This window comes from Quercus lobata, chromosome 3, assembly GCF_001633185.2.
Source record: "Quercus lobata isolate SW786 chromosome 3, ValleyOak3.0 Primary Assembly, whole genome shotgun sequence".
NCBI lineage: Eukaryota > Viridiplantae > Streptophyta > Magnoliopsida > Fagales > Fagaceae > Quercus > Quercus lobata.
The window spans coordinates 55,097,624-55,169,712 of NC_044906.1; the positions used below are offsets into that span (position 1 = coordinate 55,097,624).

The 72,089-nt window shown below is 35.3% G+C and overlaps 2 protein-coding genes and 3 long non-coding RNA genes across 10 annotated transcripts in view; 1 reads left to right on the top strand and 4 right to left on the bottom strand.

The window, feature by feature from the left end:
• The window catches only part of LOC115981089 (ABC transporter C family member 3-like), an 8,089-nt gene extending 6,142 nt beyond the window's left edge, over window positions 1–1,947 (bottom strand). Inside the window, exons 1-2 of the mRNA XM_031103276.1 lie at window positions 1,870–1,947; window positions 1,212–1,416 (exon numbers count right to left, since the gene is read on the bottom strand). Of these exons, the coding sequence (XP_030959136.1) occupies window positions 1,212–1,416; window positions 1,870–1,947 (283 nt within the window). The remainder of the gene's footprint in view (window positions 1–1,211; window positions 1,417–1,869) is intronic.
• Window positions 1,948–14,122: 12,175 nt separating this feature from the next.
• On the bottom strand, window positions 14,123–19,098 carry LOC115982312. 4 transcript variants are annotated; one of them, XR_004089591.1, is made up of 6 exons: window positions 18,878–19,098; window positions 18,656–18,779; window positions 18,444–18,552; window positions 18,122–18,236; window positions 16,478–16,536; window positions 14,123–14,477 (listed from the first exon to the last, which is right to left on the bottom strand). It is a non-coding gene; the product is annotated as an uncharacterized LOC115982312 (long non-coding RNA). The 4 variants fall into 4 exon arrangements; XR_004089590.1 differs by lacking the exon at window positions 16,478–16,536 and having other exon boundaries at window positions 18,444–18,572; window positions 18,878–19,097; XR_004089589.1 differs by lacking the exon at window positions 16,478–16,536 and having other exon boundaries at window positions 18,656–18,797; window positions 18,878–19,096.
• Window positions 19,099–20,049: 951 nt separating this feature from the next.
• Window positions 20,050–23,989, bottom strand: LOC115982311. 3 transcript variants are annotated; one of them, XR_004089586.1, is made up of 4 exons: window positions 23,800–23,989; window positions 23,415–23,701; window positions 23,093–23,207; window positions 20,050–20,419 (listed from the first exon to the last, which is right to left on the bottom strand). It is a non-coding gene; the product is annotated as an uncharacterized LOC115982311 (long non-coding RNA). The 3 variants fall into 3 exon arrangements; XR_004089587.1 differs by having other exon boundaries at window positions 23,415–23,719; XR_004089585.1 differs by lacking the exon at window positions 23,800–23,989 and having other exon boundaries at window positions 23,415–23,771.
• Window positions 23,990–31,302: 7,313 nt separating this feature from the next.
• Window positions 31,303–31,715, top strand: LOC115982313. Its single transcript, XR_004089592.1, has 3 exons — window positions 31,303–31,313; window positions 31,411–31,492; window positions 31,593–31,715. It is a non-coding gene; the product is annotated as an uncharacterized LOC115982313 (long non-coding RNA).
• A 1,999-nt stretch (window positions 31,716–33,714) lies between these two features.
• LOC115982314 (putative ABC transporter C family member 15) lies at window positions 33,715–40,150 on the bottom strand. Its single transcript, XM_031104873.1, has 11 exons — window positions 40,042–40,150; window positions 38,997–39,901; window positions 37,481–38,910; window positions 37,300–37,386; window positions 36,600–37,202; window positions 36,334–36,498; window positions 35,778–36,072; window positions 34,940–35,460; window positions 34,780–34,843; window positions 34,418–34,657; window positions 33,715–34,110 (listed from the first exon to the last, which is right to left on the bottom strand). The coding sequence occupies exons 2-11, from the start codon at window positions 39,835–39,837 to the stop codon at window positions 33,986–33,988; spliced, it is 4,371 nt and encodes a 1,456-aa protein (XP_030960733.1). The 5' UTR covers window positions 39,838–39,901; window positions 40,042–40,150; the 3' UTR covers window positions 33,715–33,985.
• Window positions 40,151–72,089: the final 31,939 nt, after the last annotated feature.

The following is a 72,089-nucleotide window of genomic DNA, read 5'->3' on the forward strand; positions in this document are numbered from 1 at the left end:
CTAAGCCCCTGACTTAATCTCAGCCAACACAAGGAATACTCGGAACAGAATTATCAAGTGAATTCACACACACACACACACACAGCATACACAGTATTTACAGGGCACAAACCCCAACCTTTATTACTCAATATCAAGTACAAAGGAAGCCTAAAGAATACACACGAAATTCTCTAAGCAAAATTACACACTCTGCCGTTAACAGCCCCAGCAGCCTAGGATAAATATATAGAATTAATTGTCATAGCAGTTACTGCCAAGTAACTGCCCCTTGTCCAGGACTTGCTGCCACATGTTGTCTGACTTAGGACACCTTCAACTGATGCTGTCTTGGCCTGCTTTCCATGTTTCCAGCCCCTACACAACAGGTTTGAACATCTACAAAGCCAAGAACTGCTTGTTAACTGCCGATAGCTGCTGCTGCACACTCTGCACATGCCAGCCCATTACTCAGCGCATCATCATGGGGCTTCTACCCATGCTCCAGCAGCCCACACACAAAGTTCCATAACGTTTTAGAAGGCTTGGCCCCTTGCCCAAGCCCTTCTCATTAGCATCACAACCCACATAATATGCCCATATGCAGCACATCAAGTAACTGCCATCAACCCACTCATACAAGTCCATATATTCTGCTAGCACCAATCAGCCCAATGCCTTGCACAACATACATCATCACAGTAGCCCAGCACTGCCTTGCATCCAAGCCACGAAGCCCACAAACAAAGTAACCATCAGCCAAGCCACCACTGCCATGCACCATCCCATAGGGTCAGCACCACCAGCTGCTGCCCAACATCAAAATTCGTCTCTGCCCACCATGGCCCTCCTCTGCCATGGCCTTGGGGCATCATGTGGAGCAAGGTGCCTCCACATGCTGCCCCTCATCATGCTCATTAATTTGAATCCAGCAAGGAGAATGGGCTTGTCCCCCTCAAAGAGCAATTAGGAGCTTCACTAGATAAGCATGAGGAGCCATTGGTGTCTTGAGAAAACATTGAGCCATGTGAGGCCTATTGTTGTCCAAGCACTCCAATTCCTCATGCCATCATCAGCAACTTGTAAAGCTCCTAACAGTGTGTCATCTACTTGTATGCTTGCTATCAATAAAGTGAAAAACTAAATATTATGTCTTTAGAGACCAGAAATTGAGTTCTATCAATTTTTAAGATGGAATGAACTTTAAAGTTTACTGGATTTCCTAGATTTACCTTCATCAAGAACCAGAACCAATTCATTGTCAATAACAGTGGGTATACGATGAGCTACAGCAATGACCGTGCATCCCTTTGTCTCTTCTCTTATTGTTTCTTGAATTAAATTACCTGTTGCAGTTTCTATAGAAGCAGTAGCCTCATCCAACACTAAAATTCTTCTCTTCTTGAGGAGAACCTTGTCCAGGCAAACAAGCTGCCTCTGTCCAACACTCCAATTTTCCTTGTTTTGAAACTATGTAGCATCTCTTAGACGATAACTTGATTTTCTACTATCCATCTATCCGGTATAAAAGTTCACTGGCGGGGGATATGGGCTTGTGGAGGAGGGGTCTCAGCCTTGTCACCAATATTTTAGATATGATCTTATATATCATATTGCATATTTAGCAACGTTACTGACTCACTAGACAACATACATATGTATCCAATGTGCACAATCAGTCAGGCTTTGAAAGCAATATGCTATAGTCTTGGGGATATATACTGTGTTTGAAACAAATTCCTAGCTTCCTAGGACCTAGTCCTAGGTTTCAGTTCGAGGAGTATAAATCTTATAGTAAGATAGCTAGGCCGATTAAACTTCTTATGCTATAAGATTGCCCATTGACCAATGTGCTAAGTTTTTTCACTACTAGTCAAGACCGGGTTTTACAGTATAAGCTTCTCTCAAATTTTTTCCCATTTTATAGCTATACCCAACTTTCGCAGCAGTTGGTGTAGCTGTTGGCATTTGTGGCATGCAGCTTGTAAGGAACATCTGCACCAACCCTGAAGTGAGGTAATCTATTTTATGCTACCTTGATTCCAAGTCTATTATGATTTTTTCTGCTACTTAAGCTTAAAGTGAACTGCCAATCTGAGTATGTGAGACGTGTGAATTTTGGTAATTGATTGGAAAGCCTCACTCCAGCATCTTATAGTGTTATAGTTATTCAAGTCTTCTGTTTCTGTCCATGCGAATCAATCATGTTATAAGATCTTTGCTAATATTTAAACCAAAAACAAGCTTCTGTCTTAATACTCAAGTCTGTAAGGTTGAATTTATTCAACCATCTAATTGGCTTTATTCCATGCCAAATTTGCTTGTAATTCAGCATTTAATAACCCTGTATTTAGGTGGGTTTGATGTAAGGGTAGTGAGTGAGAGAGAGTGAAGATTGCTCAAGAGTGTGCAAGAAAACAGAGACTCGCGGTTGGGACTCGCGGGTGACTTGCGGCTGCAAGCCGCCAGAAGCAGCACACGTGCCAAGCATGCTGGAAGGTGAACAGTCATGCAAGTTGGAGCACTACAGGACAAAACAGGACAACTGGCCATACGGTTATCTCACAACTGGATCTCGCGACTTAGTCAAGCCGCGAGGTCAAGCCGCGAGCCACCTCTGTTTTGTAAAACCTGACGTTTCACATTCCTCTTCCACTCCAGTATAAATACCCCTTTTACCCACAATTGTGAGAGAGCTTCCAGAGAGAATTTTGAGAGAGAAACCCTAAAGAAAAACCAGATTGATACACCCACAATCTATACATTAGAGTCTCTTCAAATTCCTCAACTCTCTTCCTCTCCATTGTCAAATCCTTGAGAGGCATTATACCAAACCTGGTTCTCACCATCATCATCACTGTGAGAAAGCTGTTTGGATTTCTGGAAAGCAGTTAGGAAGGAACCAATCTTCATTGGTTGATGCTACGGTCTAGTAGCGGAATCCGGAAAGTTAGAAAAGAAAAAGGTTCGGCGCAACCTCGTTGGAGCAAGAAGCTTCGAGGGCTTAGGTGCACTGGGTAGATTAGGCTTGGAGGGTCTATTGCTGTCCATGTATCCCAACTGTATTTTCTAGTGGATTGTTTACCGCTTGGAGGGCGGCAGAGAGGTTTTACGCCAAGGGCTTCGGTTTCCTCTTCGATAACACATCGCGTGTTGTCTTTGTGTTTGCATCTTCCTTCCTCTCTATCTTTGCCTTTTATTATCTGCTGTGGATTATATTTTGTTTTGGCTTAGATAGTTTTTACCAATTCCATATTTTAGCATATGTTAAGTTTCCGCACACTAGTTGTTTGACATATTGCTTGAATTGGTTAAGTTGTATTTTGGGGGTCTAAACGTTCAAAGATGTTTATACACGTTTTTGAACTTTCAATTGGTATCTGAGCGGGTACACTGCTAGTGGTTTCATTACCATTGTGTGATCCTTGACTCCCTTTTGAGATGGATAGGTCTCAATCCCTAAATGCACCTCCATATTTTGATGGTAGTAATTATACTTTTTGGAAGGTTCGCATGAGAGCTTTTTTGTGTTCTATTGATGAATCTGTTTGGGATGCTGTTGAGATTGGTTGGACCAGACCTGAGGCAGCCAAATCCACTTGGGATAAGGCAGCACTTGCTGCATCTAATGCTAACAGTAAAGCACTCAATGCTATTTTCTGTGGTGTGTCTCCAGATGAATTTCACAGGATTTCTCATATTACCGTTGCCAAAGAAGCATGGGAGATTTTGGAAACCACCTATGAAGGCACGAAGAAAGTGAAAGACACCAAGTTACAAATGCTGACCACTCGGTTTGAGGAGCTCAAAATGAGTGAGGATGAGTCTTTTGACTCTTTCTATGGGAAGCTAAATGAGGTGGTTGTCAGTAAGTTCAACTTGGGGGAGAAAACGGAGGATTCAAAGATTGTAAGGAAGATCCTTCGATCATTGCCGGAAAGTTTTCGTGCTAAAGTGACAGCAATTGAAGAGAGCAAGGACCTTGATGACATCAAAGTACAGGAGCTGGTTGGTTCTCTGCAGACTTATGAGATGTCGCTGCCCAATCAACGGAAGAGTAAATCTCTTGCTCTAAAGACCATTAATGAGAAGGTGGAAGATCAAGACTCATCGGGAGAAGATGTGGTTGACAAAGATGTTGCATACCTTGTCAAAAATTTCAGAAAGTTCTTGAAATTCAAAAATAATGGCAAATTTGATGATAAAAGAAAATTCCAAAGTTCTGGAAGGGAGAAAAGGGAATTCAAAAAGAAAGATGGAAAAGAATCCCAACCCACACAAGGTGTCACTTGTTTCGAATGTAACGGGCATGGACACTTTAAGAAGGAATGTCCGAATTATTTGAAATCGAAAGGTAAAGTGTATGCCACGACTTTGAGTGACTCGGATTCGTCTGACTCAGAATCTGAAGAGAGCTGTGATGGAGAGGGGAACTATTCGGCTTTTATGACTATTGCTCATGTTGAGTCTTCAGATGAGTTGAATCTGCTTGTACGAGACCTTGGAGAACATAGTGATGATGAATCACTAGGAATTGTTGAAGAATCAGATGCTGAAGAAGATGAAAGCACAGCAAATCTTCAAGAGAATTATAACTCACTCTTGGAGAAGTCGGGTGAGTACACAAGGGTGGCCAAGGCTGCTGTGAGAAAAATGAAGAAGGCTGAGGAGGACTACAAAAGTCTCCTAATCCGATATAGGGAGGCCAAATGTGAGATAGAAACACTGAATGGTGAGTTGTCCGAAACTTACACAAAAGTGAGATTTCTTGAGAATGAGGTTGTGCAAGCAAATGCTAAAATAGAGAGGGTCACCACCAAGAAGCTAGATGATGTTATCTCATCTCAAAAGAGCTTTTCAGACAAATCCGGATTGGGATATACCGGAGGAAGTAGTTCATCTGGAAATGTCACTAAAGAAGTGAAGTTTGTAAAGGCCAAAGATCCAGTTATAGCTGACCTTACTGGTGAGAAGCTCGAGGTGGAGGAGAAGAAGAATGTGGTGAACCAACGGATGCTGAATCCCCGTAATCAATCTGTGGGCAGGTCTGAATCTCGTGCCAAGTCACGCCCACGACCACAAAGAGGTCCTAGAGCAACTTATGTGTGTCATTATTGCGGACTTCAAGGGCATACTCGACCAAATTGCCAAAAGCTGAGAGCAAAGAATAGTGCAACTCCTCAAAGGTCAGGAGGACCTAGAAATGATAGAAGAATTTGGGCAGGTGATCAATCTAGAGATCAGAATGGTGATCCCGGAATGATGAACGTGATGAAGATGATTGGTGCATTCACCAACTGCTTGGAAAGCTTCTCACGAAGGTTTGAAAGCCCTAACTCCCGTACCCAATCCTATAAGGAAATCACCCCAAACGCAAGTGACGTGTGGGTGAAAAAGGGTACTCATGCATAAGCATTACAACATGTCCATGCATTAATACTTCCTATGCTTTGTGACAATGTTTGCTTGTTTTACTTGCTGTTTTTTTGCTGTCGGTTGTTTGCTTGTCTACTTGTGCATATTTTTAATTTTGTTTTAAACAATCTTTGTGCTTTTTGTGTCAAAAATCCAAAAATCACATAAAAAATTAGAAAATCAAAAAGCTTAATTAACTTTGTTGAGTTTTTTGTCTCAAAACTTGTTTTGCCTTGTACCTTTGTGCTAATGGCTTTGTGCATTTTCGAGCATTGCTTGTTTCTTTGCACTCATATCTCTGTGGGAGAAATCTTGAAATCTTTGTGATTGTTGTAAATAGATCTTCAAACTTGTCATGAATGATTAGTGAATGGTTTTGTTGATCTTGAGACATGCATAGACTTGTGTCTATATATCTTCCCACTCTTTATTTTTGTTTTGCTAAAAAGAGCTCACCAAATGTAAATCTCCAAATGAAAAGAGATATTGAGCTGCAAAAGCTTGTCGCACATTCTAGTATTTGACTAGGAAAAAGGGTAAGCGACCTTATATTAAAGTGAATGTTTATTCAAAAAGCTAAAGGCTTGTTCATTAAAGTGAAATATCAAATATCACTCTCACAATGAGAGGTGATTGACTCAAAAGATCAAAAAGATCAAATGTTATGATTGAAAGTGGAGTCAAATGTAAAGCTCCAAATTAATGTTATCAAGTTTTGTAGGAGGTCATATATACATATTTCTATAATTGAGATGGGTCACATGATCTAGTGCTAATTGTGTATGTCTTGGTTGAATTGATCATTGAAACTTCACATTAGACTAAAGTCTATCTCATTGTTGATATCCACACACAACACACAAATTTATGTTCAATAAATGCCATATTCATTTGTGTGATTGTACTTGATGAAATGTGTTTTCACATGCTCAATCTTTGTTAAATCAAGCACAAAAAGATTTTTGAGTGTTTTAGATGTTTTTGGAAAGTATTTTGTTTGAAAAATCTGAAAATTTCAAAAATCTAGTTTTGCCTTGTTTTGGCGGCTCAGTCGCGGGTATGTCAAGTCGCGTGCCTCAATCGCGTCTTCGCGGGTCATTTTTGGCGACTTGTTCGCGAGTGGAAGGTCCAGTCGCGTAGTTTACTCAGAGATTTTCACAGCTCAGCTCGCGACTCACTTGCGGGTAGACCTTCCAGTCGCGAAAAACACTTAGAAGAATTTTTCAAATTTTTGTCTTTGAGTGTCTTGGCGGCTTGAACTGGCGACTGTGTGGCGACTTAATCAAGTCGCGAAAAACACGTGTTTGGTTGAAATAGGAGCAGTTTTTAAACTTTTTCAGTTTTCCCTCGAACATTTGTGACTGTTCATCTTCTCTCTAAACTATCTCCCTCCCTCCCAAACACTCCGTGCTCCCATCTCCAATCTCCATTGTTGCATATTTTCTGCTCAAATTCTTCAAGTCTCAGGTATGGGTTTTCAGTTTTGAACTCATTTCTACTTGATTTTGTGTTTTTCCCTTTGATTTTCGCATCTGTTTATATTTTAGAGATGGGTTTGTGTTTCGGATATTGCTCTTTGTTCACACTTAGCCTGCGGATACTATTGCTAGAAATTGATTTGGTCTTAGTTGTTTCCTTTTTGCTCTTCATCTTGTGCTGTACTAAGTGTTTCTTTTAATTATTTGAACCTGAGCTGTTGAGATGTTTCAAATTGTTCTGTTTGAGGTTGTGAGTTTTACTGTGCTGAATGTGCATGCTCTATTGTGTAAATCCATTGGGTGCATCTGTTAGTTTCACAATGCTGTTTATGAGCCATATCATTTTCCATTATTTGTCTCATTGTCATATATCTGCCTTTAGGATAGTTTCTATATCTGATGTTTTTAATATGTGTTTCCTATCTTAGGCTTGTTTATCCATGTGATTGATCTAAGTAGCTTATGTTTAAATGTTCAAAGTTCATTTGTATGGATGAAATCTTTTTGTTAACTACATGGTACTGACTAGTTCTGCACATATATTGTTCTATGCTGTTATGGCCTCTTCTGATTGTTCACAGATGGCTCCCTCACCTCCGAAGAAGAAAACTCCTGCAAAGAAGGCTGACAAAAGATTGAAAATGGATTCTAAACTGTTTAGGTCAGTTCATCACTTTGAGAGATACAAGGATAACTTCTTGAAAGCAGGAATTATTCAAGAAAGATTTGTAGATTTGGAGGACTTAAGACAAACCTTTATCCCCAACTGTTTTGAAGGAAGAGGATGGGAAAAGCTTCTGAGTGATTTCCCTGTAGTGTGTGAACCCCTGATTAGGGAATTTTACTCAAATGCTGTGATAAAGGAGAATGAGTTAAGTTGCTAGGTTAGAGGTAAAGAATTCATTTTGGATGCACATGTCATAGATGATGTACTAGGGTTTGAAGGATTAGAAGATGAGGAATTTATCAATTACAAGGATAGGAGTGTTTCTATTGAAACAGTTCAACAAAGGATAGGTGGGCAGAGGGAAGGGAAATGTTTGAATACCACTGCCTTTCCAGTGGACATGAGGTGTCTAACAATAATCATGATATTTAACCTCTATCCCATAAAGAAGTTGACTACAATCAACTGTGTTAGAGCAATTTTTCTGATGGATCTCAAAGAAAAGAATTTCATTGACATAAGTTCCCACATATATGATACCATTGTGGATGAGACAAGAACAACCTCTGGGCCAAAATTGATCTTTCCCAGTTTGCTAATGAGGATTTTTAGAAGGAAGGGTGTTCCAATCCCTTAAGACATCAGTCCCATGTCCACACCTTCTACAATTAACAAGCTTACCTGCAAAAGGATAAGTGTTAGGCTTCCAGGAGAAGAAGATGAAGGTGATGAAGGAGAGGGTGTCCCAATGGAGACTGAAGCAGAGGCAGCAGGGCATGCATCAACCTCAACACCCAAGAGGAGTGGCAAAAGACCTAGAGCATCAACTTCTTCAGATACACCTCCAGATGCTTTCCAAATCATTCTGGAACGACTTGATGGGATCAGAGAAGTCCAGACTGAGCACTCTGAGAGGATGAGAGCCATGCAGGACCAGATTGATGTTTTGTCTGCAAAACTTGACAGCTTCACTACTCAGCCTGAACAGTGACCCTTTGGCCATTCCTGTCAAAAAGGGGGAGATGTTTCTTTCTGTTGATAATGACATTGATGATTGAGAAGCAGAAAAGCAGCTCTTAAGGGGGAGTAATGTGTTGAGGGGGAGTTGTCAAATTCAGAGACTTTGTTTATATATGTTTATGTTTTGGGTACTTTTAGTGTTTTTATGAGTTTGATACACTGTGTTTTTGGTGTATAGTTGTTTCTAACTCTTAACTTATACTCTTGGTTTAAACTTTAATATATTTTGATGATGCTATTCAGGATGTTTTGTGCTTTGTACCCATGTGCTTTTGTAAGCTTTTAAGGTTAATGTTTTATGCATACTTTGTAGGCTTTATGGTTTGTACCTTGCTTATTGCAGCCTTTATGCTATGTTGAAATCAGTACTTTAATCTAAATGTCCTGCATTTTGGTTTATGTACTGTCACTCTTGTGCCCTTGTAGGATTGTTCCTAGATGCATATACCTTGTGTACTATGCATTGGTTGAGTGTTGAACATACAAGTGTCCTGCCTTGTACTTGTTAACTTGTATGTCCTTGTGTTCATTCCAAGTGTGAATGAGCACTGTGATCACTACTTTGTGGTGTTCACTTGGTTGATCAAGCCATGGTTTGTTTCTTAACTCCATCTTTGCTTGATCACATATTGCCTGTTTCATATGCATTTTATAGTTTTCTGCTTACAATGATCATGGTGTATTGTTGTGTTTCAGGAGTATTATGTTCATATGATTCAAGTGCTTCACAGCTTATAGAGTTAGGTGTGAGTGAGTTTTGTTCAACTGTTCCCAACTCACATGTTAAGTCTAGAGTCTGTTTTAGGGTTTTGTCACGGAATAGCCAAAGGGGGAGATTGTAAGGTTGAATTTATTCAACCATCTAATTGGCTTTATTCCGTGCCAAATTTGCTTGTAATTCAGCATTTAGTAACCCTATATTTAGGTGGGTCTGATGTAAGGGTAGTGAGTGAGAGAGAGTGAAGATTGCTCAAGAGTGTGCAAGAAAATAGAGACTCGCGGCTGGGACTCCCGGGTGACTCGCGGCTGCAAGCCGCCAGAAGCAGCACACGTGCCAAGCATGCTGGAAGGTGAACAGTCATGCAAGCTGGAGCACTATAGGACAAAACAGGACAACTTGCCATACGGTTATCTCGCGACTGGATCTCGCGACTTAGTCAAGCCGCGAGGTCAAGCCGCGAGCCACCCCTGTTTTGTAAAACCTGACGTTTCACATTCCTCTTCCACTCCAGTATAAATACCCCTTTTACCCACGATTGTGAGAGAGCTTCCAGAGAGAATTTTGAGAGAGAAACCCTAAAGAAAAACCAGATTGATTCACCCACAATCTATACATTAAAGTTTCTTCAAATTCCTCAACTCTCTTCCTCTCCATTGTCAAATCCTTGAGAGGCATTATACCAAACCTGGTTCTCACCATTATCATCACTGTGAGACAGCTGTTTGGATTTCTGGGAAGCAGTTAGGAAGGAACCAATCTTCATTGGTTGATGCTACGGTCTAGTAGCGAAATCCGGAAAGCTAGAAAAGAAAAAGGTTCGGCGCAACCTCATTGGAGCAAGAAGCTTCGAGGGCTTAGGTGCACTGGGTAGATTAGGCTTGGAGGGTCTATTGCTGTCCATGTATCCCAACTGTATTTTCTAGTGGATTGTTTACCGCTTGGAGGGCGGCGGAGAGGTTTTACGTCGAGGGTTTCGGTTTCCTCTTCGATAACACATCGCGTGTTGTCTTTGTGTTTGCATCTTCCTTCCTCTCTATCTTTGCCTTTTTATTATCTGCTGTGGATTATATTTTGTTTTGGCTTAGATAGTTTTTACCAATTCCATATTTTAGCATATGTTAAGTTTCTGCACACTAGTTGTTTGACATATTGCTTGAATTGGTTAAGTTGTATTTTGGGAGTCTAAACGTTCAAAGGTGTTTATACACGTTTTTGAACTTTCAAAGTCCTTGTGAATTACTTGTATTTGATTAGATGCCCCCCGTAGAAGTGTCTTATAGTTATTTTTATTATTATTTAATTGTCACAACAAGTGGGTAAGGTGGAATTTGAACCTTAGTTCTCCTTATAAAGGAGACCAAGTAACGACACTGAGTTACAAGACTCTTGTCAAGATACAACACTGCATCTGCAGGGATTCATCTTGCAAGATAAGTTGGACAGCACAAAAAAAATTTCCATAGGAAAGAAAAAGGAAAAAAGTTTCCACAATAGTTTAACATATCCAAATTTGAATATGCTATCAGGTTTACCAATGAGCACAGAACTGCAGGAGTGCTTGACAACTTCGAAGAGGGTTAGAAATATTCATAATATGCTGTCAGGAAGTTCGTATGCAATAGATCCTCGCAGATCATGCCATCCATCAACAAGTTCTTCTCGGATCAAAAGATTCCAAACTGAATCAAATGCTGTGATTTGAAGATTGCTAGATATTTGAATTTTGAAAATGGTGGCTGTCTGCTTAAATATTTGACTTGGAGAAAAAGAGATGCTATTTTTTTTAGAAGAGGCATGAGATAATTGTGTTCAACAGGGTTCCATCATGTTGATGCATGAGCTCAACCATGGAGTAATAAAGTCAATATTTACAAATTGGACATCATCTTTCTTGTTCTCCCCCACCCCTCCCCCTTTTTTCTCTCTGTTTTTCGTGTGGTGCGGGTTAAAAAAGAGAGAAAAAGAAGAAGATCAAAACAGAAGAAGAGAATTTAGAACACAACTCAGACTCGGTTAATTTTGTTCTCTAATAGCAGGCAAAAGTTTGAGAATCTTTTGCAGTCAATAGTTTTTGTGACTGAATAGTTTGTGCATAAAGCATTTAAAAAAAAATTAAAAATCAGTACATACTGTGCAAAACCATGTTTTGTTGTCATTGAAAAATAAATATATTTTTTTCCAGAATTGGCAGAGATTAAACTTTTGCAATGTAAAAAAAAAAGTGAAAATCACATAATTTTTCACAGTTACAATTTGACCAGATATATCTCCAAATATACAAAGAATTTTGAGTTTAACTCTGAACTAAATTTTTTGGTATCAATGCAAGGAGAACTCCAACCAATTCATCAGGATTTGAAATTTGAAAACACACACACAAGAGAAAAAATTTAAGCTGAGAACCCCTTTTAGTTTTCCTAACCTGTTACTACCTCACCTCTGGCTAAGCATTATAGATTGCTCCTAACTTGAATTTGAGATTATCAACTTGCTGAATTTAATGCCTCAATGCCATGAATCCTTTAGTTCAGATTAAGATTGGTCACATGTCTTCACTAAAATAAAAAAGAGGTTAACATATCACAACTCAAGAACTTCCATATCTTACAACCTTAGCACAGTGACTTTTGGATGATCTCCTCAAGAATCCATTCACCAAATTTGAGAATGTAGAATCTTGAGTGACTGAACTGGGGAGTCCTACTTTACAGAACTCCAAAGAAGTCAAAAGGTGGCCATTAATCTTGTTTCACTGCATTTTTGATTTAGTTTCTCTAACCACCTACAATAATCTCGCATTTGAAATTCATAGATTTGATAATTCTTTAATAGAGCCTAACATATTTGATTTTCCTTCATTTCCTTTGGCTATGGTTGTTTCAATGCTTTAACTACCAGTTGTACAAATAAACACAATGACCTAGTACAACCTTTACTGCAAGAGGTAACTACAAGTTCATTGGTGATGAGTGTGCATTCACCAATGCTGGAATTTTGAGGCAGTGGATTTACTAACTCAAAGAAATTGGTATTATGGTGCTTCGCATTGGTATACATGCAGCTCTTATGGTATTAATTTACAGAAATTCTCTGTCCATTAACTATACTAGCGTTTAACCCGCGCAATGCGCGGGATCATTTTATAGTTTAGGCTCACCTTTACATCACTCACACCATAAAACTCCTTTGATAGGTTTGACCTTTGTGTTGCATGTAAGACATGCAAAATTAATACCCCATCTGTTGTTATCATTAACAATCTTGGCTTTGCATGTCACCAATTAATTTGATCTATCTGTGATAAAATTGTATATATGTTAACATTATGCTATTCCTTTTTATTTATTTAACAGATTAACAACTTTCCTAATACTTGAACAACTTGGACTTCAAAAAAGGAAAAAAGTAAGACCAAGCACAATAGATTAATAGGTTTCCTGATATTTAGTTTTCCAAAAGTTGGCAATCTCTCGTAATGGTTTGCATTTTGATTTTCTCAACTCCAAATATTTGCCTTGTTCATGGCCTTTAGTTGTTATTTGTATAATATAAACCTAAAAGGTCAACAATCAAGCTCAATACTTAAAATTAGGACTTAGATTCATTACTTGAAATTAGAAGCTTTTTAATGTAACACCTATAAAAATGCATACTCAGCATTCTCAATTTTCATCAATCTTGTATTCCCAAAATAAGGCTGCACTAAACAGTGCGGCAATCTAAGAGCATCCACAGCAGTGGAGCTAAAAATTTAGTTTTTCAGCTCCACCAAAAGTTACTTTATCTATTATACCTATACATATGCTACAGCAGTGGATCTATTTTAGCTTTCAACACAATAAAATAATATAAATATCACAATAAAATAATATATCCTCTACAATAAAATAACATATCATTTACAATAAAATAATATATTACACTACCCAAAAAACACCCACAACCATCAGCCACAGCCACCACCACCGCCACCACCACTGCCACCGGCCACAACCACCACTCTATTTTGGCAACCACAACACAACATAGAAAAAAAAAACCAAAAACAAAAACAAAAACAAAAACAAAACCACAACCACAATCACAACCCCATTACCATCGGTCACCACAAACCACCAGTCATGACAACCACAACCCACTGCCACTGCCACAACCACCACCACCACTACCATAGCCAAAATCAACCACCACCACCACAGCTACCAAACCCATATGAAAATACATTTAAAAAAAAAAAAGAGCCTCAATCACAACAAAGAGAATAGAGAGATGAGCGGCAGCGGTGGATCGGAGGCTTGGGAGGCGTGGGTCGGTGGATCGGAGACGTGGATCGTGGTGACCTTGAGGCCGGTGGAGGCGTGGGTTGGAGGCAGGGGGCTTGGGTCGGCTTGGGCCGATGACGGGGTGACTGAGGCCGGTGACGTTGGGCCTATGACGGAGTGACTAAGGCGGTGTCGTTGGGCCTGTGACGGAGTGACTGAGGCCGGTGACGGAATGACTGAGGCCGGTGACGTTGGGCCGTTGACGGAGTGACAGAGAGAGAGAGTGACTGAGAGAGAGAGAGAGAGGCGAGAGTTGCTGAGAAAAAAGAGAGAGCTTTTTATTATTTTAAGTCTAGCCGAATAAAATAATAGTTTTTTTTAGCTCTCATGAACAGTACACATCTATTTATAGATGTGTACTATAGCAGTGAAGCTAAAAAAAATAGATTTAGTTCCACTGCTGGAGCATCATTTTAAAGTTTGTGGAGCTAAAATTTAGCATTATAGCTTTATACCACCTCTGCTACAAATGCTCTAACAGAGACAAATGAATTACAATCTACAATTATAACTGAATTCAAAATTAGAATCACATATATTACAAAACTTAAATTCATGTTGATATAAGAATCTTAGGATGCTTAGATTACAAAACCATAGCCTAAATACAGAAATTTAAATCTCTCATAATCTAAAATAAAACAGAAAACTAAGTAAATAAGAAAAGGGTATAAGGAATAGAACTTGGTGCATAATTCTTAAACATTTTTTATGCATCCAAGTCTTCTATTTTAGCAACTATTTTTCTATTATGTAAGAAAGTTATCCATCCAATCCTTTAGGAGGTCCTTTTGGCATAATTTCCTTTGTGACTTTTGAAATGTCAAAGTTGATGTAGAGCTTTGTTGCCCATGTGAATGACAGTCAATAGTTACCTACAAAATTTTTTAATCAATTAGGCATTAACATTTGTCATGTTTTCATTTAAAGTATATGAGAATAATATCTAATAATATTTAAAACAAACACCCAAACGATCAAATAGTTAAACTTAGAGGTGAGAAAAACATAACTTTCATTTCACAAAAATGATATAACTCTCATGCTCAACACATATTGCAAAGATCAAAACCACATCTATATTTCATGCCCAACTGACAAAACACAAAGTAGCAAGGCACAGATTAATTAAGTTTAAATATAACTTAAGAAACCAAAATGCTCTAAAACAGAAAATGTAGTGAGCTCAAGTATAAGCGAAATCTGGTTTTCACTTATGCTTTACCCAAGGATTTCTATGGGTAATATTGATCTGTGCAATTATTCTCTTTGGACTATGATATATCTACTCCCTTTAATTTAGGCCTCGTCAATGGGCCGGGCCGGGCCAGCCCGACCCGTTTTTACTTGGCCCATGGGTCTAATGGGCTGGGCTTAACGGGCTGTTGACTAGTCAATGGGCTGGGTCGGGTCGGGCTGGATGGAAAAACCCTAGCCCATGGCCCTACCCATGGGCAATGCCCATTTGGGTTTTAGCGGGCTGGGCCAGTGAGGTGGGTTTAATGGGCTACCCATGGGCATTTTTAACAGGTCTTCAATGGGGTTATAAAAATTTAACCAAAAAAGTTATAATTATATATTATTACAAACTATCAAATTGAACAATTAAATCTACTAAAAAGATTCTATTAAAAAAAATACTAAGACATACCTCTTAAAAAGGTACTAAAATAAGATTAATTAACTTTTATTGATAAGAATAAATAAGTACATTGAATTAAATATCAACTTTTAAAGGAAATATTTGAAGAATAAAATATCAATTCTTAAAGGAAATATATGAAGAATCAAATATAAACTCATTAAGGAAAGAATTTCTTCCAACCAACGGTAAGCCTTTTTTTTTTTTTTTTTTTTAAGGAATTTCTTCTATAATTGTAACTTGTAAGGAAAGAATTGGAATTTATCAAAGGAAAGAATGACTTTCTTTCCAGAGGCACAGAGGTAGGGCAACAATCATCTTAATAACTTTGTTTTAAAAATCAAAGTTACTAGACTAATACCAAAATATATATTTATTATGCATATTGTATCACAATCATTCCAAGTATTTAGTGGTTAGGTGTGTAGTCTTAAAGTTTTTATAATGTCTAAAGTTCAATCCCTCACACACCCAACCCCCAAATTATTTTGTTATAAATTTTGGGCAATGAGTCAGGCTAACGGGTCGATCTACTGGGCTGGGCTAACGGGCCGGCCCACCGGGTGCCCATGGGTAAAGAAACCAACCCATAGCCTGTCCCATTGGGCTACTGGGCTGCCCACGGGCTTCAATATTACCCGGCTGGGCTGCCCATTAGCCTGGTGGGCTAGCGGGTTGCTGGGCCAGCCCATGGGTCATGGGCTATTTGATGACCCTTACTTTAATTTAATTTAACTTGGCATGATGTTTCTATGGATAATAGTGATCTATGCAGCATCTAGCTGAGCTGGTTTTTGGTTTGCACAACATGTGAAACCAAAAAATGACATCTCTTAACCATTAGAACAGAGATTGCAAACTATTTTTCATGTTGCATCAAATGTTGTAGCCTTACTTCCTACTTTTAAAGTCCTACAATAGAAGGTAAGATCCAATTCATGTCTAGTGGAATTTCAAGTGCATTGTATCATGCGTGTGATCTGTAACTGGTGTTCACTATTCTTAGTGAAAATGCAAAGAGGGTAGTCCATATAATTGCAGCCATTATTTCCGATTGCTCAAAAAAAAAAAAAAGCATAGCAATTTTAAATTGCAGTAGAGAAAGATGAAAGAAATACTGCAAACGAAGCCTAAGAAAACGTTGAAAATATGGGTTGAATTGTAAAAGGTAATGCAGCAGTTCAGTGAAAATTTAAATCTGAAAATGAAGGTTTGGACCATGACTAATCAAACCTTGATTCTCCATTTGTTAGTGGTTCATGTACAGCCCAGAATTCAGATAGCTACAAAATCTATCAAGAATTAAAATTATTTTAGTAATAGGAGGGGGTAAAAATAAGTTGGTTCCAAAAAATAATTAGTGGAGTACAGAGCAAAAAATGATGATATAAATACCAAGAAGTGTTTTGCTAGCAAACAAAGAAACCATATCAAGTGTCAAATTCACTTTTTGGAAACTGGAAAAAAAACGAATGAAATGTTATTGTCCTAAAAACACTAATGAAATGGTAAAATTAACAAATAAAATAGTAAATATATTGAAGTGGGTGATAGCTAGTGGCTAGAACACGTGAGCCACACGTGGAGTTGGAGCAATCCAGCAAATTGTAACGTGAAAAACCAGACTAAATAGTGAGTCTAGATGCCATATACTAAGGAGTCAGAGAGAGAGACCAAGAAATGGGTCTTCTTTCATGGTCAACTCCAACTCTCCAATGTAAGTTTGTTCAAAAAAAATTTTTATATACATCCTAGTTTTTTTGAATGCCCATTTAATATAAGAAAATTCTTCCTAAGTCCAGCAAAAACCAATGTGGCTTGATCCAAGTTGGGGGAGAAAAGGAACTCTTGTGTTAGAGCTGTGAAATTATAGAACATAACAAAAAACTTTCATTATAATATAACTTTGTCAATAATATTGGTTAATAAGGTGGGTCTGAGGATCTGAATTATAACACATGAAATCAAGTCAAACAAAGAAATTAAATTAACTTGCATTGTGTACATAACTAATAAAAAATTCGTCTCTTCCCTCAAAAAAAAAAAAAAAAAAAAAAACTAATAAAAAATTCAAACAGAACAACAAATCATGCATAGTCCTAAAACACAGAACAAAGGATAAGGATTTTCCTAGACTCAAACATGCATGTGGTATAAGCTTATAGTAAGCATTTAGCAAATAAGAAGCAGCACAATTTAACCCCCCACCCCACTCATATTTTATATGATAATGATATAAATCATATAATAGGTACATTCAAAACAGGATTGGCAGGGTGAAAATTCATCAGTTATAGATGTTTCATTCAAACATGGTTTCTTCATGTGGGTTTGGCAGCAACAAAAAAAGGAAACCATTTAGGCAATAAACATAAAGATAAAAGAAGTAAAAAAAAAAAAAACAGTAGGAAAACTATGAACATTAATCTCATGAGCTATTCCTTTCTGTAGATACCATGGTACTATAACCTAATATACACTATACAAATCACATGCATGAACTAATTAAAATATCGCTTGTCAATCCCTAGCAAATATAGGAAAAACCATGGGACTGCAGTATCATTCTTAATGAACAAAACATGCAACCCTGATTTTTTTTAAACTGTGATGAGAATTTGTAAAGAATAAAACATGTTAGCCATGTGAGTTCTTCAACACCACATTATCTTAAAAGCGAAGTTTAAATTTGAGTCAATTGATGTTTTATAAAAACAAATACCCTAAACAAAATTAAATCTAACACAAATACCCAAAATAAAATAAATCTCTTAAAGCAACTATTTGATTCTAACCAAAAGACTTTAGTTCAAACGGATTCCAACCCAAATTCTAGACTTTAAAGCCGAATTTGTTATTTTTATTTAAAAGCTTTACCTGCCAATGGGTGGGAATACTCTATTTCCTCTTTCTCGCTGTCCATCTCTTCGTCTTTGTGCATGACTTACAGTTACCAACTTTCTCTTAATGTTGATTCTAAATGTTTCGGTTTCTTTATATGTAAACAGCAAAAGGTTGTCAGTCATAAGGTTTAAGCAAAAACAATCAAAGCAAAATAATGAAAATACCTTAATCTCAGCCAAATACATATAGCAAAAACAATCCCAAGCCTAAATAATATTTAACGCCAATTTCTTTGTCAAAAAGTAAAAAATGTTTTACAAAATCGAAACTTGTTGAGAGCAAGTCAGCGAGAGACCGGATGAATCATGATTGTGGAAGGCCAGAATGGCGGTAATGGCAGTCCTCAAATGTTTCTCTCTCTGCCTTATGATCTCTATCAATCGCTGTTTTTGGAATCTAAATATCTACCAAAACATTCAAAAACCTAAAATCAAAATTAAAAGCAGGATTGGATTCTAACCCAAAATATAAATCCAACAAAAGAAAATTTGGGGAATCCTTCTTGACCTTTCAGTTTCAGTCGAATCTCCACTGTGCCGCAAACTTTTTTTTTGTCTCCTTCCCTTTCTCTGTAACGCTAACGAACTCTGCTTGGTTCCTCTATCTTCGTATCCCTTAATCAAAACCAAATCTGACCCAAAATACCAATCTAAATCATAATTAACACCCAATTGATTCTCCAAATAAAAACCCAAAACCCTAAATTTTTAAATTTAATACAGAACTTACCAGTAGTGATTCCGATGGTCGGGTAGCGAGTGGAGGCTTACGGTGATGGCAGAAAATCTAACAGGAAGTAAGAGACATCTTTTCATTCTTGATTGCAAACTGCAGTTTTTGATCTCTCGATCTCTCTCTCCTTCTCCGTTCTCTGCCTATCTATTTTTCTGTCTCACTTTTCTCTCGGTCTCTCTTTCTCCTTTCTCCGTGTAGCAATCTTTCTTTTCCTTTTTTTGTCTTAACCGGTTAGTTTTATTTTATACCAAGAGGGCTTCAAACAGTATTTAACGTAGTGAAAAATTATAATTTATTGCATTTAAACGATGTTATAGCGTTGTGAAAGAATATAATGTATCGCTTTTTAAAGTTACACATGTCTTAATTTTAAGTAGAGACTTTTCTTATTTGTCATTATTTCCTTAATTATAGGAACTCATTTTCTCTCATCTTCTGCTTTTATATATACTAGCGTTTAACCCGCGCAATGCGCGGGATCATTTTATAGTTTAGGCTCACCTTTACATCACTCACACCATAAAACTCCTTTGATAGGTTTGACCTTTGTGTTGCATGTAAGACACGCAAAATTAATACCCCATCTGTTGTTATCATTAACAATCTTGGCTTTGCATGTCACCAATTAATTTGATCTATCTGTGATAAAATTGTATATATGTTAACATTATGCTATTCCTTTTTATTTATTTAACAGATTAACAGCTTTCCTAATACTTGAACAACTTGGACTTCAAAAAAGGAAAAAAGTAAGACCAAGCACAATAGATTAATAGGTTTCCTGATATTTAGTTTTCCAAAAGTTGGCAATCTCTCGTAATGGTTTGCATTTTGATTTTCTCAACTCCAAATATTTGCCTTGTTCATGGCCTTTAGTTGTTATTTGTATAATATAAACCTAAAAGGTCAACAATCAAGCTCAATACTTAAAATTAGGACTTAGATTCATTACTTGAAATTAGAAGCTTTTTAATGTAGCACCTATAAAAATGCATACTCAGCATTCTAAATTTTCATCAATCTTGTATTCCCAAATTAAGGCTACACTAAACAGTGCGGCAATCTAACAGAGACAAATGAATTACAATCTACAATTATAACTGAATTCAAAATTAGAATCACATATATTATCTTCTCAAAAAAAAAAGAAAAAAAAGAATCACATATATTACAAAACTTAAATTCATGTTGATATAAGAATCTTAGGATGCTTAGATTACAAAACCATAGCCTAAATACAGAAATTTAAATCTCTCATAATCTAAAATAAAACAGAAAACTAAGTAAATAAGAAAAGGGTATAAGGAATAGAACTTGGTGCATAATTCTTAAACATTTTTTATGCATCCAAGTCTTCTATTTTAGCAACTATTTTTCTATTATGTAAGAAAGTTATCCATCCAATCCTTTAGGAGGTCCTTTTGGCATAATTTCCTTTGTGACTTTTGAAATGTCAAAGTTGATGTAGAGCTTTGTTTGAAATGTCAAAGTTGATGTAGAGCTTTGTTGCCCATGTGAATGACAGTCAATAGTTACCTACAAATTTTTTTAATCAATTAGGCATTAACATTTGTCATGTTTTCATTTAAAGTATATGAGAATAATATCTAATAATATTTAAAAGAAACACCCAGACGATCAAATAGTTAAACTTAGAGGTGAGAAAAACATAACTTTCATTTCACAAAAATGATATAACTCTCATGCTCAACACATATTGCAAAGATCAAAACCACATCTATATTTCATGCCCAACTGACAAAACACAAAGTAGCAAGGCACAGATTAATTAAGTTTAAATATAACTTAAGAAACCAAAATGCTCTAAAACAGAAAAGGTAGTGAGCTCAAGTATAAGCGAAATCTGGTTTTCACTTATGCTTTACCCAAGGATTTCTATGGGTAATAGTGATCTGTGCATTTATTCTCTTTGGACTATGATATATCTACTCCCTTTAATTTAATTTAACTTGGCATGATGTTTCTATGGATAATAGTGATCTATGCAACATCTAGCTGAGCTGGTTTTTGGTTTGCACAACATGTGAAACCAAAAAATGACATCTCTTAAGCATTAGAACAGAGATTGCAAACTATTTTTCATGTTGCATCAAATGCTGTAGCCTTACTTCCTACTTTTAAAGTCCTACAATAGAAGGTAAGATCCAATTCATGTCTAGTGGAATTTCAAGTGCATTGTATCATGCGTGTGATCTGTAACTGGTGTTCACTATTCTTAGTGAAAATGCAAAGAGGGCAGTCCATATAATTGCAGCCATTATTTTCGATTGCTCAAAAAAAAAAAAAAAAGCATAGCAATTTTAAATTGCAGTAGAGAAAGATAAAAGAAATACTGCAAACGAAGCCTAAGAAAACGTTGAAAATATGGGTTGAATTGTAAAAGGTAATGCAGCAGTTCAGTGAAAATTTAAATATGAAAATGAAGGTTTGGACCACGACTAATCAAACCTTGATTCTCCATTTGTTAGTGGTTCATGTATAGCCCAGAATTCAGATAGCTACAAAATCTATCAATAATTAAAATTATTTTAGTAATAGGAAGGGGTAAAAATAAGTTGGTTCCAAAAAATAATTAGTGGAGTACAGAGCAAAAAATGATGATATAAATACCAAGAAGTGTTTTGCTAGCAAACAAAGAAACCACATCAAGTGTCAAATTCACTTTTTGGAAACTGGAAAAAAACGAATGAAATGTTATTGTCCTAAAAACACTAATGAAATGGTAAAATTAACAAATAAAATAGCAAATATATTGAAGTGGGTGATAGCTAGTGGCTAGAACACGTGAGCCACACATGGAGTTGGAGCAATCCAGCAAATTGTAACGTGAAAAAAGAAACCTTCGACTTAGAGATTCATAAGTAAAAAACTGTAAAAGGGACAAAGAAGTAAGGACGAAGAAGAAGAAGAAAAAGAAGAAGAAGAGAAGAAAAACCAGACTAAATAGTGAGTGTAGATGCCATATACTAAGGAGTCAGAGAGAGAGACCAAGAAATGGGTCTCCTTTCATGGTCAACTCCAACTCTCCAATGTAAGTTTGTTCAAAAAAAAAATTTTATATACATCCTAGTTTTTTTGAATGCCCATTTAATATAAGAAAATTCTTCCTAAGTCCAGCAAAAACCAATGTGGCTTGATCCAAGTTGGGGGAGAAAAGGAACTCTTGTGTTAGAGCTGTGAAATTATAGAACATAACAAAAAACTTTCATTATAATCTAACTTTGTCAATAATATTGGTTAGTAAGGTGGGTCTGAGGATCTGAATTATAACACATGAAATCAAGTCAAACAAAGAAATTAAATTAACTTGCATTGTGTACATAACTAATAAAAAATTCGTCTCTTCCCTCAAAAAAAAAAAAAAAACTAATAAAAAATTCAAACAGAACAACAAATCATGCATAGTCCTAAAACACAGAACAAAGGATAAGGATTTTCCTAGACTCAAACATGCATGTGGTATAAACTTAGAGTAAGCATTTAGCAAATAAGAAGCAGCACAATTTAACCCCCCACCCCACTCATATTTTATATGATAATGATATAAATCATATAATAGGTAGTACATTCAAAACAGGATTGGCAGGGTGAAAATTCATCAGTTATAGATGTCTCATTCAAACACGGTTTCTTCATGTGGGTTTGGCAGCAACAAAAAAAGGAAACCATTTAGGCAATAAACATAAAGATAAAAGAAGTAAAAAAAAAAAAAGTAGGAAAACTATGAACATTAATCTCATGAGCTATTCCTTTCTGTAGATACCATGGTACTATAACCTAATATACACTATACAAATCACATGCATGAACTAATTAAAATATCGCTTGTCAATCCCTAGCAAATATAGGAAAAACCATGGGACTGCAGTATCATTCTTAATGAACAAAACATGCAACCCACATGATTTTTTTTAAACTGTGATGAGAATTTGTAAAGAATAAAACATGTTAGCCACGCGAGTTCTTCAACACCACATTATCTTAAAAGCGAAGTTTAAATTTGAGTCAATTGATGTTTTATAAAAACAAAAACCCTAAACAAAATTAAATCTAACACAAATACCCAAAATAAAATAAATCTCTTAAAGCAACTATTTGATTCTAACCAAAAGACTTTAGTTCAAATGGATTCCAACCCAAATTCTAGACTTTAAAGCCGAATTTGTTATTTTTATTTAAAAGCTTTACCTGCCAATGGGTGGGAATACTCTGTTTCCTCTTTCTCGCTGTCCATCTCTTCGTCTTTGTGCGTGACTTACAGTTACCAACTTTCTCTTAATGTTGATTCTAAATGTTTCGGTTTCTTTATATGTAAACAGCAAAAGGTAGTCAGTCATAAGGTTTAAGCAAAAACAATCAAAGCAAAATAATGAAAATACCTTAATCTCAGCCAAATACGTATAGCAAAAACAATCCCAAGCCTAAATAATATTTAACGCCAATTTCTTTCTCAAAAAGTAAAAAATGTTTTACAAAATTGAAACTTGCTGATAGCAAGTCAGCGAGAGACCGGATGAATCATGATTGTGGAAGGCCAGAATGGCGGTAATGGCAGTCCTCAAATGTTTCTCTCTCTGCCTTATGATCTCTATCAATCGCTGTTTTTGGAATCTAAATATCTACCAAAACATTCAAAAACCTAAAATCAAAATTAAAAGTAGGATTGGATTCTAACCCAAAATATAAATCCAACAAAAGAAAATTTGGGGAATCCTTCTTGACCTTTCAGTTTCAGTCGAATCTCCACTGTGCCGCAAACTTTTTTTTTTTGTCTCCTTCCCTTAATCAAAACCAAATCTGATCCAAAATACCAATCTAAATCATAATTACCACCCAATTGATTCTCCAAATAAAAACCCAAAACCCTAAATTTTTAAATTTAAAACAGAACTTACCAGTAGTGATTCCGATGGTCGGGTAGCGAGTGGAGGCTTACGATGATGGCAGAAAATCTAATAGGAAGTGAGAGACATCTTTTCATTCTTGATTGCAAACTGCAGTTTTTGATCTCTCGATCTCTCTCTCCTTCTCCGTTCTCTGCCTCTCTATTTTTCTGTCTCACTTTTCTCTCGGTCTCTCTTTCTCCTTTCTCCGTGTAGCAATCTTTCTTTTCTTTTTTTTTGTCTTAACCGGTTAGTTTTATTTTATACCAAGAGGGCTTCAAACAGTAGTGAAAAATTATAATTTATCGCTTTTAAACAGTATTATAGCGTTATGAAAGAATATAATGTATCGCTTTTTAAAGTTACACATGTCTGAATTTTAGGTAGGAACTTTTCCTATTTGTCACGATTTCCTTAATTCTAGGAACTCATTTTCTCTCAGCTTCTGCTTTTATATATATATAGATAGATATATATAGATGTTCTTGTTTAAACAACAGTGAAATCATTAGTTTCACCAGTATGGATTCTGAAAGTATTGGAGACTTGTGCTGATAAATCCATGGAGTTTTGTTGCTTCCTGGCCCTGATCATCTTTCACAGCAAAATCAAGTCTCTCGCTAGTAATATAGATCCTTTGCGTGGCATGTCCTCTTCTCTTCATTGCCATTCTTGCAATCTCCATGTGGTATCAGGCAAGGACAAATTTAAATATTTATATGCTTTTTAACTGCTTCTCAATGATTATACCTATATATTTAGCATCACACTACGTATGATACTCAATGAATAATATTTTATATGTATTATCTCACCATAATGATAATTCATAAGCTTGTATGCTTCATGCATCATTTTCTTTTATATGTAGTTTGTGCTTATTTCAACTTTTCTGCAGGCTTATGGCATTACCGCTGCCAGAGAACTAGCTCAAATGGATGGAGTTCGTAAGACTCATATCACTAGCGCAGTCATTGTTTCAATCAGGAAGAACACTTCTTGACAAATGATTTGAGTATACGCATCAATAGCAGTGAAAGGCTTGTCCTGGAAATATGCACTGACATTACTATAGGCCTTTGTTCTAAGCCCCCTCTCGAATGACACTCAAATCTCTGCCTAGCTAAATCTTGATATCTTAGTTCAAAGCACAGGCTTCCAGTACATCCTCATAAAAGTCGTTGTTCATCTCCTTGCTCTTCTACTACCAGAATTGTTCAAAGCATAGTACCTTACTCTTCTACTACCAGAATTGTTTTTGCTGCACTGAGTACAGTGCAATTATAGGGTTCATGCTTTGTGTTCATAACTTCAGCCCTATTTTTCACCAATATGTAAGGATCTCGAATTCTGATCCCTTGACTTTCTTTCATGTTAGAACTTAGAAAGTCGAATAAAAGAATTTCTGTTGATAGCTTTGGCTACAATGATTTTATCTTTTTTGAGGCTTTCACAAAAGGCTTGGATCATTAATTACCTAAAGCTTTTGAGCATGGATTTTGAGAATTTTTTCTTTGGGAATGGATCTCTTTGATCACAACGTTGACACATTCATACATTTGTAGTGGAAGTGTTGTAATATCCTCTTCCCTATCTCTCAACTGAAACAGAGGTAATTTACCAACAATTTTCTTGCTTTAGCTCACATTGCTATACGACATTACAGAGGCAGTATTTGGTAGTCCATAGATTTTAACCATACCAATTAATTTCTTGTAAACAAGAAAAGATCAGCTTCTCCAATCCAAATAGTAGTATACCAAATTTCATGAGAGAAAAAGTTCATTGCAGTTATAGGTTTTATCAAATTTGCAGCATTAACTGTAACTCTTTGGTTAAAATATTTCATTACTTGATGGTGTTGCCAAAGCATACACAGTATCATTCTCTGGCAACAATGCTGTTAGAAACTATATCAATGGTGTCATCAACAGTGGCGACACCATGTTGGACTCCTGACTTGGAAAAAAAAATTTATATATAATAATTAAAATTTTTTTTTATTTGTTTACCCTTAAAAAAAATTGAGGAACGCCCTTAAGCAAAATTAGGAACACTCTCAAATTAAAAATAAATAAATAAAAAATATTTGTTCTACTTTCAAGCAAAAAATTAAAAAAAAAAAAGCCCAAAAAAATTTTGAACTAAAATATGAAAAATAAAATAAAATAAAAATTGTAACAGAGCAAGCCCACAAAAAAGCCCAACATCAATCCTAAGCGTAAAGCAAACCCAATCTAAACAAAAAAACAACCCAACAGATGGTAAACAGGTAAAGCAAACCCACAGATTCTAAAAAAAAAAAAAAAAACCCAATACACGCTGCAAATCACTAAATCAGAAACCTCAAATCACTGAATCAAATATTACTAAAGCAAACCTAAAGACAAAAACTTCAACAGAGCAATGTGGCCAACGCTGCAACACAAGCCAACAGACAGATCAGGCATCGCCACATCGAAGATCGATCAGCCAACACAACTCGAGCTCCAGTCTAGTGCACATCACATCGAGATTCGGGTATCGGAGATTGTCGATTGGTCACGTCGCTCGCTTCATCGCTCGTCACTCGACTTGCTTCGTTGCTCATCGCTCGGCTTGCTCTAGTGCTCCCTCGACCTCAACCTCAAGGTATTTCATAACTTCTCTCTCTTTTTCTCTCTGACTCTCTCAATCTCTCTCTCTTTATCTTAAAAATGAAAATGAAAGTGAAATATGAAATTAGACTGAAATGAAATGAATGACTCTAGAAGATCTGAATCCTAATTTGTTATATTGTTGTTTCATAAATTATAAAATTATTAATTGTTATTTAGCCTAACATAATTTAATTTGTTTATCTTTTATAATATATTGGTTAATTAAATTATTAATTATTGTTTATTAGTTGCTTCCCTTAATTAATTATTGGTTAATTAAATTATTGTTTATTAGTACAGAGAACAAAGGCTAGAGAAGAGAGTAAGATAGCTAATATACCTGGCCTCCATTGGGCTTTCAATGGTCATCCATGGACGGTTTGAAGGGATTGAGCTGGGTGTATCCATCATTTGTGATTGAAAGTATTGAAATTTCAAGGATGTTGGAGAGTTGTAATAGAAAGTCCGGTTTTCTTCTTGCCCAGGAGTGTCTTTTGGATTCAGATGGGAAAAATTGGCGGGAGTAATTTGTGGATTGATGAATTTCTAGATTCAGATCTTCTAGAGTTCCTAGGGTACTCTACCAGGTAAATTTCTTTAAATCGTCACCCCTCATTTAAAATTAATGGTTTAAGATGCTGCCACATCATCAATCCACTAACTTACTCTTTTAAAAACACAAAAACACAAAAAGAAAAAAAGAAAAAAAAAAAGGGATAAGCTTAGGAAGCAACCGTCATCCTTAACGTTAGCAAATAGATGTAAACTTTTTTTTTTTGGACGGAACAAATCTCAAACATGAGAAATTCCTCAACCCACAAATTACTCCCGCCAATTTTTCCCATCTAAATCCAAAAGACACTCCTGGGCAAGAAGAAAACTGGACTTTCTATTACAACTCTCCAACATCCTTGAAATTTCAATACTTTTAATCACAAATGATGGATCCACCCAGCTCAATCCCTTCAAACCGTCCATGGATGACCATTGAAAGCCCAATGGAGGCCAGGTATATTAGCTATCTTACTCGCTCTCTAGCCTTTGTTCTCTGTCTATTGTCTACTGACTATTAGTTTTTTTTTTTTTTTTTTTTTTTTTTTTTTTTTTTTTTTAGCTATCTTTCGTTTCTTCTTTTCTTTGTCCATTGTCTACTGATATTAGCTATCTTTCTTTTCATTTTTTTTTTTTTTTTTTTCGTTTCTAACTATGGTTGATATTAGATTTTTGTTGTTTTGCAATTTCACTACTGAAAACTGTTTAATGATTGCTCAAGAAAGGCTGTTTTTTTTTCGGCTATATCCTCTTCCGGCTGGGTGTTTGATAAATGTTCAAGATAAGAAATAGAGCTGTACTGTGTTTTTTATTTTTTGGGCCCCATGGTGTGAGCCATGCCGTGTGATCCATACAGTAATTGGTGAATTGTCAAAGCAATATGTTAGCCATGCTGAAAATTGCACTCAATAATAATGTTGTGAAAGCTTTAAAGGGAACTATTCTGCAATATTTGTCAATGTGGTGACTTGAAAATTGCATTTCAACCTTAGACCCGGGTTTAGTCTTCTCAATCTATACAAAAACATGCTTTTCGTGACTTTTAATTAAATCTAGAACTTTTGAATTAGCTGGTTCTTCACGTGGATTCAATGAATTTGTATGATGAACTTGGGGAATTGGGCTATATCCTTTGCCTGCAAGGTGTTTATAATTAAAATTCTTAGTCTTTACTTTGTGTTTGCCCCACTATGTTTATGATTAAAAGGCCAATGCCTAGTTACTAAGTCTTATTACCCTTTTTTTTTTTTTATAAGTTCTTATTACCATTTATTTTCACTAAAATGATATTTTGATTCTTCTGCCCCTTGAAAAGAATACTGTGTAAGAATTATACAGTATAAAAACCTAAGTTAATTGATGATTCAATTGAATATTAATAAGTTAATCCATTATGCCTCTAACTACTTGGAATCAATTGAATATCAATTAGCTTGCATCTACTTTGAATCACTCAATTGTAGTCAATATTAATATAATATATATAATATTATTAGGTTGAAGATAATTGTACTGGATTGAAAAAATATGATAGGGTTCACTGCATAAAACGATATATATGTACAGGTGTAATCAATTTGCTTTGTGTTTTTGCTAATTTTTCTAATGATTTGCAAGTTGTTGGATTTGGAAATCTACTTGGTGCTTTTCTTTTCATGTTATTGGGTTTTGCTATTGCGATGATTGTTTCAAACTTGTCTATTTAGTTTGAGTATATTATTAATGGGACCTTGGTATATTAGTAATATTTCAAAATTTCAATTTCAGTTAATTGGAATTGAGTTTTATTTTTTATTTTTTTTGGTTGTATTTTTATAGGATGATGGACAATTCTTGTCAAAACAAGGATACCATGAATGATTGCACCCCAAAGGTTGGTATGGAGTTTGATATGTTAGAGGCAGCGATGTTTTGGAAAAATTATGGAAAACAAATGGGGTTTAGTGTTCGAAAGCATTATACAAATAAAAGTAAGATAGATGGAGAAATAACATCGAGAAGATTTTTGTGTTCTAAAGAGGGTACTCGTAAGCCTGATAAACGAGATCATCTGACCAGTCAACCTCGACAGGAAACAAGGACTAATTGTCTAGTACGATTGGGTGTTTCATTAGTTCGTGAGACTGGAAAGTACAAGGTATATGATTTTGTATCGGAGCACAACCATGTTCTTCATCTTGTAGCAACTACTTTCATGATGCGACCAGAACGAAAGATTTCTGATGTCCAAGCTTTTGCTATTGATGTAGCTTATGCTTCTGGAATTAAGCCTAAGGACATACATGAGTTAATGAGTAGAGAGGCTGGTGGAAGGGCTAATCTTGGCTACACTGGAATTGATCAAAAAAACTATCTTCAAACTAGACGACAATGAAGCTTGATATATGGTGAAGCCGGTAGTTTATTAAGGTATTTTCAACAACAATTGGTTCATAAACCATCGTTCCATTATGCTGTACAGTTGGATATCAAGGAGCAAATAACTAATATATTTTGGGCTGATGCTAAAGTGATAATTGATTATGCCCATTTTGGTGATGTTTTTAGTTTTGACACTACATTTGGCACAAACAAAGAATTTAGACCTTTAGCTGTGTTCATTGGTTTCAATCACCATAGAGAGATAGTGATTTTTGGGGCTGCACTTTTATACGATGAGACAGCTGAATCATTCAAATGGCTTTTTGAGAGTTTTTTAAATGCACATGGTGGTAGAAAGCCTAAATCTATCTTTACTGATCAAGATTTTGCTATTGCAAAGGCATTTAGCTGAGGTGATGCCAGAGACGTGGCATGGATTATGTACTTGGCACATAATGCAAAATGGAATCAAGTAATTGGGAAATTTGATGAAGGATGGCTCATTGTTCCTTCGAGACTTTAAAGATTGCATGTATAAGTATGAGAATGAGAGTGAATTTGAAGAAGCTTGGAATAAAATGATTCAGACCTATACAATTAAGGATCTTAGTTGGTTAAATGGTATATACAAATTGAAGGAAAAATGGGCTAACTGTTACATGAAGAGGGCAATTACTTTGGGAATGTGAAGTACTCAGCTTAGTGAAAGTTTGAATGGGGATTTGAAAGATTACTTGAAATCAGATTTGAATATGGATGATTTTTTTGAGCATTTTGAGATGGTAGTAGGGTAGAAGTGAGATAAAGAATTAGAGGCTGAGTATAATGCTCGGGAAAAATTGCCTCCTTTGTGCTTGAAGAATTCACCTTTGTTGAAGCAAGCATCACAGGTGTATACCCCTACAATATTTAAATTGTTCCAAAATGAGTATGACTATGCATCAGCTGCAATAATAAAGGATTGGAATTGTAGCCAACCAGTGCATGAATATACTGTTGTGCTTGTTGAGAAAGTTGGAGAATATAAAGTATTGTGTAGTCCTATTAGTAGGACAATCTCATGCAGTTGTAGGAAGTTTGAAACATTTGGGATTTTATGTTGTCATGCTTTGAAGGTTTTCGACATACTTGATATAAAGATAATTCTTGATGCTTACATTTTGAAGAGATGGACAAGAGAAGCAAAAAATGGGTATGTCATAGATAGTATTGGGAAGGATGTCCATGGGGATGTTAACTTAAAAGTTACACAACGGTATAGAAGATTATGTCTTAGGTTAGTTAGATTAGCCTCACGAGCTGCTATAATTGAAGAAGCATATGCTTTGGTAGAGAGTGTTACAAAGGAATTAGAAAAGCAGGTTGAAGATATTGCCATGAAATTTTCAAGTGTGAGTCTTGATAATTCTAAAGATCAAATGTCATTGGGTGGTAGTGAAATTGTGGATCATGGAGAACCTATAAAGAATTTAGTTGAAAAGGTTAAAGGCCTCAAAAAGAAAGAAGGTCGTAAGGGTCGAAAAAGATGTAAAAGTTGGGTTGAACAACAATCAAGTAGAAAGAAAAAAACTTCAACAAAAGATACTATTAGATAACAATTATCCAAGGTATGCTCTTGATGCAAAAAATATTGACAAATTTACATGCACTGTGTACAAACAGTTTATTTTTTTATTCTTGGTTAAACTAACTCCTTATATCTTACCATACAGGAATACAATAGCTCTTCTCTCATAAATTACAATAACTCTATCTCACCTGTGCAATGCTATTCACATAAGGTGAGCAATCTTGTGAGTTTGTAGGTAAGTAATTTTAAAGAATTTTTACTACTAAAAATCTAAAAGTTTTAACGAGAACTTTTTGTGATTTGTGATATAGGAAACAGATCAGGCACCTAATTCAATGGCATGGATGACATATGAAGGTCTCCAAGGAAATAGATGCCAAAACAGTTTCATTAAATCATTAACGGTGAACTTGTTCATTCAACTTTTTTAAGCTATTAATAAGTAGCATGTTCTTTTATGCAATGACATAGATGACAACAAATCATTATAATTTCTTGTAGGGAATGGATGTTGGGTTTGATCAAGCACAAGTTCCTTTGGGTGACATAACAAATAATTATGATGCTCACATGAATTTTCTTGGTAAATGATTAACAAATGATGGAATTTTTTTTTTTCTTTTTTCTTTTTTGCCTTTACTAAGTTATCAAAAGATAACCTTGGGTTTTTGAAATATGTACAGGTATGTGATTTTGATGTTGCCAATGCTATGGATGTTGTAAAAAGAGAAGAGGAGATAGGCCTTTGTTAATGCCGCCAATGTTACATTTTTCTTTTGTTAAGATTGTCCTTGTTGTAAAAGAGAAGAGGGATAGGCCATTGTCAATGCTGCCAATGTTACATTTTTCTTTTGTTAAGATTGTCTCTGTTGTAAAAGAGAGGAGGGGATAGACCATTGTTACTGCTGCCAATGTTACATTTTTCTTTTGTTAAGATTGTCCCTGTTACAGAATAAGGGATAGGCCTTTGATATGTAGCATTTTCCCTTCTTTAAAACAATTGTACCTTGTGCAAAGTTGAAACTTCTAGATTTTAAATCAATATTATTGGCAATTTGAATGTTTAGCAATAAATTATATTATATTACATGTATAGTTTACAAGCATCTATGAAATAACAAAGTAAGATAAGAGTGATAAAACTGATATTATTGCCAATAACTATTCATTACATATCTATAACTATTGAAACGTTGGTAATACATGAAGCATTTTAGCCATTATTGATACATATTCTTCTTAAATATTGTGATCTCTACTAGTGCCTTTTTTCCAAAGAACTAAATCCTAAAAGCCATTATGGATGCTACTCAATGATAGCCACTTGCATAATTTAGTGTGCAATCATAGATCATCAACATCCAAGCTTTCAAGTGAACCTGAAATTAGAAGCTGGAAAAAAAAAAAAAGTGTCAAAGTGGGACCGTAAAGATCAATATGATACATTAAAATAAGTGCCAAAGTGTCAAAGAAGACTCAAAATTATCATTTGAGTGAAAATAAAGGGTAATAAGCACTTATCAAAAAATTTCATCATACAAATTTCCCCAAAAATTTCATCATACAAATTTCCCCAAGTTCATCATACAAATTCATTGAATCCACGTGAAGAACCAGCTAATTCAAAAGTTCTAGATTTAATTAAAAGTCACGAAAAGCATGTTTTTGTATAGACTGAGAAGACTGAACTCGGGTCTAAGGTTGAAATGCAATTTTCAAGTCACCACATAGACAAATATTGCAGAATAGTTTCCTCTAAAGCTTTCACAACATTATTATTGAGTGCAATTTTCAGCACGGCTAACATATTGCTTTGACAGTTCACCAATTACTGTATGGATCACACGGCATGGCTCACACCATGGAGCCCAAAAAATAAAAAACACAGTACAGCTCTATTTCTTATCTTGAACATTTATCAAACACCTTGCAGGCAGAGGATATAGCCCAAAAAACACAGCCTTTCTTCAGCAATCATCAAACAGTTTTCAGTAGTGAAATTGCAAAACAACAAAAATCTAATATCAACCATAGTCAGAAACGGGAAAAAAAAAAAAAAAAAAAAACACTAATAGTCAGTAGACAATAGACAAAGAACAAAGGCTAGAGAGAGAGTAAGATAGCTAATATACCTGGCCTCCATTGGGCTTTCAATGGTCATCCATGGACGGTTTGAAGGGATTGAGCTAGGTGGATCCATCATTTGTGATTGAAAGTATTGAAATTTCAAGGATGTTGGAGAGTTGTAATTGAAAGTCCAGTTTTCTTCTTGCCCAGGAGTGTCTTTTGGATTCAGATGGGAAAAATCGGCAGGAGTAATTTGTGGGTTGATGAATTTCTCACGTTTGAGATTTGTTCCATCCAAAAACAAAAAATTTTACATCCGTTTGCTAACGTTAAGGATGACGGCTGCTTCCTAAGCTTATCCCTTTTTTTTTTTTTTTGTTTTTTGTTTTTAAAAGAGTAAGTTAGTGGATTGATGATGTGGCAGCATCTTAAACCATTAATTTTAAATGAGGGGTGAGGATTTAAAGAAATTTACTTGGTAGAATACTCTAGAAACTCTAAAAGATCTGAATCCAACAAATTATAGTTTATAAAAGACAAATAAATCAATAAAACAACTAAATAACAATAATTAATAATTTCATTAATATTTCAAATGAACTTATAGTTTATTGTTTATTCTTTTGCTAGAATAATTGACAAATATTTGATAAAAAAACCACGTACCCAAGATTCATCTCCTGTACAAGATTCATCTTCATCTTCTTGATGATGGCTTTAGATCTTTTAACTAAAAAAATAATTTTAGGAACACCCTGGGAAAAATTCCTAGAATCGCCACTGGTCATCGATGATCTAAAATTTATTCAGAATAATGGTTTTGCTTTCATGAATCTTGAACGTGTCAATCGTCAGAGCTGTTTGCTGGAACTCTCATTTTGGCTGTTCAGGGTGTTTTGGTATGTAAGATGGTTCCCAAGCGCTTGGAGCATGAACGATTCTGTCGATTCACTGTCTGACTTTCAAGGGTGCTGCTATTATTGGTTTGCATCATAATCTTGGCCTTCGTTCAAGAAATATCCCCATGGCAGTTACTCTTGGATGATCTCCTCAAGAATTCAGCCACCAACTTTGAGAATGTAGAGGACTTATCCTTGAGTAACTGAGCTGGGGAGTCATACTCTACAACATTGCCTGTATTAAGCAAAATATCAGCACTAATAAGCTCAAATCGTACACAGTTGAATCTAATATTAAGTAATTCTATAGTGCTAATTTATGTTTTTTGGATTTTAATTCGTCTGAATCTTTTATAGTTAGTGAAATTAAATAGATAGTGGTACTAGTTTCTGTTCTTGTAAGCATTTGTGTGTCATCTACTTGTATGCTTGCTATCAATAAAGTGAAAAACTAAATATTACGTCTTTAGAGACCAGCAATTGAGTTCTATCAATTTTTAAGATGGAATGAACTTAAAGTATACCGGATTTCCTAGATTTACCTTCATTAAGAACCAGAACCAATTCATTGTCAATAACAGTGGGTATACGATGAGCTACAGTAATGACCGTGCATCCCTTTGTCTCTTCTCTTATTGTTTCTTGAATTAAATTATCTGTTGCAGTATCTATAGAAGCAGTAGCCTCATCCAACACTAGAATTCTTCTCTTCTTAAGGAGAACCCTGGCCAGGCAAACAAGCTGCCTCTGTCCAACACTCCAATTTTCTCCATCTTCTGCCACTGCATCATTACCCACATTCCAAAATTAAAATTCAAGCAATAAAAGATAAATGGCTTTGTGAAGGAGTGGGAAAAGGAAACAATAAGTTACTTTACTAAAACTTATTTACTAAGTTCTATACCTGGTGCATCAAGAAGCCTTTGGTCCTGTTTCACTATCTCTGCAAGATGACACTTGTTGATAACCTGACATATCAAGCTAAGTTAGTGAAGGAAACCCCCCCAAAAAAAAAGATGAGAAGCTTCAGTAATTCTTTCAAAAAAGTGTTTTTGAGTTCCAACCTCCCAAATTTCTTGATCCGAATGCTGTTGCAAAGGATCTATATTACTTCTCACGGTTCCTTGAAACAATGTTGGGTCTTGTGGTATTATACCCAACCTAGACCTTAAATCCTGTAAACCTACTTTACAAATGTCAATTCCATCAATCAGAATCCGTCCTCCAGAAGGCTCCACCACCCTAAAGAGTGCTTGAATTAAAGTTGACTTTCCACTTCCTGTCCTCCCCACAACTCCAATTTTCTTCTCTCCCGGGAAGGTGCAAGTGATCCCTTTTAGAACCATTGGAAGTGCAGGATTATACTGGACATGAAGGCTTTCAAGCTCTATCTTTCCATCTGTTGGCCATTCAGGCTTTGGCCTGTGATCTTCAATCACTAGGGGTGCTTCACTTGGTATATTTGTAAATTGGAGAATTCTCTCAACTGATATCATTTTGTTCTCAACATTGCACAGATTCCATATTACCCATGCTTGAAGAACATTTAGGTTCAAGCCATAGGTAGCTGCCAGTCCTGCTAAGCCTGATTTAGTTCAACCAGTGCATTAGTATAACATTGACATTTAATGGATTTAGTCAAACGAATTAAAGGATAACTTGATTATTGAAAAAAAGAGAAGAAGAAGATCTGTTGAGCACTTTAGAATGGATGTTATCAGGTATCAATAGTTGGTAGAAGCACACTTAATGTGTACATTTCCTCACATTATCATTGAAGGGTCTTAATCTCGAGTAGAAATAAATGTAAGATTGTCTTTCTTTGTTTGAGTTGTATGTAGTTGCCAATTGCTACACTTTTTCTGTTTGTTTATTAATAAGAAGAGAGGCAGGAAAACTTACTGGGGTCAACAGCTGACCTAGGCAGGCTCACCAAGATTATCAGAACAAGGAAGAAGACAAGATTAAAGAGAAAGTTGATCCGAACACACAACCATTCCATTGTGGCAGAATTGTGAAAGGCTACGCGAGAATAATCATCAATCAGGCTGAGAATTCTTGTCACAAAGCGCTCTTCCTGATTGAAGCAATGAATTGTTGCTGCCCCAGAAACTGATTCTGAAAAGTGATGCAAGATTGGCGCCTTTCGAATTCCAACCATTCGGGCTAGTTCTCTAGCAGTGGTAATGTAATAATCCTACAGAAAGGTGAAATGAACACCACAGTTTAGTGATGCACCATTGTAAGAAACATGAATTTTTTCAAAGATTAAAAGAAAATGATGCGTGCAGTGAATGTCTCTAAGAGTATTGTTAGATAAAACATGTATAGTCTTTTTCATTAAGAATTACATGAAGTGTGATGCTTTGGCATGTTTTATTTCGAAACATATATAGCTTATATCTTAGTGAAGCTGTCAAAATGCAAAATAAAATTTTAAAACAGGATTTGTTCTTGCCTGATACCACATAGAGATGGCAAGAACTGCAAGGAAGAGAAGGAAGACTTGCCACGCGACCTGGGACATTAGGATGATGATACTTAATAGCTGAATAAGCGCAAATGCCAATCCAGCTAATCTGTAGGGAATGTCTGTGTCTACGGTGCTTTGATCTGTAGAAGACTGCAATGGTGAAAGGAAAAAAGGGGAAAGTTATTCTGGAGTTTTCATACAACTTCAAACAAAACAAAATCTTTTGAACTTCGAAATAAACAAAAACATACCCTACTAAGGATTCGACTTGAAGGTGTAGAATCAAAAAAGAAAATGGGTGCTCGGAAAACTGATGTGATCATTCCACAGAAGAGACGCTGAGCAGTCTCAACAGCAATAGTAGCTAGCAAAACTGCCCTTCCGAATATGAAGATTGAGCTCCCACCAGACATCAAAACGAATATCACTATCATATGCTTTCTACTGACTTTGCCTTCCACCTCTGTTGCCCATGCAATCCAATAATTGCTGCCCATTTGTAGTCCTTGAAAGAGAACTTGACAGAGAAGAATAACAGGAACTAGAGTTCCTTTATAAGCAGAAGTAACAAAGGTCGAGTAAACACTCCATTTCACTCGACCAGTTTCTGTCTCTTCTTCTTGAGTTCTTGCTGTAAGTTTTCCAAAATTGATGGGAGCTTCAAAATTTTCTTCTGTAACTTCTATCTGATTTATCTTACAGGGTCTACTAGTTAAGGTATTATCATCTTGGAGTGGGTTAACTTGGTCTAGTGATTTTCTATGAGCAGCCATTTGTCTAACAAGTTCACCATTTGGATCTACTATCAGATCTTCATACTTTCCAGACTGAACTATCTTTCCAGATTTCATCACCTATCAAAGTATGCATTTAAAAACAAGTGATAAGAAGCTTGAGAGGACAATGATCTTAATTTTATAGAGGGGCTGGACAAGGATTTCAATAACTTACCAAAACAAGGTCGGCATCATCTAAAAATTCCACTTGATGAGTAGCATAGATGACAGTCTTTTGGGACAATAGTTGCATGAGACACTTCTGCAAAAAAGCATCCTGTATTTAATTGAAATCCACGAATAGTGCATGCATAACAAACAAGAAGTTAAGAAACAATGAAAAAAATGTAACTTGCCTTGAACAAATAGGTTCCAGTATGTGCATCAACAGCACTGAAAGGATCGTCCAAGAAATAAACATCGGCATCACTGTAGACAGCTCTTGCCAGTTGGACTCTTTGCTTTTGTCCTCCACTCAAGTTCATCCCCCTCTCTCCAACTACACTCAAATCTCTGTCTTGCCAAATCTTGATATCCTGATTCAAAGCACAGGCTTCTAGTACATCCTCATAATATGCCTTGTTCATTTCCTTGCCAAACAGAACATTCTCTCTAATCGTACCTGTTTGAATCCAAGCAGTTTGGGGCACATAGGCCTTCCTTCCATAAACTGTTATTCCTCCCCCAGAAATCCTAGGAATTTCACCGAGTATACTAGAGATAAGACTTGATTTTCCTGACCCAACCGGACCACAAACTGCAACCTTGTAACCTTTCATTATCTTCATCTTCTCCAAAAACTTTATTGTAGGTCTCCTTAATTTTTCTTCACTTGTTTCCCAAGCATATTCCCCTATATCAATTTCAATTGCGATATTCAAAGAATTTGAAGTATGATCATGTATTAGCTTCTTTTGATCTTCTTCTCCAATGAAATCTTGGATACGATCAATTGAGACCTTTGTTTGAGCAATCATTGAAATGAGCTCAGGTAGGTTGTAGATAGGTTCTTGTAAAATTCGAAAAGTGGCCAAGGCTGAGAGGACTGTACCTGTTGTTAATGGCGTCTTCAATACAATGCAGACACCAAAAGTGACAACTGAAACAAAAGTTGGTGAAGCCCAAAACAGAAAGGCCACTGCTGAGCAAGAATATAGGTATTTTTTCAGCCAGCTTCTCTCAGTTTCCCTGAGATGAAGGAGCTTCTTTAAGAATGAGGGTTCCCATGAATGTAGTTTCAAAACTCTCATGCTCTTCAAAGTCTCTGAAGTCACTTTGATTCTTGAATCCTTAGCTTCCATGATCTTGGAGTGAAGCCTTTCTTGCATGTTGGCCAAAGGCGTGTTGCATACCATCACCAAAACTGTGGCAAAAAGAGCAGCAATGGAGGGGGCAGCTCCTAGATTCCTGTAGAGGATGATCAAGGCCAGAATGACCTGGACTGGAAGCAGCCAAACTCCATGAATGTACCAGCAGAAGTCTCCAATTCTTTCAGCATCCACATTGATTAAATTTATAATTTTGCCGTTGCTTACAACGACATACTTAGTGAATAGAGATTTCTTGTAAATTAATACTATTAGAGCTGCCCTTAGTTGTATACCAATTCGCTGAGCACCAAAATACCATTGTCGTTGAGTTAGTGACTCAACTGTCTTTGCAAAGAAGAAAATGAATGCAAGAATCAGACCATAGTGGGTGCTTGAATTATCTTCCTTTACTAACAGGAAATTCACAAAGTTTGTGATTAAGAGGGGACCCGTATAGGATGCAATTGTGTTAATTCCTATAGGGAAGAAAAGGAACAAAAGCATATAAATTATGTGGAAGAGAAAATAAAATAATTATAATACTATAAGGACAGGGTGGTACCTGCAAAAGTTGCATTCATGACCAAGGATTTCCATATGGCATAGGCTATGGACTTTGGCAATACCAATGCTTCAAATTTCTGTTTTCTGAGCGATTCTTCCAGCAACAAGGAAGCAATATCTGCTGTTTCTGATTGTGGAATCGAAGGAATATGAGGTAATTCAAGCTTTTGAACTCGACCTCTTTTAAAAATCGGGTTTAACCATTGGAAAGTAAGTTGGCTCCAAATTCCAGCATTTGTGAATGCACCATCTTCACCATGGAAAGTTTCATTTTCCTTTTGCAGTAAAGGCTCTACTACGTCACTGTGTTTCCTAGTACAACTAGTAGGGAAAGCATTGAAACAAAGAAGTATTGCCAAAGGAAAGGAAACAAAATCAACTATGTTAGGTTCTGGCAAAGAACTTGGGAAATCTATGGATTTCAAATGTCTGATAGTGTAAATGGAGAGAGAAACTGAATCAATGACGAAGGAAAAGACCCACCAGAGGATAAGGATTAATGGCCACCTTTTGTCTCCACTAAGAATTCTATTTTTTGATAGGACTGCTACCAAAGTAGCTAAAACCCAAGTCATGAACAAAAAGACAGATTTAATAGTGATAATCCTATGATTCCAATATTCATACAAACCAAAACCAAGGTACAAACTTGAGATGATGACATTAGATATGACAGTGATCATTGTAAAAACTCTAGACCCTCTATCTGGCCCATGTTTCTCATTTATATCACCATCTCTCCTTTGTCTCCAAACATTATGCAAAACCCATGTCAGAAATGCTATGACAAATGTTAAGTTGAGAAACTCTAAGGAGATACCAATCATGACAGGCTCCATATTCTACAAGTGTCCCAGTTCAAGTGAGATGAGTAACATGGCTAAGAACTAGAGCAAAGTGAGTCTGCAGAGAAAACAATACCTGCATATCAATGCCTTGATAATACAAAACAATGGCAAGAAAAGCAACCGAATTGAAATTGAAATATTCATAAGTAAAACAATAGCAAAAATTCAGAGGATATGGATTTAAAGAACTAGTACCGCCAGTAAGGACGTGTTAAAGAGAAGAAACCTGTGAAGGACCGACGTGATTCTTTTAAGGGTAGGGACAAAAGACTGTTGAAGTATTTGTAGTTTGTACACAGTACAGGTCTGAGAGATTCTTATATATAAATAAACAAACATAGACTGTCCCCATCACCACAACCACCACACCACCTTGGAGCCAATCTCTGTCACTTTCAATTCTGAATGGAATAATATTTATGAAGGAAAATTGAACGGAGACCAGAATCTTAACAGTCATTGCATCTCTTTGATTGGATTGACCATATCTATTTTCCAAATATCAAGCTGTCATTTTTTGAGCATTAAGAAAGTAAGAATGTGTTCATGTATGTCTTCATTATAATGTCATACAACTCTTTTTATAAATCTTTTATTTTTTCAGTTTTTAAAGGAAAATTAAAAAAGAATATATATATATATATATATATATATATAAAAGAACTTACTATGACACTATAGACTAATAGAGAAAATATATGTACAAAATCTATTTCAAATACTTTCTTTTACAACTTGGTTTAGTTATAAATGGAAAACAATATTGGCATTGATTGGAGTTATGGACCATGTTTCTTTCTCAACCAATTTCAACATATTGCCTAAATAAAAAGTGAACTCTACTGTATTCTAACATTGATCTATTCTAAAATAAGGTTTTGAAATTTATGCACCCTTATTTATTTCTTTCTTGCTTTTTATATATATATATATATATATATATTCTCTCTCTTAACTGACATAATTTTTTAAGGAAAGGTAAACACCACCACAAGTGTCAACGGGATGTCTTGGACAAACTAAAGTGTGCTCATGCCCAAGTGGACCCATGTTTTTCTACTAATTAAAAAAAAAAATAAATAAATAAAATTGTTCAAGTAGACCCCAATTGGCGGCAAAACATACGATGAAAAAATAGCCAAAAAAAAATTGGAATTGCAATTCTGCCACTGATATAGTTCACTCCTAGTCCCGTGACTTAATACATATGTCACAATGCTTCTCATAAAAAAAAAAAATAAAAAAAAATACATATGTCACAAAAGAAATCATAGCCAATGTTCCTGCCAAGTGGCGGCCATTGAGTTGTAGATGACTACCCAGATTGGACTGGACACGTGGTAAATTAGGGTAGGAGTGTGGAGAGGAAAAGCCAGTCGGCAGTAAAAGTGTGCACTTCTTGTGCCATCTGAGGTGTAATAGTAAAATGGGAAAAAATCTAAGAAATTGTTACAATATTTCTAGCTCTTATTGTGCGTTGTGGGCACTACGTTAAATTACCCGCTTTTATTGTTTATTAAGATGTCAAGTTGTGGTTGGTATATATATATATATACTTATCACTATCATTATTTGTTCATTCATTATTTAAAACTATTTTAGTACTTTTTCCTTGAGGAAAGATTTTTTTTGGGGGGGTATTATTGCTTTTATTGCTCACTCATCTATGCAAGTTTGTAACCAAATTGGGAGGAAGTAATTGTGATTAGAACAATGATATCCAAAACTAAGGTTATATATATGGGATTTGAATCATCATAAATCAATTGATATATTAGCTTGATAATAAGTCACTTCATACAATTATGAAAAATGTATGAAAATGTACATTCATACTTTATTGAATCAATTGTATTTTTTTAGTACTTTTCTCTTGAGGAAAGAATTGTTTTCTTTTCTTTTTTGTGTATATTATGACTTTTATTGCTCACTCATCGGTGTGAGTTTATAATAAAATTAGGTGGAAGGAATTGTGATTAGAACATTGATAGACCAAACTAAGGTTATATATATATATATATATATAAAAGGTCTGAGTTCAGCATACACAAAAAATTAATTAATTTTTTAGTTTAATAATAAGAGTAATTATTATAGAGTGATCATCATTCTTATTAAAAAAAAAAAAAAAACCTAAGGAATATATATTTCATATCTTTGGCGGGTTTGTTTGGATATTGGAAAAGCAAAAGGTAGAACCTTTCTAATCAAAACCTTTTCTATTATTGATTATCTTAGTATTATCTTAAGGAATTTGATCACATGAGACAGACATCATTATGTCATAATATCTTTTTGTTTGAGTGAATGTTTCTCATGTTTCCGATAAGAAAAAAAAGTCATAGTTTTGAATTATAATATTTGTTTAACTTTATTTTATTTTATTTTTTTGAGAAACAAACACACACACACAAGGGAGAGGGAAATAGATTCTAACATAAAGGCACACCACAACTCCACTCAAAAGTTATAATAACTTTTAAATTTTTTTAACTTTATTAAGTTTGAATATAAAATATCACCGACCAGAGTTTTGTAAATTAATGAAATTAATAGGTCTCTTTTACCAATATTCAAGATAATCAAGGTTAGTTTCAAAAGAAAAAAAAAAATGTTTAAATACTCTCTTCCCACTTATTGTAACATTTTAATTATCCAAAAAAAATTCATAAAAACACTATTAAAACATTTTTGTTAGTAAATTAATGTCTAATTAATGGGTTAATAATTGAAATTGTAATGTTCAAAAACTAAATGAATATTAATTCAGGGGAATGTTTGTAAAAATCTCTATTTTAGTTGGGTGGTTTTGTAGTTTTCTGAAATAAAATAATGGTGTCTAACCTTTTATAAAAACAAAAACAAAAGGGATGGTGGTCCTTTCTGTCCTTGAATTTAAAAAGTGGTCCTTTTGTATGCACGTAAGTTAATGTTATATTGTTATTTAATTTATGTGCATTTATGGAGTTAGGGACCTTAGGTTATCCAATGTGCGATATCCGAACCCACATCACTCTTTACAATTTGATTTAGCACTACAACTTTATTCTGAAATATTAACACATGGCACCCACTTTCCCCACTCAATAAAGTTTCTGCTTTCTGGTGACTTGTTATTTATCTTTTCTTTTTCTTTGTTTAAGAAAGATTTTGGATTAAACTTTCTGTTTATAGAAATAGTACTGAAGTATTTTTTTTTTTGTTTTGATTGAATAGAACTTATACTATTATATTGAGTTGAGAGTGCCTAGTGCATATATGGACCCGGATTGAAGAGAAGAGAGAGAGAGAGAGAGAAATGATTTTTCTAAGTCTGTCTCTCACCTATGATGGTGATTTTATTATGCAATATAAGATTCCTTGAATGGGAGAAGGAATTCCCTGCATCCTCAAGTATATCAAGTATATGTTTCTCCTCTCTTACAACAGATAAATCCCATTTTTTCTCTCTCATAATTGGTGGCTCAATGAGACCTACTAGTTGTGAGAGAGGAGAAGCATATACATGATACATGGTATATTTTTCTCTTGATGGGCTGCTAGAATAACTCAATTGCGTGCTATAAAGTTGAACCTATTTTTATTTTATTTTATTTTATTTTATATTATATAGTTACAGTATGCTACTAACCTCTTGAATTATTTTTCATTAAACCTTCAAACATTTTGTGTATGGAGAGATGTCAATTAAGTAATAAGACTCTTGATCTAAGTTTAAGTAATATCCACAATTCATGTTATATCCATGATTCATGTTGGAGTAATTTGAGATGGGATTTTTATAGTTTTTTGTAGTTTTTTTAAAATATGTATTGATGAAAATGTGTGTTAGTGTGTTCGAAATGTAAAATTTTTTACTCAAACCATGATACCAAACAGACCCTGAGTTTCTACCATATTTAACTCCATGATTCATGACAGGTCAACTCATATTACGTTAAAAATGTAATAAATTTACCAATAACAACGGCCTCAATAATAATAATTATAATAGCAAGAATAAAAACAGTTAACTTCAAAAACATGGTACACTAAGGTGCGGTTTGGATTATGCGTCTACATCTGGCGTCTGGTGTTTTACTTCTCTTTTTTTTTCTTTTTTTTCAAGCTGCTTATGTTGACTTTCAGAGACAAAATTTACTGTTTATGAACAGTGCATGCACAGTTCATGTATTTAAAAATATTAAAAATGGATCCCACATACTATTCACATATTTAAAAATTATTTTGCTAAAAGGGTAGTGGAGAAGGCACGATGTATTTTTTGTCAACTTGAAGAGGAATCGGTTTTGCATGTGTTGTGGAGCTGTGGGGCGGCACAATACGTTTGGGTTGGGAGTTTACCTCGACTTCAAAAATCAAGTACTGTGCAGACCGATTTTCTGCAGCTAGGTACAAGTTTAATGCCGAGACTTTCAGGGGAGGAATGGGACCTGTTTTGGGTCATCTGTTGGCAGATATGGAATCAGCGCAATACAGCCATGCATGAGGGTGTATTCCAACATCCTTCAAGGTCATCTCAGCGAGCATTGGAGTACTTAAGAGAGTTCATAGAGGCACAAGACCCGCTACGTGTTTCAGCTCCAATTCTGTTTGTGCCGCAACAAGTATGGCAGCCTCTAGTGGGTAATTGTTTCAAGCTGAATTTTGATGGTGCTTGCTTTGATGATGGAGCTGCTTCGGGCTATGGGGCTGTGATTAGAAATGAAAAGGGCGAAGTAATGGCTGCTTTGGCGGCCAAGGGTGGTGCGGTATGGGATAGTGAAGAGGTGGAAGTGTTTGCTTGTCGTAAAGCTCTCGAGTTTGCAATAGATGCAGGCTTCATGGAAATTATTTTGGAAGGTGATAGTAAGTTGGTGATGCAGACGGTTTCTCAGGCTCAACCGAATCTTTACCGGCTTGGATTAATTTATGAGGATATTTGGTGCTTGGCTGTAAGTTTTTGATCCATTTCGATTAATTGTGTTAGGCGCACTGCTAATAGGGTAGCTCATGCTTTGGCTAGATTCACTAGATTAATTGATAATGATATTGTTTGGTTGGAGGAGGATCCCCCACCTGTGGTGGATGCTTTGTATTTGGATGCTAATGCTTTAAATTAAGGAAAATTGGTTAGTTTCGGCTTCAAAAAAAAAAATATATATATATATATATATATTTATTTTGCTACAGTATTTTTTGTTTTCAATAAAAATAAGTCCAATCCAAACGGATCCTAACTGTTACAAAAAATTATGATATCAATGAATACATGGTGTCGACATTTCTGAGTAAAGGAGGGAAAAAGGAAGACTAGATGTAAACTTTTCCTTGGTAGCCTCAAAGCCTCTTAACTTGGAAAGGACCACTTCCCAATCTTTTGAATTTCGATTCGCGCCCACTAGACACATGTGCGCCTACTAGACACATGTACTATCTTCTGGAAAGCCCTGGACCTCCATTTCATTTTCCTACTTTGATCATTCATGTATGATGATTTTGATTTGACAATGCAAACTTCTTTTCTTGGCCAGAATCATTTTACACCACCATGAAGATTTTGATTTGATAATTTCAACTATTTTCCTTGGCCAGAATTATCTTACACCAACATGAATCATCAATCGTGGAGTTACACGTGCTCTTTTCATCTTTCTCCCTCATAAACATAAAATCATAAATACAGAATCCTATCCTAATCTTTAGAGAGCTAGTGTATTAGTGGACAGTGGTTGAAGGAAGCTGATCACACATCAAAAATTGATTAGATGTTTCACCCTTCTTTCTTTTGAACCAGAACACTTTTAACAAATTGTCATCTTGTGCTGACACTAATTTTCTCTGCTGATAAAAATAATTCTATCAGTCCTTTATATATCAAAAGCTTATTGAAAACACTAGGAAATCCATGTGTGTTGAACTACAAAGCTTTTGATTTAATTAGTCTAAATACATGAATGTTAGCCGTCTTTAATTGAACGAGCTAATTCATGTATGACCTCTTTACGTCCTATCACAATTAAAAAATTCCCAAATTACTGAAATTCGAGCACGTTTTCTCTTAACAAACGTGTAAAAAGGTATGTTGCACCTTTTGTCTTAAAGTTCAATTATTATACAGGGGGCTCACTTGAAAAAATGGAATCAGAATAGTGGAGTATGACTCACATGCTTTTATAAAGATAGATGAGATTTACTGCCAAGTTCCCACATTTTATGAGGGACAATGATTATCAGAGCGCACTATTACACATTTCATATACTTCTTTGAAATTATGTCGATTTTAAAAAATATTTACGAAGTTTGCAATGATGAGTATGTAAAAAGATTTTTCCTTTTTGGAGTACTTGAATAATACGTGGGACAATTGTTCATGGGTTGATTTGATTAGGTTTGGTGTTAACCCATCACTTGACCAAATTACATTGGGTGTTACTGTTGGTTGGTTAACAAGTCTGCCCAAATTCAAATGACCCAAACCGTTATTATTATTGTAAAGTTGTGATTTACAATTATGTTTTTATGTTGACTTTAATTTCATGTCAAATTTGATTGTAATTCTATTAAATCATTTCCCTGTATTTTTGTGGGATTTAATGTATGGGTTGTGTATGCGAGATTGGTGAAGATTCTGTGAAGATGAAGAATTTGCGACTAACTCGCGAATGCCAACCTGCAAAAAAGCCACATGAGAAGCACATACTAGAATTTGAAGAGTTTTTGTCAGGTTGGATTTCGCGAGTCATTCATGAGTCAGGCCAAGTTGCGAGTGACTTGCGAAACTCTCTACTTGATGATTTTGAGTGTGTCTTTTCATATACCTTTACCAATACTATATAAACCCTTATTATCCACGAAATTGTGAAAAATAATTTAAAAAAAAAAGGAGTTTTTTCAAATAAATTTTTGAGAGAGAAAACCTTAGCCAAACACTTGAGAGTTAGAGATTGTTTACCTACTATCATTTATACAATTTCTCTAAAGTTTCCTTTACTCCTACCTCTCCATCTACACATCCTTGAGAGGTTTTTATCCCAAACACTTATTTCACCAATTTTGAGTGTTGAGAGAAGTTTTGGTGTAGTATATGGGAAGCACTAAAAGAAGCCATTAAGTGGCGGATGCAATTTGGAGCTAATTGCGGGATCCAAACAACTAGTGAAGATATGGCTCCGTAAAGCCCATTGGTAGCAGCAACTTGGAAGGTTCAAGTACATTGAGTAGATTAGGCTTAGAAGGCCTCTTCGTTATTCATGTACTCTAATTTTATTCACTAGTGGATCGATTTCAGCTTGGAGGGTTGCGGAGAGGTTTTTCGCCAAGTACTTCAGTTTGCTCTTCAATAACATGTCTTAGTGTTATCTTGTATTTACATCTCTCTTCCATACTCTTTAAGCTTTACATTTATTGTTTATTGTACTTGCTTATGCCTTAGAGTAGTGTTCTGGTTTTATTGCGTATCATTTACTCTTGTTCCGCACTTAGTTAAGTTAAAGTAAAAGTAACTAAGCTGTAATTTAATATTGGGGGTCTAAATTGGCTATAGTGTTTCACACTATTTGAGCTTTCAATTGGTATCAGAGTTGCTACACTTTTTGGATTTCGTTATCCTTGTGTGATCCTAGACCCTATTTGAGATGGATAGATCTCAATCCCTCAATGCACCTCCTTTCTTTGATGGGAGAAACTATGCGTTTTGGAAAGTACGTATGTGTGCTTTTCTATGTGCTATTGATGAGACTATTTGGGACTCCGTTGAGTATGGTTGGGTGAGACCAATAACAACCAAGGCCGAGTGGGACAAGGTTGCCCTTACTTTGGCAAATGCCAATAGCAAAGCTATTAATACAATTTTTTGTGATGTTTCAGCTGATGAGTTTCATAGGATCTCTCATGTGAAGACTACTAAAGAGGCATGGAAAATTATCGAGACCACTTATGAGGTAACCAAGAAGGTCAAGGACACCAAATTGCAAATGCTTACTACTCGATTTGAGGAAGTGAAGATGAGTCGTTCAACTCATTCTATGGTAGACTCAATGAGATTGTCATTGCCAAGCTCAATCTTGGAGAAAAGATTGAGGATGCTAAAGTTGTAAGGAAAGTCTTAAGATCCTTACCTGAAAGCTTCCTAGCCAAAGTCACTGCCATTAAGGAGAGTAAAGACTTGGATGAGATCAAGATCCAAGAGCTTGTCAGTTCTCTTCAAACTTATGAGCTCAACTTGTCTTCTCACAAGTCTGGGAAATCACGTACTCTTAAAACTATAAATGAGAGAACTGGTGATTCCTCGAATGAGGATAATATTGAGAAAGAGGTGGCTTATCTTGAAAGAACTTTTGCAAATTTCTGAAGATGAAGAACAATGGGAAGTCATTTGGCAAAGGAAAATTCTCGTCCTTTAAGAATTATAAGAAAGACTTCAAGAAGAAGGATGTAAGAAAGTCATCACCACCCCAAGGCATTGTTTGCTATGAATGCAATGGACATGGGCATTTGAAGAAGGAGTATCTGCACTATTTGAGAGGGAAGGGTAAGGTGCTAACAACCACCCTTAGTGATTCGGAGAGCTCAAACTCAGATTTTGAAGAAGGATGTGATGGTGATGGTAACTACTTTGCATTTATGGCAATTACCTTGGTTGATTCAAAAGAAGAATTGAGAGAATTGGTTGAGGAACTCGGTGTACAGACCGATGTTGAAGAAGATGAAGTTTCGAATGGTGAGGAAGTGTACCTTAATGAAGGTGATAAGAAACTTCAAGATGTTTATTGTAAAGTTTTGTTTTACAACTATGTTTTATGTTGGCTTTAATTCCGTGTCAAATTTGATTGTAATTTTGTTAAATCATTTCCCAAGTATTTTTGTGGGATTTAATGTAAGAGCTGTGTGTGAGAGTTTGGTGAAGATTCTGTGAAGATGAGGATTTCGCGACTAGCTCGCGAGTGCCAACCCACGAAACAAAGCACGTGAGAAGCACATGCTGAAATTTGAAGAGTTTTTGATAGGCTGGATTTCGCAAGTCATTCACGACTCAAGCCAAGTTGCAAGTGACCTGCAAAACTCTCTGCTTGATTACTTTGATTGTGTCTTTTCACATTCCTTTACCAATACTGTATAAACCCTCATTACCCACGAAATGTAAGAAGAAAAAGGAATCTTTACAAGAAGCTTCTGAGAAAGAAAACCTTAGCCAAACACTTAAGAGTTAGAGATTGTTTACCCATAATACATCATTTCTCTAAAGTTTCCATTACTCCTACCTCTCAATCTACACATCTTTGAGAGGTACTTAGCCCAAACACTCACCTCACCCATTCTGAGTATTGGGAGAAGTTTTGGTGTTTATGGAAAGCATTGGAAGAAGCCATTGAGTGGTGGATGCAATCGGGCAGATTTGCGGGATCCAAATAACTAATGAAAACAAGACTCCGAGAAGTCTATTGGTAGCTGGAGCTTGAAGGGCTCAATTACATTGGGTAGATTAGGCTTGGAGGGTCTTTTTGATATTCATGTACTCCAACTTATTCACTAGTGGATCGACTTCAGCTTGGAGGACCGTGGAGAGGTTTTTGCTGAGTACTTCGGTTTCCTCTTCGATAACACTTTTCGGTTTTGTCTTCTATTTTCATCTCTCTTCCTTACTCTTTGAAACTTTACATTTATCACTTACTGTACTTGCATATGCATTAGAGTACTGTTTCGGTTTATTGTGCATCTTTTACTCCTGTTCTTCACTTAATTAAGTTAAAGTAAAAGCAACTAAGCCGTAATTTAAAATTGAGGGGGTCTAAACAAGCATTAGTGTTTCTACGCTAATTGAGCTTTCATTTATGAAGCATTGCTTGAGGATTGTGGCAAGTATGCCAAAGTTACTAAGAGTGTGGTCAAGAAGATGAAGAGTGTTAGGTTCTAAATGTTTAGAACAATTAGCAAATCGTGAATACAAACTTGTCTAGATATAGATCTTAGAGTCTATAGATATTATTAGACAATGCTCAAGGTGATTCAAGTCAAGATTCAAGAACATACAAGCTGCAGGAAGAAGATTTCATAATCTGTCTGGTTCGATCGATCGAAAGACAGGCTCGATCGATCAAAAGTCGTATCTGCAGAATTTTAATTAAATCCAAACAGCAGTTCAAGCCCATTAAGGATTATGGTTTCTAATCTACTTCTCCCAATATATAAAGAAAACCCTAAGCACGTTTTTATGTGGCTTTTCAGAGAGAAAAGAATGTGCCTCTTTTGTATTTAGGGTTTTGTTCCTAAAAAGCTCTCTTATGTCTTCTACCGGTGCTATTCCTTGAAGAATCTCAAGATCTGGTATTGTAGAAGTTGCTGCATTCTCTAGTCATCAAAGGTGCTGATGATCTAAACCTTCAAGGGTGGTCTTGGAGTCACAAACAGGAGAGTTTGTGTTGCTAAACCTTTGAGTGGGATCTCAAAGTCACAAACGTGGGTGTTTGTGTTTTGCAAAGGCTAAAGAAAGAAGGAGTCCGTGGATTCGGAGCTTGCACGTGGTCGTGTCAGTAAGTTCTACTGGTGGGTAGCAATAAGAAGTCGAGCGTGGGGGCTTGTAAGTCTTATTGTATGAACTTTGATTCTTTCTAGTGGATTTGCTTTTTACCTTGAGGATAGCTAGGTTAAATCCTCCCCAGGTTTTTTACCGGTTTGGTTTTCTTGGGTTATCATATTGTTTTGTTATTTATCTTTTCGCTGCTTTACATGATATGATTATATGATTGTGTTAACCTAGATCTGAAAATTGGACTAAGTAACAACTTGGCTAATTACCTAGGTTAATTCAATCGTGTTTTAAGGGGTCTAAAAACCAACAAAGAGAATTGAAGAAGACCATAAATTCACTCTTGCACAACTCAAGGATGCCAAATGTGAAGTTGAAGACTTGAAAGAGGAGTTATCGAATGCTTACTTAAAGATCAAGTTTCTCGAACTTGAAGTGATTCAAGATAATGTTAAAGTAGAGCACATCACAACCAAGAAGCTTGATAATGTTCTTTCATCTCAAAAGCCTTTTTCAAGCAAAACCGAACTAGGTTACACCGGTGAAGGAAGTTAAAGTGAAGAACCAAGAAGGGAGATGAAATTTGTATCGGAAAAGGTTGTAGAAAATCCCAAGATTGAGATCCCTATCATTGAGAAGTAGGACATTGAGCCAAAATCAAAGGCAAAAGGAAAGTCACTACCTAAGAGTCAAAGGGGACCTCAAGTGAAGCATTTTTGTTACCATTGTGGTATTCGAGGGCACACAAGACTAAATTGCTTACAGCTTCACTCTTTCAAAAGGGATGATTCTCTGCATGCTCAAGGAAATGAAAGAAGGATGCAAAAGGAAAGCAAGCTAAGGGAGAAAATGATGGTCAATTCATTGGAGATGTCATGGAAATGCTAAGGGAGAAAATGATGGTCAATTCTTTTAATGTTTTTTGTTTAAAACGTTGCTTTATTTGTTGATCTTACTTTATTGCTTTTGTTTTGTGTGAGTAAAAATTCAAAAACTCATAAAAAGTAAAAAATCTCAAAAAGTTTGATCGCTTGTGTTGTGTCATATCACATGTGAGTTTGGCCTAGTACCTTCGTATTAATGGCGTAGTGTATTTATGAGTTTAGCTTGTTATGTATGCACATATTGAATGTGAGTAAAACCTAGATTAAAGTTCAAATAGTGTATAAAACACCCTTGAACGTTTAGACCCCAAATTACAAAATAACCAAGTCAAGCTTTATGACAAACAACTAATGTGCAGAAAATGAACAAAAGCTATAAACAGAATTGGTAAATAATCTAAGCCAATTAAAATCACAACCCACAGCAGATAATAAAAGGTAAAAATAAAAGGAAAGGAAGATGCAAAAACAAGGACAACACACGATGTGTTATCGAAGAGGAAACCAAAGCTCTCGGCGTAAAACCTCTTTGCCGCCCTCCAAGCGGTAAGTAATCCACTAGAAAATGTAGTTGGGATACATGAATAACAATAGACCCTCCAAGCCTAATTTACCCAGTGTACCTAAGCCCTCCAAGCTTCTTGCTCCAACGAGGTTGCGCCGAACCTATTTCTTTTCTAGCTTCCCGAATTCCGCTACTCGACCATAGCATCAACCAATGTAGATTGGTTCCTTCCTAACTGCTTCCCAGAACACCAAACAGCCCTCTCACAGCAATGGATATGGTGAGAAAAGGTTTTGGTAAAAGACCTCTCAAGGGTTTAACAATGGAGAGGAAGAGAGTTGAGGAATTTGAAGAGACTCTTATGTAAAGATTGTAGATGTATCAATCTTGTTTTACTCTAGGGTTTTTCTCTCAAAATTCTCTCTGGAAGCTCTCTTTCTTTTGTGGGTATAAGGGGTATTTATATTGGGGTGAGAATGGAATGTGAAGAGTTAGGTTTTTCAAAACAGGGCTGGCTCGCGGCTTGGCCTTGCGGCTTGACTGAGTCGCGAGATTCAGCCGCGAGATAACAGAACGGCCAGTTGTCCTATTTTATCCTGTAGTGCTCCAGCTAGCATGACGCTTCAACTTCTAGCATGCTTGGCACGTGTGCTGCTTCTGGCGGCTTGAAGCCATGAGTCACCCTCGAGATCAAGTCGCGAGTCTCTGTTTTCTTGCACACTCTTGAGCATTTCAACACTTTATCTCACTCACTACCCTTACAACAATCCCACCTAAATATAGGGTTACTAAATGCTGAAATACAAGCAAATTTGGTACGAAATAAAGCCAACAAGATGGTTGATTAAATTCAACCTTACACTAGAAATCTATGTTTGATTGTTGTAAATAGATCTTCAAGCTTGTCATGAATATCTAGCCAATAGTCTTGATTGATCTTGATACATGCGTAGACTTGATCCTATTTATCTCCTCACATTTATTTTTATGTCAAAAAACTCTTCAAACGTCAATCTCTAAAAGGAGAAAGAGTTGAAAAAGCCTTGTTTCGAAAACTAGTTAGACTAGGAAAAGGTGGAGCAAAAATGTATTCAAATTGTTTGATGCCAAAGCTAAATGCTTATTCTTCAAAGAAATATAAAAAATTTCATAGCATCGTTGCTCAAAAATTGAGTTGTATTGATCAAAATGTATGAAAAATGGAAGTCAAACGAAAAGCTTTCAATCATTGTAAACACTTTGGTGAGGAGTCATATATGTTCATTTCTATTAATGAGATTGGTCACTTGACTTCGTGTTATTTGAGAATGACTTGATTGAATTGACCATTGAAGGTTCGTACTCAACTATGAACTAATTCATGCTTGATACCCATACACAACACACAAGTCTAATGTTCAATGAATATCTATTTCATTTGTGTGATTGTACGTATTTAAATGTGATGTGTGTATGCTCAATTGCTTGATGATCAAACCCAAAAAGATTTTTGAGTATTTTATTTGTTTTTGGAAGTGACTTTTGTCTCTTTGGTTGTGAAAGTTTTTCTCAAAATGTCAAATTCTTTTTGTTGAAAAACTTTATGTTTAGCCATTTCGCGACTCCTTTTGCGAGTGGTTCCAAGTCACGAGATTTTTTAGATATTTCAATTTCTTAAAAATTTCAAGCAGAGAGTTTCAAGGCTCCCTCGCAAGTGCTTCAAGGCTCAGCCCTAACCCGCGAAATTCCGCCCTATGCATTTGCACATTTCATAAGTAGGCTCGCGACTGTTTTTAGAGGGCTCAAAAATTTAGTTTACAAAAACCTTGTCTTTTTGTACTCCACGACTCCCACCCACCAAAACTCAAAATTTCTTCCAAAACTCAACCAAACTCTTTTGGATTTCTATTCTAAGACTTCTCTAAGGTATTTTTCATCTCTTTTAATCTTTCAATTCCTTAGATTTTGTTTTAGAATGCTTAAAACTTAGGGTTGGGGTTTATTTGTGTTGGGTTGGGAAAACTTAATATCTTGTAAAAATTTTAAATTCTGTTGATTTGGCTTAGTCCCATTTGTATTGATGTTCTTTGTGTTGGCCCCTTGTGGCATTTTAACATGTATTTGAGGCATATTTTCATATGTTCATGCATTTTTTTTCCTCATATAAGGTAATTGTATGCATGCAGAGTTTTTGATAAAATGCTCTTTAGGCATTTTTGCACACGTTTGGACTCCGATGAGTACCAAACTTTGGGGATTGTCATGTTTACTTAATTGTAACCTGTTTCTATCATTGCTTGTGTGTTTTACACACTTTGCTCCATAGGTGCTTGTTCATGCTTTGCTCATGTTTTGCACATGAACACTTGATGCACACACCCTATCACAATTGACATGTCATGTATATTTTCATGCTCTTTGTCTAATTAGACTTCTAGCATTGTTTTCATTTCTTTGTGTTCTAGTATATGCTCTTTTACTTAGTTTTTAAGAATTGTTTACTTGGTTTTTGTTCTAACTTGCATTTAATCAAGTTTGTTGCCATTTTTGTGTATGGTTTCTGTTTGTTTCTTTTTGTAGATGTCTCCTTGCAAGAAAACCATTGCAAAGAAACCTCTTAAGCGTCAACGATACGAAGAGCATCGCTTTTGAAATAGAGATGTATTTGAGGCATTCTCAGAATTCTATAAGGAAGCGGTGATTATTGTGGAGAGAGAGGTGGACCTTGAGTCTCTTGAGAGCACCTTCATTCCTGATGTGTTCAGAGACCACAATTGGGCTCCTCTTCTCACAAGCTTAGTAGAGGTGCATGATATCTTAATTCAGAAGTTCTTGACGAATGCCCTCGTGGAAGGAGATCACCTTAATTGTTGGGTGAGAGGAAATGAGTTCTCTATCTCAACCATGTCAATCCACTACTTGCTGTAGATTGGACCAATGATCCCTGAGTCTTTTCTTCCTTATGACAAGAGAAAAATACCAATATTGGAAGAAGTTCCGAATCTTGGGGGAGAACGGAAGAGACAATCCCTACACACTACTAGCTTCTCTCCAGATATGAGAACATTGGTCTACTTCATGCTCTTCAACCTCTACCCAGTGTAGAATCTGACAACTCTTTCTCAACCACGAGCATTGTTTCTTCATAACTTGTACAAGAAGAAGGACATTGACATCTGTGCTCATATCTATCATCTTCTTACATAGTGTGTTAGCAAGAAGAAGACCTGGATGACTCTTCCATCCCCGGGATTGATTACATCTATCTTGCATCAAAAAAGGGTCAAGATTCCCTCAAGTTTGCCAGTCATGAAGAGGGAAGATCCTATTTCTACTTAAACCATGACTAGGAGCAAAGCTTGACTTCGTGGTCTTGAAAAGGAAGAAGGAGCACCAGGTGAGGACATTGCTCATGAGGGTGGCAACACTGATGATGAGATTGAAAACTTCACCCTTGGACCAGAAGATATGGATGCCTCACCTACTCAGGCTCAACCCCAAGAGCAACCACAAGCTCAGCCTTAGGTGTAGCCACAAGCACCAACTCATGCTCCAAATCGCCTTGATCATATTCTTGACTGTCTAGATCACTTGCAACGATCATTTGATGAGCATTTTATCTACTTTTCACATCAGTTCACCTACCTCCAAGAGCAAAGCACCGCTCTCTCTACCCAAATACAAGATATGGATAGTGAAGACTAGCATCTTTGGCCATTCTAGTCAAAAAGGGGGAGTGGTATTAGCTTAAGGGGGAGTATATTTTGAGGGGGAGCAGAATTTTGAAACTTTTACTGCTCTTATAGCTTATTTACGTTGCTTTATTTAAAGCTTTAAGTACTTTAGTCTAAAACTATGTTTTCTTTAGTAATTGTGTATCTTGGTTTTTATAGCCGTTTCTTGATACTTTTAGTTATCTATTGCCTCTTGCTCTAGTTTATTTAATGCATCATGTGTTTGTTGGACATGCAATTAATTTTTGCACTACTCTTAATTGCTTATATTTCTGGATGTTCATTTACTCGTTAAATGTTCGTTGTGGTCATTTCTTAATGACTATTCATGTTTGATCAAGCTATGCTATATGTTCATATAACATTTGTATTTACTGGATCGCATTTTACTTGCTCTATATACATGCCTTGTGTTCTACTTGTCTCGAACTTAATGAATCTATTTGTTATGTGCAAGTGTTTCAAGATACATGTGTATATGGTTCAAGTTCTTCATAGTTTTTAGATTTGGATATGAGTGAGTTTTGCCTCTATTCCCAAACTCTTATTTTAAATCTAGAGTTTGTTTAAGGGTTTTGTCACGGAATAGCCAAAAGGGGAGATTGTAAAGTTGTGATTTACAATTATGTTTTTATGTTGGCATTAATTTTGTGTCAAATTTGATTGTAATTCTGTTCAATCATTTCCCTGTATTTTTGTGGGATATAATGTAAGGGTTGTGTGTAAGAGATTGGTGAAGATTCTGTGAAGATGAAGAATTCACAACTAGCTCGCAACTGGCTCATAAGTGCCAACCCGTGAAAAGGCCACGTGAGAAGCACATGCTGGAATTTGAAGAGTCTTTGCCAAGCTAGATTTTACAAGTCATTCGCGACTCAGGCCAAGTTGCGAGTGACCCGTGAAACTCTACTTGATAAATTTAAGTATGCATTTTCATATACCTTTACCAATACTATATAAACCCTCATTATCCACAAAATTGTAAAAAAAAAAAATAAAATAAAATAAAAAAAAGATTTTTTTCAAAGAAAATTTTAAGAGAGAAAACCCTAGCCAAACACTTGAGAGTTAGAGATTATTTACCCACAATTATCTACACCATTTCTCTAAAGTTTCCTTTACTCCTACCTCTCTATCTATGCATCCTTGAGAGGTTCTTAGTCTAAATGCTTACCTCACCCATTCTAAGTGTTGAGAGAAGTTTTGGTGCATATGGAAAGCATTGGAAGAAGCCATTGAGTGGCAAATGCAATTTAGAGCTAATTGGGGGATTCAGACAACTAGTGAAGACATGGCTCCATGAAGCCCGCTGGTAGCAAGAACTTGAAGGGTTTAAGTACATTGGGTAGACTAAGCTTGAAAGGTCTCTTCGTTATTCATGTACTCCAACTTTATTCACTACTGGATCGATTTTGGCTTGAAGGGCTACGGAGAGGTTTTTTACCGAGTACTTCGATTTGCTCTTTGATAACACATCTTGGTGTTATCTTGTATTTGCATCTCTCTTCCCTACTCTTTAAGCTTTACATTTATTATTTATTGTACTTGCTTATGCCTTAAAGTAGTGTCCTGGTTTTATTGCATATCATTTACTCTTGTTCCGCACTTAATTAAGTTAGAGTAAATTGACTATAGTGTTTCACACTATTTGAGCTTTTAGCTATGATACATTGATACATTTATCAAAGTCATTTGTGAATGCTTGGGTCAGACAATTTAGGCAAAGTTGGCTAGGTATATGAGCAGCCTTACTTTATGAGGTGTGTGTGATGTGAGCATCGTTTGTAAATCTTGAGGGTTCTCCCCCCCCTAAATCAAGGGCTAGTAACACTTTGAATATATTTCATAAGTACTCAAAATTCTTGACAGGGCAGAAAGGCCAAGATTCATTAATTTCTTACATTTTTATTAATCACAATCAATACGTTATATGATCATCCATGATAATAAATATCATTTATTTGAGAATGTTGGTGTAATACACATTATTTCCCATTCATAAATTATATATTTAATTATAATAGAAAACCTCATTACAAGTTCCAAGTTCATCACATGTTTTAGATTTAGGTATGAGTGAGTTTTGCCATTGTTCCTAAACTTATGTTTAAGTCTAGAGTCTGTTATAAAATGTTTTTGTCACAGAATAGCCAAAGGGGGAGATTGTTAAGTTATGATTTTTGACATAACATTTATATCGGCTTTATTCCATGACAAAAAGTGTTGTAATTTTATTAATTTATTTCATTGTATGTTATGGGATTTAATTGTAATGGGTTTAGTATTAAGTTGGTGAAGATTGCTCAAGACAGTGAAGTTTGCAACTTGCTCGCGACTGACTCACGAGTGGACAACCCGTGAAAGGTCATGTGAGAAGCACATACTGGAATCTGAACAATCTTTTGCCAGACTGTATTTCGCAAGTCACTTCACACTTGGCCAACTCGCGAGTGACCTACAAAACTCTCTGCCTGAATGATTTTAAGTATGACTCTTATACCATTTACCCATACTATATATATATCCTCATTACTCACAAAATTGTAAGGAGGCTATTCAGAAGAAAACCTTGGAGAGGTTTCTACAACACCCACCTTGTTAGAGAGAACTACTCATCCTCAAGAGAGAAATTCTCGTAGTCTCTTCTCCTCACCTCTCCCATTGTCATACCTTGAGAGGAGATTTGTACCCAAACACAACCCACACCTATTCAAAGTGTAGAAAGTGTTTTAGAGCTTGGGAAGTATTGGGTATTTGCCAAAATAAGTCGGTAAGGCTTGGCGGATGCAATCGGACGATATTGCAGGATCTAGATAACTAGTGAAGACAAGACTCTGAGAAGTCCGTTGATAGCTGGAGTTTGGGGGGCTTAAGTACTTTGGGTAGATTAGGCTTGGAGGGTCTTTTTGGTATCCTTGTACTTCAACTTATTCACTAGTGGATTATTTCGACTTGGAGGGTCGCGAAGAGGTTTTTCGCCGAGTTCTTCAGTTTTCTTTACGATAATACATTGCCGTGTTATCTTGGGTTTGCTATTCTTTTACCCACTGACCTTTCCATTTTAGCATTGCACTTATTTTTTCATCCATGCAATTTTTGAGTGCTTCGATCAATTAATTTGTTAATCACGTATATTCCGCATCAAGCATGTTTAGATTAAAATTAATCAAGCCATAATTAAGAATTGGGGGTCTAAACAAGTTATAGTGTTTTACACTATTTAAGCTTTCAATTAATATTTATTGTTGTCGCGATCTTGTTGAGCCGCATCAACTAGCATTTCGATCCACTTTAGTCCATTTTTGTCCAATTTGATCCACTTAGGTCCATTCAGTCTAATCTGGTCTACTTTAACCCATTTCAGTCTAGTTTAGTCCATTTTGGTCTACTTCGATCCATTCGATTCATTTCGATGAATCTTTGGGACAAAAGATTTTTGTAGAAAGAAGAGTTGTTTTATTGACAATTATGTTACATTCTCAGCATAATGTTGATAGATGTTTTTATAAAATTGCATTTTTCATAAGTTATTAAAGTCTTGTATTTTTTTTTTCTAATGCAAATAATGGATTTACTTATATCCGTTTCCTCTTTATATCATTTGAGAAGTATAGAGGAATGAATTGTTTGTAAGGAGCACTAGAAACAAATTCTAACTACATATTACATTATTTACAAATTATCTCGCTTTATATAATTATTGAATGTAAAATCCATTATATTTCCTATTATAAAAAAAAAAAAGTTTACTAAATTTAAAAAAAAAATTCAAATAAAAAATAAATAGCTTAGTTTAGAAAATCTAATATATCGTGCCAAATATAATTTGCTATAAAATAATCACGTCATTTTAGGTAGAGTTTGAGACCAACAGGCAAAATGGCGAAATAGAACTTTTTCACGAAATACTTAGTAAAATAGCATTGTTCGTAAAATATGTAGCAGAATACCACCCTTTTGGAACTCGATTTTTAGAAAATCGTGTTCTACATATAACTCAATTTTAAGGAGATCGAGTTCCATGAGTTTTTTGCCATAGTGGCACCCAGTGATATGGCTTTTCGCAATAAAAAATGCCACGTTGAACTCGATTTTGTGAAAATTGAGTGGAACTCGATTCTTAGAAAATCAAGTTCTTTTAATTTTTATTTTTAGAAAAATATAATGGAATTTGGTTACCAGAAAATCGAGTTTTGTGTAATTTTTTTTAAAAAAAAAAAATAGTGGAAAATGCCTATGAGGCTTTTTATCAAACACCTTATGTGCAAACACACCATCTGTATATGAAGCAATGCATGAACTTGTGAAAATCTACCTTTTCTACATGTTTAACTATTTGACAATGACCAACATTCAAAGAACTTCATAAAATATAAACAAAAAATGGATAGGAAATTTGAAAAGAAATTATGTTCCCATAGAGTGAAGTCCAACCGAGAACTCAAAATCCCAAAAACGAACTCTAAGGATTGTGGTCAATGTAATTTTAAGGAGATCGAGTTCCATGAGTTTTTTGCCATAGTGGCACCCAGTGATATGGCTTTTCGCAATAAAAAATGCCACGTTGAACTCGATTTTGTGAAAATTGAGTGGAACTCGATTCTTAGAAAATCAAGTTCTTTTAATTTTTATTTTTAGAAAAATATAATGGAATTTGGTTACCAGAAAATCGAGTTTTGTGTAATTTTTTTTTAAAAAAAAAAATAGTGGAAAATGCCTATGAGGCTTTTTATCAAACACCTTATGTGCAAACACACCATCTGTATATGAAGCAATGCATGAACTTGTGAAAATCTACCTTTTCTACATGTTTAACTATTTGACAATGACCAACATTCAAAGAACTTCATAAAATATAAACAAAAAATGGATAGGAAATTTGAAAAGAAATTATGTTCCCATAGAGTGAAGTCCAACCGAGAACTCAAAATCCCAAAAACGAACTCTAAGGATTGTGGTCAATGTAAATTGTTTGAAGGTACCTTAAATATAGTTGGGGAATGAAATGTGAATGATCGTGGTTGAGTATTGCTGATGAAAATAGAGGGTTTGAAAGAATGGCAGTCGTGAGAATGAGAGAGGGTGGTTTAGAAAACAAAATTTGTCAATTGCTCTTTAAAAACCAACTTAAGTGGTTTTGGCGGGTAGTCCAATCGCGAGACACCTACCAAACCATCTAATTGAAGACATTACTTAAACAACTTAAGTGGTTCTGGCGGGTAGTCTAGTAGAGAGACACCCGCCATACCATCTAATTGAAGACTTTACTTAACCAACTTAAGAAAGAACTTGATATTCAGGAAATGAAGTTCTACGTTACACATAATTCGATTTTCCTAAAATCAAGTTCTACGTGGAATTTTTAATTGATAAAAGCCAGGTGACTGAGTGCTACTATGGCACTTCACTAATGGAACTCAATTTCTATAAAATCAAGTTTTGTGTAGAATTTGATTTTTTTGAAAATCAAGTTTTAAAAGAGTGGTATTCTGCTGCTTCATATTTCTCGAACAGTGCTATTTTGCTAAATATTTTGCAAAAAATGCTATTTCGCCATTTTGCCCTGAAACTAACTCTTATTAGTCTAATATACTATTTTCATTTTTCACTTTACAGAAAACCAAATCGTCAAATTTTTTCGTGCATCGCCCTGCGGCCACGGGTATGTGACTAGTTCATCTAATTTTCAAAACAATCAAATGATTTAAACATAAACAACAATCTTAAATAACTCCTTACAAAAGCTATCTTTTGAAATTTGAACTTAAAAGCTTAATACATAAGAAACTTTCTTAAAACAACTATGTGCTTTAAATCCCAACAATAGTTCACCTACAGCACAATGATCACATTCTAGCACCAACTTGTTACTACGAAACTGAGTAGCTAATCTGGAAAAATATAGGAACAATGAGAATGAGCTAAAAGCTCAAGAAGTAGTAATTGATATACAACCATACAAGTTTATATTTAGAACACTCCAACATAAAAATAAAGGGAAACAAGGTGACAGTTGTATACTTATATATTCATAAATGAATGATCATACTATATGCATAGCAAAATTATAAGCACAATGTCAAAAACATAAAATTCAATATGTCATGTATTGTGTCTTGCCCCCGCAACAAGGGTCACTTTAATGTGTTGCCCCCATGGGTAAGGCCATTGAAAAACATGTAACCACCAGTCAAAACTCAAAATTACATCTACCACCACATTATCCTAATCTCCACAAAACCAATCACATTCACTAGATCATGGCCCACGCATTTTCCCCATGGGTGGGATCATTGAAATTAATTTATAGAAAATTGTACAATCAAAGTTTCATATAAACACAATCAAATGAGTTTCACAAATGAATGACTCAAAGATATAAGAATTAAATGTGAGATGTAAAGACAATGACAATGAGTTTAAGGATATCCAATAAGCATGGAAATTTATAATATAAAAAAATGGACATTCAAGTGGTTTTATCAATGAACATGCAGAACATGCAGAAGGTAAGGAGGGTGGTGTATGAAGTCCCAATTGGCTTAATGCGCGAATAATTCTAATGAGGGCAAAAATAATTCCACACTCACACAAACACAAAATATAAGAAATATTATTAACCCCAAAATTTCAAATATTCATCTTATACATTAATAACTAGTAAGATCCTTATACTATTTTTGGTCACTTCACCAATTAGATGTTCATACTTGAAATTAGATATCTTAATTTGATAGTTGCACCTTCAATTTCACATAAAAGCATTAAGAACACCAAAAGCCCCAAATTGCCCTAAACTCCAATCTTAGCAATTTTAATTCTTTGATTAATCCCAAATCTATGATGATTTCGTCCCATTGGTGTTAAAAATCCTCAATAGATATCCCAGTTTCATTTATTTTATCCAATTTAATTAAACCCCTTACCAGGTTGAAAAACCTTAATTCTCATAATAAACATGTTGCTTTAAAACCCATCTTCTATTAAATACCTTCAAAACTGTCAAACTATGACCAAATTGGGAGTTTAAATCTTTAATTGGGACCCTTAATTGCATTCTTGAGCAACCAATTTTAATGTATTAAAAGCCAAATCACAAAACCCTAATTTTAAGAACACCAAAGGCCCCAAATTGGCCTAAACCCTAATTTTAGCAATTTTAACTCTTTGATTAATCCCAAATCTATGATAATTTAGTCCCATTGATGTTAAAAACACTTAGTAGATATCCCAGTTTCATATTATTTCATCCAATTTAATTAAACCCTTACCAAATTGAAAAACCTTAATTCTGATAATAAACATGTTGCTTTAAAACCCATCTTCTGTTAAATACCTTCAAAACTATTGAACTATGACCAAATTGGGAGTTTAAATCTTTAATCGGGACCCTTAATTGCATTCTTGAGCAACCAATTTTAATGGACTTAAAGCCAAATCACAAAACACCCAAATTTAAGCATAAAACCCTAATTCTAATATGCAAGATCTCTAATAATACATTAATAAGCAAATTTTCTGATCAATTGGTTGTTTAAATCTTTAATTTGGGTGCTTTATTTCATTATTTATTTATCAATTGAATGAAAATATAAGTGTAACATAGAAACCCCTAAATCATGCCTTATGTGTAACCCTAACTTAGGGTTTCTCTAATTCTAACCAAAACAATAGGATTTAAGTAAAATTAACCTTAAATTGGGTGGGGGTGGGGTGGGGGAAGCCTGATTACTTAACAAGGGAGTATTTGATTGAAATAAATACACCAAGGTGCCAAAATGGGAAAAATATACACACACACACACACACACATATATATATATATATATATATAAATGTCTAAATGTGGTGACCAAAACTCAAGGGACAGCGGTGGAGGGCTGGGTTTAGATGAACGGAAAATCATTGACCGAGTAATCTATATATATATATATATATATATATATATATAAAACCGAAACTTTTGAATCTCCCACAATTTTCCACGTCACCACATCATTATTATTTTTTTTAAATAAAATTATTTAACATTTATTTATCCCATACGTTGCCTAAAGAGAGTTGGAAACCAAAAATTATTCCCATACGTTGTCTAATAATAGTTGGAAACCAATACATTAACCAAAGTAGAGTTGAAAACTGATTACAACTCTACAAATTATCCACCGTCCTACAACTATAAATAAATAAATATATATATATATATATATATATATAAAATGTACAATAACAACAATGTACAAGCTGAAAAAGAATGAAGAGCCATGATAATTGAAAGAGCTATATTTAGGATTTTTATTTTTGGCTTTTGCTTTTGCCACTGCTAATAGAATTAGACATACAATGAAGTTGGTGTGGCTGGCTGTTGCTAACATGCTTAAAGCTCAAGCATGGCTCCATGCAACCATATAATACCTATGGTATTCTTTTTTCATGGTTTAATTTTGCTATGGTATTGAATTACTGCTTTGCCTCAAGTCTCGCGTCTTAAGCTTGGTACCCCTTTTTTTTCATCTACATTATATATATTTTTTCTAATCTAAGTTCTTTTAATTCTCTATTACTCCATTTGGTTCTGGTGAACAGGTCGGATATTTGAAATAGGTACGTTTGATTTTGCGCCTGTGATTGTTTTTAATCTTTTATGTCGAATTTTTTATTTGCTTTCATATGTGCTCGAGATTTTTTTCTCTATCTTATTCCTTTGTTATGTTTAGGATTGATTTTCTTTTGAGTATTTGGGTTAATCTCCATATTTATATTGACATTGTTTTCGTGGGTTAAAATTTCTACTTTTTTTTTTTTTATTGTACATGGTAGATAAAGCATCTCTATTTTTTTGGAGAAAAATCAAAGCTACAACCTATGTCTTCCAGCCTAGGGAACGATAAATTTTTATTTGGTATGTTATATATAAATTTGTTGAATTTGGTTTGGTTTTGAAATAGTATTTGGGGATTCTATAAATTTTGAAATTTTAAGTCTTGGGGTTTTTGGAATTTGTGTCTCAGTAGATTGATCTTAATTCTTGATCTTAAATGCTTTTTATTTAGGTTCATGTGATTTTTTGTTTTCTTATTTAAAGCTATGATTTTTGGTTGATTAATTATTTGTTTGGATTAATTTCAATTAATTATTTATTTGGATTCAACATAAAAGATAATGGAATTAGGTATTATAATTTTGATATTGTTCCATGTTTTGAATTGTCTATATTGTTATAACTAAGAGAAAGTCATATTGTTACTCAAATTTGAAACTTGGTGTGTCTTCCTATCAGGGTCTTTGTTTATATATTTACAATTTATATTAGTTTTGAGTGTGTGTGTGTGTTTATAACTATTGAGAGTTTTGCTTTATTAATTTAAGAATTGTAAATTACTTTGTAGATTTTGGTAACTATGCACTTGCAACTCAATAACGTTCAATGTTAGACAACACTTCTAAACTATGGAAAAGTAAAAAAGTTAAATATTTCTTCATTTAAAAAAAAAAAAATTACTAACTAGCAAAATGTCTATTTACTCATTGTTGGATTTTTTTTTAGAGTCAATAATTTTTCCGTGCATCGCACGGGTTAGCGACTAGTATAATATTATAACCAAAGAGATACTGTTAATGCAATTGCAAATTTAACAAAACCTATAACTGCAATGAACTTGTCTCATGAAATTTGGTGTACCATTTGGATTGGGGAAGCCAATCTTTTCTTGTTAACATGAAATTAATTGGCATGATTAAATTCTGCCTCTATAATGTGGTTTAGCAATGTGAGCTAAAACAAGAAAATTGTTGGTAAAATACCACTTTTTCAGTAGAGAGTGGGGAAAAAGCCATAACTCTCCCATGTCCTTCCCACGTTTTACAAATGTATTATGTGTCAATGCTGTGATCCTAGAGATCCAATCCCAAAGAAAAATTCTCCAACTCCACGCTCAAAATCTTTAAATAATTGATGGTCCAAGCCTTTTGCAAACGCCTCAAAAAAGATGAAATCATTGTAGCCAAAGCTGTCAACAACAATTTTTTCTTTCGACCTAAGTTCTAACATGAAAGGAATACAAGGTGTCAGCATTCGGGATCCTTACATATTGGTGAAAAGCAGGGCTAAAGGTATCAACACAAAGCATGAACCCTATAATTGCACTGTATTCAGTGCAGCAAGACAATTCTGGTTGTAGATGAGTGAGGTGCTATGCTACCTATACTATGTCACTGTGCTAAGGATGTAAGATATGGAAGTTCCTGCCTGTGACATGTTAGCCAATTCTAATTCTTAACCAAAGGATCCATAGCTATCAGAAAATTAAATCAGACAACTTGACAATCTCAAACTTTAGTTAGAGGCAATCTCGGATAGAGGTTTTTCTCATGTGTTTGTTCTTATTTCTCCCACTCCCCCCCCTAAAAGTAATCATAGGTTGAGCTTTTGCATTGATATCACAAAACTAGTTCAGGATTGAACTCAGAATTCTTTGTATATCTGGAACCTTATCTGAGCAAATTCTTATTGTTAAAAATTCTGTGATCTGCACATTTTCACATTGCTATGTGAATGATATACAATATCCATTAATTCTGGGATAAAAAGGGAAATTAATCATCCTTGTTGCCATTCACCTCAAATCAAGGTTTTGCACAGTAGCACTAACACTACTTCAAACACACACACACAAGGACTTTTTTGTGCAATTCTCCCCATGTAGAGAAAACCTAGTTAGGGGAGACACGATTGCAAAAGATGAAATTTTACAATGAAAATTGGTAAATGTTATTGATACCGCACCCATTCAGTATTCACATGTCAGGATTGAATTTTAAATTTAAACAATCAAATGAGAAGAGACAAGCGACACTTTGCAATAAAATATTATTATTCAATTCCACCCACTCCAGTATTATGAGTCCTTAATTTGTATACCCTGTAAGATAATTTTGAAGGTCCAATCAACAATGGAAAACTTACAAAGAGAGCTCAGGAAGAAGAAACAGAAACTTGTAGGGTGAAATGGATTGTTAACTCAACCTTTGTCACATTTGCTTATAAATGAGCTCTAGTTCCTGCTAATTGTTATCCTTCTCTGTCAAGTACTTTTTCAAGGACTATAGATGGGCAGCAATTACCAAAGTGCATAGGCAGCATAATGTAGCATTACCCTTGTAGTATAAATTTCAAGATCCTTGTAGCATGGACTAATGATAGGAATTTAAATTATATATTTCACAATTTTTTGATGGAAACATGATCCATTGTTGGCAGTTGCCACCATTTTTACATTCACCATTGACAGTTAATGTAAATCGATATACTCAATAGAGTCAATATCAAAGGTGATTTCTTCTATTTTAATTTCCTTTCAAAACTGAAAATTAAAAAATAAAAATAAAAAGGACTAAGGAGTTATATAACGTTGAAATGAAGACATATATGAGCATATTCTTAGTGCGCAAAAATAGACAGCTTGAATTCAGGAAAACAGATATGATAAATCCAATAAAGGAGAAGCAATGACTGTTAAAATTCTGGTCTCCATTCGATTTTTTTTTTTTTTTTTTTTTTTATAATAATATTCCATACAGAACTAAAAGGTACAGAGAATACTGGAATCAAAGAATTATCACTATCAAATCATTCTTCTCCATGACGTGGGATTTAGCAACTATAGTTACAGTCTTGCAATCATTTTCTTCTTTGCAAAGACAGTGGAGTTCCTTACTCAAAGACAATGGATAATCAATGCTCAGCACATTGGTGTATGAATACGAGTAACTCTAATGGTATTGATTTACAAGAAATCTCTATCAATTAAGCATGCTGGTTCAAGCAATGACAAAATCATAAATACAATTAACTTGGATGCCAAAAAAATTGGAGGCTTCTGCTTATACATTCACGGAGTTTGTTGGCTTCCAGTCCAGTTCCTTCTGGCCTCAATCATCCTCTATAGAAATCTAGGAGCTGCCCCCTCCATTGCTGCATCATCTGCCACAGTTTTGGAGATGGTATGCAACACACCTTTGGCCAAAATGCAAAAAAGACTCCACTCAAAGATTATGGAAGCCAAGGCTGCAAGAATCAAAGTGACTTCAGAAACTCTAAAGAGTATGAGAGTGTTGAAGCTGCATCCATGGTAACCCATGTTCTTGAAGAATCTCCTTTATCTGAGGGAAACTGGCTGAAAAGATACCTATTTTCTAGCTCAGTAGTGGCCTTCTTTTTCTAGGCTTCACCAACTTTTGTTTCTATTTTCACTTTTGGAATTTGCATAATATTGTACATACTGTTGATAGCAGGAACAGTCCCCTCTGGTTTAGCCACTTTGTGTTTTACAAGAACCCATCTACAACCTACCAGAGTTCATTTCAATGATGGCTCAAACAAAGGTCTCTGTTGATCGTGTCCAAGAGTTGGAGAAGATCAAAAGAAGATAAATTATCATACTTCCATAGATTCCAATATTGCCATTGAAATTGATATTGGGGAATATGCTTGGGAAAGTGATGAAAAAATACAGAGACCTACCGTCAGAATTATGGAGAATATGACAGTATTGAAAGGTGAAAAGGTTGCAGTATGTGGTTCTGTTGAGTCAGGAAAGTCTATACTAGGTGAAATTCCAAGGATTTATGGGAGAGGAGTAATAGTTTATGGACGAAAAGCCTGTGTCCCACAGTGTGTTGGGATTCAAATAGTTACAATTAGGGAGAATGTCTTGTTTGGCAAAGAAATGAACAAGGCATTCTATGATGATGTATTGGAAGCTTGTGCTTTGAATCAAGATATCAATATTTGGCAAGGCAGAAATTTAAGTGCAGTTGGAGAGAGGGGGATGAACTTAAGTGGAGGGCAAAAGCAGAGAATCCAACTGGTCAAGGCTATCTATAGTGATGCGGATGTTTATTTCCTGGATGACCCATTCAGTGCTGCTGATGCACTTGGTATATTAGTCAATTGGAGAATTCTCTCAAACAATAAGATGTTGTTCTCAACATTTCACAAATTCCATATCACCAATGCTCGAAGAACATTTATGTTCAAAATATAGGAAGCTGCCAGTCCTGCTAAGCCTGAGATAGATCATCAAGTGAATTAGTTAAGCGTTGATATTTAAAAGAAATCTGAAGATAATGTGTAGGTAGAAACATGCTTGATATGTGTAAATTTCACACATTAAAATTGAAGTTTTTCAATTTTGGGGAGACATAAGAGTTCAATTTCTTCCATTCTTTGAGTTTTATGTAGTTGTCAATTTCTGCACACATTTTTGTAATTTACTTTATTAAGAACAAGCGAGACGTGTAAACTTACTGGGGTCAACAGATGACCTTGACAGACTCACCAAGATGATCAAAACAAGGAAAACAAGGAGGTTATGGCAGAATTGTGAAAGGCTACCTGAGAATAAGCATTCAGAAAGGTGCAATGAACACCAAGTTAGTGATGTAGCATGTTAGTTGTAAGAAATGTGAAATTTTTAAAGATTAAAAGAAAAAAAAAATGTGTGCAACATATATGTTTAAAAGTATAGTTAGATAAAAAATATATATAATCTTTTTCATTACGGATTATGTGTAGTGTGATATTGCTGCACATTTTCTTTCCAACAATATATAAGTTTGATCATAGCAGGTATAACTGGATATCAATGTGAAACATGATAGAATGTGAAAAAGGTAAAAAAAAAAAAAAAAAAAACAATAAATATCAGAATGCATGTCTAGGCATCAAAATTGTAAGATCCCCACACAGGCTAAATGTTGCCTGGACAATTTAACACTCTTTTTCTTCCCTCTTCCATGACATATGAGGAAAAAAATGGCATTTCCAACAGGAATATCTTACTGATTTGAATATAAATGCAAGGAAAAAAGAGAGAGGAGATTGTGAGAGGCAACTTATTCACGAACTAGGTAGCTTTTTCCCTATTCCACTGTGAGACACAATTGTTGGATTCATATTCAACCAGTAGGTATGTTAGAAACCTATCCAATAATCATATCCTTCTCTTGTCATATTTGAAACAAGAACTTCATGAACCTTGACATTTATGAGCCATGTGACACAACTGATTCAGTCTCATATGAGATTGTAACTTTATAACCAACATAACGCCAGACACAATTGAACAAAAGTCCCAGACACAGAGTATTAGCTAAAAGTGTTTATGTTAACTAATTCATAGCAGTTACAGAAGAATGGGAAGAGAGAGATAGGGGTGGGGGAATGAAGGGACTGTGGAAGCAAGATGCAAAATCAGACTTACAATGTGGAAGCAGAAGCACTTTACAATAATAGACTTGCAAATGTAAAAGAACAATAAGAAGAAAAAATCACCACCTACTCACTCTTGAATGTCGTTAACCCAAATATGTATACATTGATAATCCCATAAAGATTCAAAAACGTTTGCAGAAAAACAGGTAAGAAGCAGAAGACATAAAATAAGAGTGGATGCAAAGAGAGTACGAACCTAATTATCTAATACACTTATATGCACCTAATTATCAATAAGAGTGGATGCAAAGAGAGTACCAACCTAATTATCAATAATCTTTCTTCATAAAACTATAAACTTTGGTGCCTTACAACCATCTGATCCAATGTAGTACAAAATTTGAAAATAGATTCTATAAGATGTTCCAAAAGGCTCCTTGAAAAATTAGCAACCTACTTATGATACTTCCTGCCATGGGTAGAAATTCATTAAACGTAGGAACCAAAGGAGTATACAGGTTGTATACCCAACAATCCCTTACGAACAGTTACAAATACAATGAATCAATGAAATCAAATATTGAAAGTGGTCTACTCACATTTAAGGATAGCCAATAGCATAGTGACTCTAGGAACTGAAATTTGAATCTCTCTGGAGTTAATTAATTTTCTTCAAACATCGTCCTATTCCTCTCCCTCCATACATGCATTAAACAAAGAGCAACTTACATGCTCTATTTCTAAAAGTCTTAAAACTTCGATGCTAGCATTGAAGCACTCCTTTCACCATCTTAGGCATCACCCTTTCACCCTAGTAGCTACAAATACAAATTTCCATAAACCCATAGCTACTGGACAATAATGAAGTAGCAAATGATCTACATTTTCATCACTATTTTTACATATTAGACACCATTTTTCCATCAGCATGTCTTCTAATTAGATTATATATAGTGAGAATCTTTCCCCAAGCTACCTACCTCGGAACTTTTTAGTTCTAGTTGTTCGAGATTCTATTTTCGCAGGAAAATATACATTAGAAGCCTAAAGACATAAATAAATTTGACATAAAGCAAATTGAAGATGGTTATTCACATTTACTCATTACCTAAATAATATCATCAATCAGCAAAACGTGCATAAAGGGATCCCATTTCATGGATAAGACCCTCTGCAAAAACCACAAGACCACCACTGTGCATAATATCCAGTCTAACAAGTTCACCATCTGGATCTGCAATCAGATCTTCATACTTTCACTTTTCATCACCTATCAAAATTTGCATTTAAAACCAAGTGATAAGCAGCTTGAGAGGAAATTTCAAGTAGGGGTTGGACAAGGATTCCAATAAATTACCAGAACAAGGTCAACAGTATCTAAAAATTCCACTTGATGAGTAGCATAGATGGCATAGGCTCTTGGGACAATAGTTGCAGGAAACACTTTTGCAAAAAGCATTCTATCTTTAATTGAAATACATCTAATGGTGCATGCACAACAAAAATCAAGTTAAGACACAATGATAAAATGTAACTTGCCTTGATCAAATACGTTCTGGTCTGCACATCAATAGGACTGAAAGGTCATCTACGAAATAAACACTGGCATCAGTATATGCAACTCTTGTCAGTGGATCCTCTGCTTTTGTCCTCCACTCAAGTTCATCCCCTCTCTCTCCAACTACATTCAAATCTCTGCCTAGCCAAATCTTGATGTCCTGGTTCAAAGCACATGCTTCCAGTATATCCTCATAATATGGCTTGTCCATTTCCTTGCCAAACAACACATTCTCTTTAATCATGCCTGTTTGAATCCAAGCACTCTGGGGCACGTAGGCCTTTCTTCCATAAACTGTTACTCCTCACTAGAAATCCTTGGAATATCACCTAGTGTTGTAGAGAGAAGGCTAGACTTTTCTGACCCAACAGAACCACGTACTGCAACCTTTTCACCTTTCAATATTCTCATGTTTCTCCATAATTCTGATTATCGGTCTTTGTATTTTTTCATCACTTTCCCAAGCATATTCCACAATGTAAATTTCAACAGCAATGTTGGAAGCTATGGAAGCATGATTATTTATCTTCTTATGATCTTCCCCATTGAGCTATTGGATACGATCAATACAGGCCTTTGCTTGAGCCACCATTGAAATGAACTTTGGTAGGTTGTAGATGGTTTCTTGTAAAACACGGAAAGTGGCTAAAGTAGGGACTGTTCCTGCTGTCAATGATATGTTCTATACTATGTATACGCCAAAAGTGAAAACAAAAACAAAAGTCGGTGAAGCCCAGAAGAGAAAGGCCATTGCTGAGCTTGCAAAGGGGTATCTTTTCAGCCAGTTTCTCTTAGTTTCCCTCAGATGAAGGAGATTCTTCAAGAAGTGGATTGCCATGAATGCAGCTTCAACACTCTCA

Coding starts and splice junctions, on each gene's coding strand:
- LOC115982314 (XM_031104873.1), bottom strand. CDS start 39,837: ATGGAGCCTGTCATGATTGGTATCTCCTTAGAGTTTCTCAACTTAACA. Junction 37,387..37,480: donor CTGGAACCTATTTGTTCAAG/GCAAGTTACATT, acceptor GCTTTTTTGCAG/AAGTGTCTCATGCAACTATT. Junction 35,461..35,777: donor TAGGTCAGCTGTTGACCCCA/GTAAGTTTTCCT, acceptor GAACTAAATCAG/GCTTAGCAGGACTGGCAGCT.